Here is a 60948-nt window from a genome sequence, read left to right on the forward strand (position 1 = left end):
TGTGCCAGTCTGATCTGTGTGTCTGCTCACTTGGGCGAGTTATTAAATGTTTCTCAGCTTCCAAAACAGGGATGAAGATCAGAGTGAGATAACATTTGTAGTGGGGTTTGCTTTGAAAACTAAAGAAATGCCTTTAATTTCTCCTCACACGCATCTCCCTTTGCTCCTGATCACTCCTGATTCTGAGCCTAAGGTTCCTCATGAGAGCCTGAGACAGGCAGATGGTTCAATGAAAAGTTAATGAAACACTAGATGTGCTGGAGAGAGCGGATTGCCCACGTTCCTTTAATAGAAGAAGAACCCAGGCTGAAGGACTGGATGAGGACATTTACCTTTGGTGAGAATTTGCCTCTATCCATGGTATCTGGGATGAAGGCTCATTGCTGTAAGGTACAGGGAATACACAGGTCTTGGTAAAGCACTGACAAGGAAGAGAATACTCAACCAGCGTTGGTTTAATCCATAAGAATATTCAGATTTACTTAACATGAAGTCTGTGGATGGGTGATGCTGGGGCCAAGTCAGCATTTCAGGGATAACAAGTTTCCAGTCCTGTGACTTTTCCTCATTATCACAGAATGGCTGCCTGAAGCATTGCATCACACCCTCATATCACACAGCATCCAAAGACAGGCTGCAGAGGCCGTCCAGGACAGCTAGAGGGAGCTCTCCTCTCACCAAGGGGTAAAGCCTTTCCCCAGAGCCCCCTTTTGCTTCATGGGCCAGAAAGGAGCCCTGCTTCTAACTGAAAGAAAGGTTGGGAAAGTGAGTCTTTCCATTGTTCTTTATAGGGTGAGGTCAGGGAAGAAAGAGGGAAATAATGGATAGTAGTCACGGGGAAATGGGCCTGCTGTGTCCTGGGAGAAAGCCCTTCTCTCAGGAGCTGGGGGATGTAGGGAGCACAAGGAGCTGGGGCGGACCAGCTGGGCCTCAAGAAGGGTCTGACGAGGTCCCAGATAGGCCAGTGGAAACCCAAAAGGCTCCCTCACTCCACAGCTGTGGGTGCTTGGTCCACTCCCCATCATCCAATCAACTCTAAAGAGGGGCAGGAAAGTGGGGGAGGGAGAGGAGGAGGAGATTGGCTATTCACCCCCAGGGACCGCAGTATTACCTACAGAAGCTGCATAATTTACAATCACACACTGCATTTCCAAAGGGGCCAACTGATTAGTTGGTTTTTACCTCTTGCTAGCAGGCAAAGAAGCGACTTAGCAGCAGCAGCAGCAGCAGGCAAAGATGTTGAAAAAGACCAGAGATGCTACAGATTAAAAGGAAAAACAGCCAACATGTTTCTGCACGTTCTCCAGTGAAGGAAGGCTACAGTGATCCTCACGGCACACAGGCACACGCCTGCTGATGGGTGCATGTGCTGGGGGCCCCACCTTGACTGTTTCACGAGTGTCCTGGCCCCAGGACATCTGTGCTTGCTTGCCCTGGTGGCCAGGGCTGAGGGTGGGCGACAGCTCTTCTGGTAAATTTGAAAACAACTAGTCACGCCAAGAGCACTGCCCCTACTTCCCGGGAACCAGCTGGCTGTGGAGGTCCAGAGTGCTCCCAGGGCTCCCGGGACCCCAGGATCAAGCTCCTGGGAGGGGAGGTGTCCAGGAGCGGGACTGGCTGGGCTGAGCTCCCTGGAGCAGGGCTGACTGCCCAGGGTGGATGGGAGGTGGGGGGTGTTTTTCTTCTTCCCACTGAGCAAGTGGGGCTGGGGGCACCAGAGGCTGCTCAGGCAGCACTGCCCACCTGGGTGGGCGCGTCTGCTCAGGTCCAGTCAGGTCCGATTGGCTCCCTTCTATCTTGCTTATGTCGGTGATGAGGGGTCACTGGGGACTCTCGACCCTTCCCTTTTGTCCTATTTTCCAACTCGGAGCTCAAGTTTGGGGAGCCAGGTGGGTGGGGGAGTTTCCTCAAGGGGTCAACTCATGCTGTCCTCCTCAATTGTTTTTATTATGAGTATGTTCAGGCACTTGGCTGTGGGTTTTATCTCCTAAGTCAGTTTCTGTGTGAGGGACGTGAAGAAATTGCAAGGCAATTTTTGTTACCACAATGAATATGCAAAGAATGTGATAGAATTGGAGCCTGTTTTCATGATTTGACAAGGGTGTGGGCTCACGTTGATTCTCTGAGGCTTTTTAACCTGATGGTCTGGTGCACAGACCCCGATGACTGACGTCCACCGAGACCACCTAACAATGTTACAAGCCACTTTCTCGTCTGACCCAAGATAGCCTGAGTTAATGTGTAATCCACAGCGAGAACCCAGAGGCACAAGTATCTCATTTCTCTTTCAAAGAAGAGAAAATTGTTTATGTTTTTACAAGAAGTTCAAGCAGAGAGGAACATTCATCTCTTTTAATTTTTAGGCTAATTTGGAATACAAAGAATCTGAGCAGTCAATCCAGGCAGGGAGTTCAGGTTCATAGGACCCCAAGATATCCGGCCAGCGATGGAGCTGAGTCCCTGGCACCAGGCAGACGTCCTTCTCACTCCAATGCCATTTCCACCAGAAAAGTATCTAAAACTAGCACGCTGCAAGGGTGAAGTGTCCAAGAGAAGAGATTCGTGAGAATAAGTATTTTCTTTCACTTTTAAATAATCACAGAGAATTTACTTAAAAACATCACTGGGAAAATTTAGAAAAATTTAGAAAACAAGGATGGTCTTTGTATCGTAATTGTCACTCTTTCCAAGCCCCCAACCCCAAGTGAGCCATGAAGCATTACCAAGGACAGCTCTTCACAGATTTATGGTTAGACATGTGAAGAAAAGCCAGGAAAAGTAGGGTGTCCCACCAAACAGGTGTTTCAGATCTTTCCATCCCCCAGCCCTGGATTCACATGGATTTAGGCAAAACTACATCTTCCTCGTCACCCCAAGGCATTACTCTGGGTAAAAACACAGCTGGCAACTTGTATTGGGTCCCATGGTCCCGTGTATTCAGACTCTGTGGGGTCGACAAGGCCCTACCTTCCTCCCCCATGAGCTCAGTGTAGAAGCACCACGGGACTCCACGGACTGTGTTGTCAAAGCAACAGCCTTTTTCTTTGCACTCCTTAGCCGTGATGCCGGGGTGACCGCAATTCCGTCTTTGATGGGGTTCCACCTGACACGTCCCTGAAAGGATATGGGCCACAAGGTGAAAGCAAGTCATGGGCGGACTCCTTCCCTGTTATGACCCACCCTCCACTTTGCTTCCTTCCCCAGTTAAATCATCCATCAGACGAGCAGTCCATGGAGACCCAGAGCTCACTTGCTGGCGAGGAAACCCTGAAACTCAGGACCAATGCAGCGTCTGAGATTCACAGACTTTGCACCTACACAGGCAATTTACCCATGTGCTCGTTAATGTCAATGAACAATTATTAAACTTTAGTCGCTAGATAAGTAAATATCTGTTGAGCACTGTTTGTGGGTGCTAGAAACTGGAGCTAGCACGGGACACAGACAGGAATCTTTTTATCCCCTCAAAGATCAAGTTCACGCCAGGCCCCGTGCTGGGTAACAGGGACCCGGAAATTGATAACAGAGAAGCTGTTGTTGAGAAGCTAACAGTCTGATGGAGAAGGAAGCCAAATAAACATACAAAACAGCACAGTACAGTCAGCCACAGGGCAAGCCCAGCAGGGGTGATTGACTACAGACTGAACAAAGTGAAGAGGGCTTCCTGTTGGAGGAGGTTGGCCAGGTAAGAATGAGGCAATATGTATTCCAAGGAGAGAGAGAGCAGAGTGTTCAAAGGTGGAGAGGAGAGAGAGCAAGGTGTGTTCCAGGTAAAGGGGGAGGCGCGGGTGGGGCGATTCGGGGAAGGCAGGCTGAGGGCTGGGAGCGGATCATTGCAGCTCTAGAGCAAAGGGAGCCACTCAGATGCTCTAGCCAGGTCCGTGAGGCCATTGACCCAAGGCACAGAACATGCAGGGGAGATGGGCAGCTAGACACGTCGGGTCTGGACTTGGGACTCTGAGAAAGAGTGCCGCTCAGATCTGGTAGTGGACAGATTGAGGCAGGGGCAGAAGAGTCTGAAGCCCCTTCTCTCTCTTGGGGGTGGGAATGGAGAACGGGGGGCTCTTCTCCACAGCTGGTCTTGGAGTGCCCATGGATGAAGGCCATCATCCGGATTCCAGAGGGAGGGCTGGCTGTGCAGGTGCTCCATTCACTCCCAGGCAAGAGTGTTCCTGGGGCTAGAGGGATGTGCAACGAGGGGTTAGGAGTGTGGGTGATAAAGAGACGGGGAGGGAAGGAGCCCTAACAGAACAGGGAAGAGAGTCAGAGAGGAGGGCAGGACCGAGGTCCAGAGCAGATGTTGTCACGGGCTCTCCTTGACCTAGGGCATCACGCTCGTTCTAAAAGACAATCCAGTCAAAGACAGGTAGATGCAGGGCCTCTCCTAGACTGAGGGGCAGGAGGCCGCATTTGCCCCCATGGAGTCCAGCTGAGTGTCCTAAGTCAGAGCACATCACACAACCTGGTCTTTGTAGGGCTTCTGTCTTGACATAGAGCAAAGGTGGTTAGCACCCACTCCACTGGGCAGGGTGGTGGGAAAGGTCAAGACGGGCTGTGTGTGCAGAGCTGGGACCACAGTTCTCATGTCCTTTCTCTCCCTAGAGGAGGGGGAGGGGCTACTTTTCTGGGTAACCTGATCCCCCCCACCGCCCCCGCCGTACCAGCTGCTATCCTAAATAGGAACTGAAGGTGTCCAAGGGTTCTGTCCACAGGAGTCTACCTTGCCCACCACTTTCTGTTGCATAACAGGACTAGACGGAAATGACTTCCATCCAAGGCTACGCTTACACTGGCACCCCACTCCAGGACTCTTGCCTGGAAAAGCCCATGGATGGACGAGCCTGGTAGGCTGCAGTCCATGAGGTCGCTAGGAGTCGGACATGACTAAGTGACTTCACTTTCACTTTTCACTTTCATGCATTGGAGAAGGAAATGGCAACCCACTCCAGTGTTCTTGCCTGGAGAATCCCAGGGACAGGGGAGCCTGGTGGGCTGCTGTCTCTGGGGGTCGCACAGAGTCAGACACAACTGAAGTGACTTAGCAGCAGCAGCAGTAGCTTCACTACAACTGGATGGAGTTTTCCGTTGTCACAGGATGGCTGACCTGTGAGATCCACACAGAAAGGCTGAACCTTGGGCCCTAGGGCAGGGCCAGTGGGCAGCCAGCAGCAGCCTGGATGGTGGGGAACAGGGCTGGGCTGCACAGCCTCCTGGAGCCAGGCTGTGCAGTGGGCAGAGCTAGGCACTAGGCTGGCAGGGAAGATGCAGACAGGCCAGTGGGTATGGGTGGCCAGGCACAGACCACCTCCTCCATCCCCACAGCAGGTCATACCTCCTTTCAGGTCCAGCCCACTCCCTCCTCCTTATCTTAGACTGTGGGGCCCCCTCCCCTGAACCCCCATGCCTGATCCTCTGTTCCTGAGTCGTGAGATCCTTGGAAGGAGCCCAGAGACACATGGGAACCGTTCTTTACCTCCCTTCAAACCTCTATGGGAATCCTCATTCCAAAAACTTTGGAAAATTCTTCTCCTGCCCCCTCCATTTAAAAATATATCTACCAGTAATAAATAATGTTTATATGGCACTTTGTAGCTTTTCCCGAATACCACTTAATTTTGTGACAACCCTCTAAAGCTGAAGACTGACCCCTTTGTGCAGATAAAGGATTTGAGACAGACAATTCAGAGGAGGCAGTGGGACCTCCCGCCTTAAGTCCCTCCTTGGTGATGCCCATGGACTAGCCAGACAGGACACATACACCAGTGGGACAGGGTCTGGGTTCCACAGAGCAGGGGGCCCAGGAGCCCACGGAACCTGTTGGAGGGGTCCCCAGAGACGGCAACCCTCAGAATAGGCTCTTGGACGTTTATGTGGACCTTGAGTGGGTCCAGCCCCAGGGGGCAGAGTTTGGCTCGGACATTTGGAAGAGCTATTCTTATTCCCGACATTAAAGACAGCTCTTTGAAATATGTTACTTAAAAAGCAGTAGTATGTTCTAGCAGCGGTTCTGAAGACAGGGCTTTCCTGGTGGCTCTGTGGTAAAGAATTTGCCTACCAATGCAGGCGATGCCAGTTCAATCGTTAGATAGTGTCACCAACTCAACGGACATGAATTTGAGCAAACCTCAGGAGGTCGTCCCTGTAGCTCAAATGGTCAAGAATCTGCCTTCAGTGCAGGAGACCTGGGGTCGATCCCTGGGTTGGGAAGATCCTCTGGAGAAGGGAATGGCAATCCACTCGAGTATTCCTGCCTGGAGAATCGCACTGGCAGAGGAGCCTGGCAGACTACAGTCCGTGGTATTGCAGAGTCGGACACGACTGAGTGACTAACACTACCACTACAGGAGCTAGTGGAGGACAGAGGAGCCTGGCGTGCTGCTGTCCGTGGGGTCGCAAGAAGCTGGATGTGACTTAGCGACTGAACAACTGAAGACAGCCATTACTGCTCTCTTAACCCAGTTTCCAACGCTTCCACCGGCCCCTCTACCCTCCCCCTGTCCTCTACGTATTCTGCCATCCAAAAATCTCTCCAGGGCCTAGAACAGCTCCTGGCACAAAACAGCACTTGGCTCAAAAGTACATTATGAAGCCCTGACTGCCCCCAGAGGTGGGCCTCTGCCCAGCGTGCCCATTACAGAGCAGGAAGGGGCTGTCTTACCGGTCTCGCCCTGAGCCAGGCTGCTGAGAGCCAGCGATAAGACCAGCACCACCACGCAGATCACCTTGGGCTCCATAGTGGCCATGACCTTCCTTCTCTGTCCAGCGGGGCCCGCGATCCAGGATGAGAGTGGGTCCTGGCCCTCGATCTTATACCCCAGGCTCTGTTTGCTTTCTACAGAGGGCCAGATTACGTTTGCCTAAGGAGGGCCCCGAAACCTTTCATTCCAAGTAATCTCCATTGATTAAAAGGTGTTTCCCAAACGCGGCCAAGCCAAACTGGCAGGTTTGCTGATAGAGAATAATGCATTATCGTGCAGTCATCATGGTTGAAGGATTGGAGATTCAGAAAGTTCCTCTCTTATCCTGTGGGAGTCTCCCTGGTCACAACCTCATCCAGTGCCTGAGCTATTCAGAGACCCTCCTGCTAAGCAAACAGCATACTCACGGGATGGTGATTCAGAGAGAGACACCCACACCACGCTGGGCACAGGGTCAGCAGAGGCCATGGGCTTCCCCTACAGTGGTCCTACTAAGTCAACAGCACACTTACTTGAGGGTGACTCATAGGGAGAGACGCCCACACCATGCCAGACACAGGGTCAGCAGTGGCCATTGGCTTCCCCCACAGGGGTTCAGGGAAGGACAGGGGACAGGTGAGGCTCCCCCGGATGGATGTGGTCCTTTTCAAGTGGGCGTGAAGCTGTTTCCGACGATTTTCAGGATTCATGTCTCATGGAACAGCTGTGCCCAGACAAGAAGAGCAGAAAATACTAGGAGCTGGACTTCAAACTTCTGTTCCCCATTCGTTTGTCTTGTCAGACTTTCCCCTGGGAAACTGGTGCATGCGCAAAGCACCCATAGGCTCTTTGACCTGGCCTTGTCTTGAGGGGCCCCTTTCCTGCTGGCATCCACATTGAAAACTCACGTATGTTCAACCTCCTACTTACACTGTGGCATTGTAGGAGCATTTTTACTTATTTATCTTAATTAATTAAGGATAAATTACCTTATTTTTCTTCAAAATTATTTAAGATGATTTATCTTAAAAATCGGGTTTCTCTTGTGGCTCAGTGGTAAAGAGTATGCCTGCCAATGCAGGAGACACAAGTTCAATCCCTCCCTGGATTGGGAAGATCCCCTGGAGAAGAAATGGTAACCCACTCCAGTTTTCTTGCCTGGGAAATCCCATGGACAGAGGAGCCTGGCAGGTTACAGTCCATGGGGTTGCAAAAGTTGGACACGACTTATAGACTAAGCAGCAACAAATCTTAAAAACTAATTAATACATTTTTTTGCTTTGTTTTTTCCTTTACAATGGAGTCCTTTTCACAGAGAGGTTGTGTGTATAAGAGCTGACGTGACGCTGATGACGTATCGGGCTCTCCCTTAAGCGGGAGACCGCATCTGGGAGGGGCTCCCTTGCTCGGTTCCTCCAAGTGCGGCCTCCTCGACTCTGCACCCAAAGGGTCTCCTCTAGCCCCCGTGTCCCAGGTCCCTCCCTGCTCTGGCCCTTCCTGCCCTGCAGTTCTCACTACCTTCTAAGGGGCACAGGGATTTGCTTGCATCCTGGGCTTGTTATTTACCGGATCCTCTCCCAGCCCTCCAGCAGAGCAGAAGGGCCGTGACACACAGGGCTTCACCTACTTGGTGTGCTCAGGTGGACAAGCACCTGGGGTACCTGATTCAATAAATGCCTGTTGACGAATGAATGAATGAATATAGGAGAAATGTTTTCTCTTCACTGAAAGATTAGGCTCTGGGGAAACAGTCAAGCCTTGGAGTGAGACTGATTTTTCTTGGGTGACCTGGTAAGCTTGCCCTGGTGGTCCCTCTGGGAGGGGAGTGGAGTCAGAACCCGGGCAGCCACGTTCTGAGTAAGGCTCACCCCCAGCCCACCCACCTGGCTCCGGCTGCCAATCCCAAGACAAGGTCTTCAGGAGAGGCGCAATGTGCAGGATACATGGCCGTTTGTTAATCACTCCTTGTGCATGTACGACTTTGACCTCCCGTGTAGGTGGTACGGCTGGCAGAGCCCGTGTCACTCTCAGGCCCTCTCAGACTTGCAGCAATGACTCCAAGACTCCTAGAAGACAAGGCTAAATAAGATCGCAGAATCATAGGACAATTTATGGTTCTATTTTTTTTTTAATGACCACTTGTTGAAGAAGACAATGCACTGAATTGAGTGTTGCTCTGCTAAGGGGTCGTGTCATCTTGTATAAATAGTTTAAGTCCTCTGGGTTTAACTTTTCTTACTGGAAAACAAAGTGGATGGACCCTGAGGGAGCTGGAGCCTGATCTAACCTGCCATCCTCTTGTGCTAGGGTTCTGGGGTGGAGGATGCCCCTGGTTTTGCATGCCTAGCAGATCTTCCTGCTTTGGGGATAAAGTTCTCTATCGCCGGGCCCCCTCCCCCACCCCCAGTTCCCGTGTTGTGACTTGGCCTGACTTGTCCCATCCCCTCACCCCGTCTCCCCCATCCCAGAGCCACACTGGTTCTGCTCAAGGGTCAGTGTCTGAGTTGAGAGAGCTGGGTGTCCTCTGTCTGCCCATCCCATCAGCTCTCTGAGCCCCTGGGGGGTGGCGCTGCATTGGCTGTATCCTGCCCTCATGCCCTCTGGCTTCTGGCCACTGTGGTGGAGCCAGCAGGACACGGGTCCTTGGGAGGAAGTCAGCAGAGTCACCCTGGATGGGCCGTGATCCCAGGTCCACCTCCAGCCCCAATGGGCAGTGTTCTCCACACAGTGGTCTTCTCCAGCCTCCCAAAACTGATCCCTCTCCTCACTCATCTGGCAGAGGGGTTCATAAGCCCCAAAGAGAGGTCAGCACTGTCCATCTAATTTTCCTTTAATTTCCTGGATTGGGAGTGACAGGCTGGCTGATTGATACAGAAATTGCTACCAACAGTGACCCTCTTTCTTAACAGATCCTGAAAATGAGACGCAAGTTTGGCTCCCCGGGCAGGTCTCCGGGCACAGGTCACAAACCCATCAAAAGTGGTGTAGAGTGAAGGCAAGGCAGGGGATGTGAGCAGGGGGGCATCTCATTTCCCTGGTAAAGTGGTAAAGATGGGGGTCAGCTGGCTTCTTCCAAGAGGTACACAACATTCAAGAAGGAAAGAAGAAATGGAGGGCTGAGAGTGTCCTCCTGGGAATGGGACAGTGGAAAGGCTTTCCTGGCTAAGTGTCAGGGCAGTTAGGGTGGGGCTCAGGTCCAGCCCAGATACTGGGTTTACAGCACCAATTAGATGTCCATCATTTCCTGCTTCCTTACACCAAAGCCTTGACATTGGAGAGCAAAGAGTTAAACTCTAAACATTAGATTGGGATGCTTGGGCAGAAAGATGAGAATGACTATTTGGGATCCTGAGCAAAAGCCCTGACCCTTTCCCCCAGCAGAGGCGTTCCCTCTACCCCCATCTGAGACCTAGCATCTTTCCTCTCCATAAACACTTCCACTGACCACTGCCCCCCTCCCTGCCCCACTCCACCTCACAAGGGATGCAGCCACAGGATGAGATCATCTCTACATCTCCAAGTCACTTCCAGGTGCATGAGGTTGTGATGCCTCATAGCCCAGACAGAGGCACAGCCTGTGTCCAGGAGAGTTGCAGAGTGGCATCAGCAGGACTCTGGAAGAACAGTGTGTGGGGTGTTGGACCATAGAGGATGAGGTGCCATGCTCAGAGGACTGGCATCATAACACTCCCCAAGATTTGGGAGAGATGTGCTGACCAAGCGCACAACAGGCTGTGACCATCCTCAGTTCAGTTCAGTTGCTCGGTCGTGTCCAACTCTTTGCAATCCCATGGACTGTAGCATGCCAGGCTTCCCTGTCTATCACCAGCTCCTGGAGTTCGCTCAAACTCATGTCCATAGAGTTGGTGATGTCATCCAACCATCTCATCCTCTGTCATCCCCTTCTCCTCCTGCCTTCAATCTTTCCCAGCATCAGGGTCTTTTCCAATGAGTCAGTTCTTCACATCAGGTGGCCAAAGTATTGGAGTTTCAGCTTCAACATCAGTCCTTCCAATGAATATTCAGTACTGATTTGATTTAGGATTGACTGGTTGCAACTTCCTGCAGTCTAAGGAACTCTCAAAAGTCTTTTCCAGCACCACAATTGGAAAGCATCAATTCTTCAGTGCTCAGCTTTCTTTATAATCCAACTCTCACATCCATACATGACCACTGGAAAACCCATAGCTTTGTTGGCAAAGTAATGTCTCTCCTTTTTAATATGCTGTCTAGGTTGGTCATAGCTTTTCTTCCAAGGAGCAAGCGTCTTTTAATTTCATGGCTGAAGTCACCATCTGCAGTGATTTTGGAGCCCCCCCAAAAATAGTTTATCACTGTTTCCATTGTTTCCCCATCTATTTGCCATGAAGTGATGGGACCAGATTCCATGACCTTCATGTTTTGAATGTTGAGTTTTAAGCCAACTTTTTCACTTTCATCAAGAAGCTCTTTAGTTCTTCTTCGCTTTCTGCCATAAGGGTGGTGTTATCTGCATATCTGAGGTTATTGATATTTCTCCCAGCAATCTTGATTTCAGCTTGTGCTGTATCCAGCCCAGCATTTATCATGATTTACTCTGCATATAAGTGAAATAAACAGGGTGACAATACACAGCATTGACATACTTCTTTCCCAATTTGGAGCCAATCTGTGACCATCCTGCTAGCGGGTAACCAAGCCCTGGGTCGAAAGTGGCCAAGAATACATGCAGCAGAAATACTGGAGTCCCACCCTCCACCCCCCCAAACATGGCAACCTCGCTACTCAAGGTGGTCCTGGGTTAGCAGAATCCCACCCTGGGGTCTCAGCAAACGCGCTCTGCCCCCCGGGTTTCATGAGGTCAAATCTGCATTCTAGAAAGTTCCAGGCACTACACAGGCACGTTAACTGTGGGAAGGCCAGTGATGCAGCAGGTGCAGGGGTCCCTGGCTCAGGGAGGTTTCACTATTGGATGGACCTATGGTGTGAACCCTTCTCAACCACCCTGGGGTCCGACATCCCTCAACTCGACCCTCCACCATCCTCCCCAGGCTCCTGCTGATGCAGTACTGCAATCCTTTGGGTACACCTGTCACTCAGGTGTTCATAATTGCCCTGAGGGGACACCAGCATCCTTCACAAGACCCATGGCTCCTTGAGCCTTTGTAGTCCAGAGTTGATGTGGGATCCAGAGTCTCTCAGCAAGAATAAAGGCCAGGTCCCCTTGAGGAAGAGCCTCACAGTAAGGCCAAAGATGCAAGTGCTGAGCCTTCCCCAGAGTGATCTGAGCCATCCACAAGGGCTCATTTGCTAGAGATAAATTATGTCCCCTCAAAAGATGCTGCAGTCCTAACCCCTAGTACCCATAAATGTGACAGTATTTGTAATTGATTTGCAGATAATCAAGTTGGGGATGAATTCATTAGACAGAGTATTAAAAAGCAGAGGCATCACTTTGCCAACATAGATCTGTATAGTCAGAGCTATGGTTTTTCCAGTAGTCATGTACAGATATGAGATTTGGACCATAAAAAAAGGCCAAGTGAGAAGAACTGACGCTTTTGAACTATGGTACTGGAGAAGACTCTTGAGAATTCCTTGAACATCAAGGAGATAAAATGAGTCAGTCCTAAAGGAAATTTACCCTGATTATTCATTGGAAGGACTGATACTGAAGCTGAAGCTCTAGTACTTTGGCCATCTGATGGGAAGAGCTGACTCATTAGAAAAGACCCTGATGCTGTGAAAGATTGAGGGCAGGAAGAGAAGTGGATGACAGAGGATGAGATGGTTGGATGGCATCACTGACTCAGTGGACATGAGTTTGAGAAAACTCAGGGAGATAGTGAAGGACAAGAAAGCCTGACATGCTGCAGTCCATGGGGTTGCAAGGAGTCGGACATGACTGTGCCTGAACAACAACATAATCCGTTATGACTGTGTTCTTATAAAAAGAGAACATTCAGACACAAATATACGCAGAGGGAAGGTGATGTAAAGACATAGACAGTTAATACCATTTGTGGCCAAGGAAACACCTGAGTTTGACAGAAGGGGGAGGACCAGGAACAGCAGTCACCCTCAAAAAAGGAGCCAACCCCAGTGACACCTTCATCTCAGACTTCTATCCTCTAGAACTGAGAGACAATAAGCTTCTGTTTTAAATTCAGTTTGTGGTACTTTATTACAGCAGTTTCAGCAACTAATACAACCAGGGTGACTGTGTACTGGAGAAGGAAAAATAAGACTTCCTGATTAAGAAGAGATGGCAAGAATACACAGAAGAACTGTACAAAAAAGATCTTCATGACCCAGATAATCACGATGGTGTGATCACTGACCTAGAGCCAGACATCCTGGAATGTGAAGTCAAGTGGGCCTTAGGAAGCATCACTATGAACAAAGCTAGTGGAGGTGATGGAATTCCAGTTGAGCTATTCCAAATCCTGAAAGATGATGCTGTGAAAGGGCTGAACTCAATATGCCAGCAAATTTGGAAAACTCATCAGTGGCCACAGGACTGGAAAAGGTCAGTTTTCATTCCAATCCCAAAGAAGGCAATGCCAAAGGAATGCTCCAACTACTGCACAATTGCACTCATCTCACACGCTAGTAAAGTAATGCTCAAAATTCTCCAAGCCAGGCTTCAGCAATATGTGAACCGTGAACTTCCTGATGTTCAAGCTGGTTTTAGAAAAGGCAGAGGAACCAGAGATCAAATTGCCAACATCCGCTGGATCATGGAAAAAGCAAGAGAGTTCCAGAAAAACATCTATTTCTGCTTTCTTGACCATGCCAAAGCCTTTGACTGTGTGGATCACAATGAACTGTGGAAAATTCTGAAAGAGATGGGAATACCAGAACACCTGATCTGCCTCTTGAGAAATTTGTATGCAGGTCAGGAAGCAACAGTTAGAACTGGACATGGAACAACAGACTGGTTCCAAATAGGAAAAGGAGTACGTCAAGGCTGTATATTGTCACCCTGTTTATTTAACTTCTATGCAGAGTACATCATGAGAAACGCTGGACTGGAAGAAACACAAGCTGGAATCAAGATTGCAGGGAGAAATATCAATAACCTCAGATATGCAGATGACACCACCCTTATGGCAGAAAGTGAAGAGGAACTCAAAAGCCTCTTGATGAAAGTGAAAGTGGAGAGTGAAAAAGTTGGCTTAAAGCTCAACATTCAGAAAACGAAGATCATGGCATCCGGTCCCACCACTTCATGGGAAATAGATGGGGAAACAGTGGAAAGAGTGTCAGACTTTATTTTTCTGGGCTCCAAAATCACTACAGATGGTGACTACAGCCATGAAATTAAAAGACGCTTACTCCTTGGAAGGAAAGTTATGACCAACCTAGATAGCATATTCAAAAGCAGAGACATTGCTTTGCCAACAAAGGTTCGTCTAGTCAAGGCTATGGTTTTTCCAGTGGTCATGTATGGATGTGAGAGTTGGACTTTGAAGAAGGCTGAACGCCGAAGAATTGATGCTTTTGAACTGTGGTGTTGGAGAAGGCTCTTGAGAGTCCCTGGGACTGCAAGGAGATCCAACCAGTTCATTCTGAAGGAGATCAGCTCTGGGATTTCTTTGGAAGGAATGATGCTAAAGCTGAAACTCCAGTACTTTGGCCACCTGATGTGAAGAGTTGACTCATTGGAAAAGATTCTGATGCTGGGAGGGATTGGAGGCAGGAGGAGAAGGGGATGACAGAGGATGAGATGGCTGGATGGCATCACTGACTTGATGGACGTGAGTCTGAGTGAACTCTGGGAGTTGGTGAGGGACAGGGAGGCCTGGCGTGCTGCAATTCATGGGGTCGCAAAGAGTCAGACATGACTGAGCAACTGATCTGATCTGATCTGAAGGTCATTTAATATTAGGTCTGAACTCACACCAATCCTCAGAGCCCAAACATCACGTGGAGCCAGTGGATTTCAGGTGCAGGTTGAGGTCTTGGCCCAAGTCTGTCTCACTGTGGGTCCAGCAAGGTGACACAGGCATCCTTGGGGATCTCCTCAGGCCCAGAATTGATACATTTAGTAGGTACCTTGCTTCTCTGATTTTTGGAGAGGGGTATTGTAGCAGAAGTCTCTCTTACCAAGACAGGGAGTCAAAACCAGTATTACAGTCCAGGAAAGAATTATAGAAATCAATGCCATTATCAAGGAACTGAAAAATTCAGGAGTGGTCACTGCACATGCCCTTTGAGCTCATGTGTTTGGCCAGTGCTCAAGCCAGGTGAATTATGGAGAATGGCTACTGAGCACACACTCTTTATAAAGGGCCAGGCAGTGAATATTTGAGGCTTGAAAGTGAAAGCTGCTCAGTCGTGTCCAACTTTTAGTGACCCCATGGACTACACAGTCCATGGAATTCTCCAGGCCAGAATACTGGAGTGGGTGGCCTTTTCCTTCTCCAGGGGATCTTCCCAACCCAGGGATCACACCCAGATCTCTTGCATCGTAGGCGGATTCTTTACCAGCTGAGCCACAAGGGAAGCTCTATTTGAGGCTTAGTGGGCCACATTTGGTCTCTGTCACATGTTCTTTTTTTAAATTAATTTTTATTGCTGTATAGTTGCTCATATGTTCTTTGTTTTATTTTCAATTACCCTTAAAACATATAGAAACCACTCTCAGTTTGCAAGTTGTATAAAAACAGGCCACAGGCAGAGCTCGGCCCACAGAGTGACGTTTATCAAGTGCCCTTTGTATAGAGTATCATAAGTTTAACTAAGTGTGACAATTTGCTGTTGAGGTTCTGGACATGATATTGTTCCTGGACCAAATTCCCTGGTATTTAACATGCATCTATTGACCTAGAAAATGTTTGATTTCCCCCCATTTCTTAGAAAAAATAATCAGAAGTACATTGCCTTTGCATGGTGGGAGCAGCAATATACTTGTGCTGTGTGAGTTTGGGTTATGCCAAGTCCCCTACTCTCTGATATAACTAACACATTCAGAGGAAACTTGCTGCTGCTGCTAAGTCACTTCAGTCGTGTCTGACTCTGTGTGACCCCATAGACAGCAGCCCACCAGGCTCCCCCGTCCCTGGGATTCTCCAGACAAGAACACTGGAGTGGGTTGCCATTTCCTTCTCCAATGCATGAAAGTGAAAAGTGAAAGTGAAGTCGCTCAGTCGTGTCCGACCCTCAGCGATTCCATGGACTGCAGCCTTCCAGGCTCCTCCACCCAGGGGATTTTCCAGGCACAAGTACTGGAGTGGGGTGCCAACTTGAACATTACACTAAACATTCTGCTGGCCCATTACATTGAAGATTACATCGATGACATGATGCTATGTTGATTGGATTTGGAAAATGGGAAGTTAGAGGCCTTGTTAAAACACACTCACAGCAGAGATAGGAACTGGGAAGGTTCAGGGACTGTGAGTGAGGTGTTTAGGAGGTCTGGGGCAATTCTCTTAAAAGAAAAAGATAAATTTCTGCACTTTGTACCACTCACTCCCTCAAAATACTCATGGGGTTTTGAGGTAATATACATGACATTGGATAGATTGTTCTGGCTTATTTTCCAGGTCACCAATAATTTTTCAGTTCTCAGTGGAGTTCAGAGTCATAGAGAGTTCTGCAGCAGTTGGTCCAGGCTGTAATTCAAGATGCCTTGCCACTGGGCCCAGAAGTTTCAATGGCTTGTAAAATATTCATGGCAGGCACAGATATTATATGACACCTTTGGGAAGTCCTACTAAGAGAAATGGGCTTCCCTGGTGGCTCAGTGGTAAAGAATCCACCTGCAATGAAGGAGACACAGGAGACCTGGGTTCAGTTCCTGCGTCGGGAAGATTCCCCTGGAGAAGGGCATCAGAACCCACTCCAATATTCTTGCCTGGAGAATCCCATGTACAGAGGCCTGGCGGGCTACAGTCCATGAGGGTGACAAAGAGGCGGACACAACAGAAGTGACTGAGCACACATGCACACACCAGGGAAATAACCACATCCAGCTGGAGTGACAGCAGGTGAAAACAGGACATGAAATGAGAAGGAAGTTAAGACAACCCACTTTGACTTCTTGACCAGCAACCAAAGCAGGTACTGTAGCAGCTATGTTTAATGAAAATGACAGAAAATGATAGTAAATACTCAACACATTTCTAGAAAGTTTAGGGGTTTCTGAGCCTTATAACAATAAGAGAAATGATCTAATTTATGTATATAAAAATGTAGGTAGAGAGCAAATTTGACTATGTAAAATGTCTCAAACTTTGGGTATAAAACATTTTTAAATGTAAAATGTTTGTAGTATATATGATAGACAAAGGTTTAGAAACTTATGAGACTTAAAGCTCTTACACAAAACGATGTTTAAATCCTGGAATCCTCCCACAGTTAAAGAAGCAAAGAATATTAACACAAAATTCTTAAAAGACAATAATGCAAATGCCCCAAAATTACAGGAAAAGTGAGAAAAGTTATTCACAATCACAGAAATAATTTGAAGCAACAATAACAATATTCAAACCAATCAAATGGTCAGATTTTGTTTTTTTAATCAGAAAATGCAATGCTGGCGAATGACGTTCAGGTGGAATGAATACTTATATCCATAATAAGTGGAAATACAGCATCACCTCTGTGGAAATCAACATGGTGCTTTGTACTGAGAATCTGAGAAAGCACACACTCTCTGACTCAATAAATCTACTGTGGGGATGCCCTGAAGAAAGAATTCTAAGCATAGAAAAATCTATTTTTTCCCTCAAGAAAAATCATTTTGCATGAAGATGTTCATCAAAGGAAAGCTTACTAATAATTAAAAATTATAAACAACCCAAATTACCAGCAATAGAGAAATCACTAACGTGTGTTGGTTACAGCTACATGGTAAATATCATGCAAACATCACTATGGGGTGTGCTCAGTCGTGTCCGACCCTTTGTGACACCATGGACAGCACCACGCCAGGCTCCTGTTTCCTCTACTATCTCCTGGAGTTTGCTTAAATTCACGTCCATTGAGTTGGTGATGCCATCCAACCATCTCATCCTCTGTCACCCCCTTCTCCTTTTGCCCTCAATCTTTCCTAGCTTCGGGGTCTTTTCTGATGAGTCAGCTGTTCACATCAGGTGGCCAAAGTATCGGAGCCTCATCTTCAGCATCAGTCCTTCCGGTGAATATTCAGGGTTGATTTCCTGAATTTGGAAATTAGTAATCATGGAATTTGTAATCATATACAGAATTTTCATCTTGCGGTGTTAAATAAGAAAGAATGAGATCACAAAGCTTTACAACAGCTCAGTAGAAAAAAAGAGAAAAAAGAAGCTGTGCCAGTGGGCATCCCTGTGAAAGGATGAGTTCCATTGCTCTCTTTGGATTCTGCCTTCCTGGTCATTGAACTGTTTCTGAAATGAGTATAATTAACTTTTATGATTGAAAAATACTATATTTAAAAAATGAAGTGTAATGATTTTGCCCTCCCCAAAAAGAGAGAAAAAGGGGAGTTTCCAAGCCTCCCCCACTCATCAGTGAGTCAGTGAGTCTAAGAGCCGGTATCTGACGTTGGAGACACTACCCATAGTCCATGCCCCACTGACCTTCCCTAAAGTTAAACACAACTCTGGGGTTGGTGTGAGCTACCTGTAATCTCTTAGATTTCAGCAATCCCACTGTGCAAAGCTGCCCATGCCTGCCGCCAGAGTCCTAGACCCACCCGGCAAGCCCCAGAGGCCTCTACACAATTCCCCTCCCCTCCCTGCCCCCTCGCCCCCTGGCTTCCCCCTCCACAGCCTCTGAGCCCAGCAGTAGCCCTCACCACCCTTCCTGTTCAGGGAGGTGGTCCCAAGACACAACAATCTCTTTCAATGACCAAGGCTCCAAAAACCAACAATGTCCTAACCATGGCCTCTAAGTCAGGGAGCTCAGTACCTAATTCCTCACCACCAAGCCACCCTTCCCAGCCTCCCTGATTCTGCCAAGCAGCAGCTAAATCTTCCATACTCGTCTCGGCACCAGCCAGGTCTGTGCCTTCCAGAGAGTGCATCTGGATTCATCTGCTGCTTCCTCAGCTTGGTTCCAGGGAGCCTAGGGTGAGTGCAGGCCCCAGAGTGAGCACTGGGCCAGCCCCTCCGAGTGTTGCTGATTCTGTTTCTTTTTCCTGCCAGCAGGCCCTGGCTGGAGTCTCGCCTCCTTGGGCCTCGGTTTTGCTCCTCTCCTGACCAAGAGTGCTGACTGGTTCAGCCCAATGACTCCTGCTCCTGTGGTCCACCTTATTCCCTCCTGCATCCCATCCCCCAGACTCCCAGATGGAGCCCTTTGATATGATCCTTTGGTTGATTTCAATCCCTGTCTACCCCAGACAAAAGTGTGTGGTTGTTGTTCCAGGCACGAGGACTTGCCATCTGGCTGGGGCTGTTGAAGAACTGTCTTCACTTCAGCCAAACTAGCAGCATATTAAAAAGTAGAGATGTTACTTTGCCAAAAAAAAGGTCCGTATAGTCAAAGCTATGGTTTTTCCAGTAGTCATGTATGGATATGAGAGCTGGACGATATAAAAGACTGAGCGCCGAAGAATTGATACCTTCGAACTGTGGTGCTAGAGAAGACTCTTGAGAGCCCTTGGACTGCAAGAAGATCAAACCAGTCAATCCTAAAGGAAATCAACTCTGAATATTCTTTGAAAGGACTGATGCCGAAGCTGAAGCACCAATACTTTGGCCACCTGATGTGAAGAGCCAACTGATTGGAAAAGACCCTGATGCTGGGAAATATTGAAAGCAGGAGGAGAAAGGGATGACAGAGGATGAGATGGTTGGATGGATGGCATCACTGACTCAGTGAAGATGAGTTTGAGCAAACTCCAGGAGATGGTGAAGGACAGGGAAGCCTGATGTGCTGCTGTCCATGGAGTTGCAAAGAGTCGGACGTGAATGAGTGACTGAACAACACCAGCAGTGGAGAAAAGGACAAGAAGAACTACATGTAAATTACCCTTAAGTAGAGCTGCCCAAGGAGGGTAATTACTGCCCCTGAAGCTGCTTCTGCGACACTATTTCACAAGCCCAAGATTATCCTGTGGTTTAGTGATCAGTCACAATTGACCAGTGGGGAGAGATTCATTTACTAGACCAAGGTTCTAGATTTGATTGTCTCTAAAGTGGCTCAGGTGGTAAAGAACCCACCTGTCAATGCAGGATACATAAGAGGTGCAGGTTCGATCCCTGGATTGGGAAGATTCTCCTGGAGGAGGAAATGGCAACCCATTCCATTATTCTTGCCTGGGAAATCCCATGGACAGAGGAGCCTGGTGGGCTACAGTCCATGAGTTCACAGAGAGTCAGACACAACCAGGTGATAACACGCATGGGAGAACACATGTCTAAATAATTTGCAGGTTAAAAAATAAGTTTCAAAAGAAATTTAAAAGTACATAGAGCTGAGTGAAAGTGATCACAATATATCAAAATGTACATGTGTGTGTTCAGTCGCTCAGTTGTGTCCAACTCTTTGTGACCCTGTGGACTGTAGCCCACCAGACTCCTGTTTTCATGGAATTTCCCAGGCAAGAATACTGGAGTAGATTGTCATTTCCTTCTCCAGGAGGTCTTCCTGATCCAGGGTTTGAACCCGTGTCTCTTATGTCTCCTGCACTGGCAGGCAGGTTCTTTACCACTCGGGCCACCTGCTAAAGCAGTGCTGAGAGGGAAATTCATTGCATAGACTCATTAATACACTAGAAATGAGAAAAGTTTTTAAATCAAAAAATTAAGTTTCTTTTCTTAACATATTTAAAAAAATTTTTTGACCATGCAGGTTGTAGGATCTTAGTTCCCCAACCAGCTATGCATCCCATGCCCCCTGCAGTGTTGTGCAGAGTCCTAACCACTGGCCTGCCAGGGAGTTTCCAAAAAATTAAGTTTTTATCTCAAAAAATTAGAAAAAAATGAGAGCCACATAAATCCAAAGCAATGAGAAGGAAGAAAACAAGAAAGGCAAGAGCAGAAATCAAAGAAATTGAAAAATAGGAAAACAATAGAAAAAAAAAAAAAACAATGAGATCAGAAGCTAGTTCTTCAGAAAAATAAGTAAAATCAACAAACCTATGACAAAACTGACAAAAATTAAAATCAGGAAGCCACAAGTAACATCAGAAATGAAACAAGGGATATCCCTACAGACTCTGCAAGCATCTAAAGGATAATAAGGGAATTCTGTGAAAAATTTTATGTTTATAAATTTGACAACATGCAAGAAATGGGTTAATTCCTCAAAAACTATGAACAACCAAAAGTCACAGTGAAGATGGACTAGGAAATCTGTAAAGAAAGAAAGTGAAGTTGCTCAGTCGTGTCCAACTCTTTGTGACCCAATGGACTGTAGCCTACCAGGCTCCTCTGTCCATGGAATTTTCCAGGCAAGAATACTGGAGAGGGTTGCCATTTCCTTCTCCAGGGGATCTTCCTGACCCAGGGATCGAAACCAGGTCTCCCTTATTGTGGGCAGATGCTTTACCATCTGAGCCACCTTGGAAGCCACTAAAAAATCTGATCATCCTTATAAACATCAAAGAATTGTAACTTATAATGTGAAATCTCTGAAAAAAAAAGTTTCCACCCAGTTTTAAAAGAATAATTAACAAAAATCTTACATAATCTCTTCCAGAAAATAGGAAAAGGATAAACATTTCCCAGCTCATTTTATGAGGCCGGTATCACCCTGATACCAAACCCAGGCAATGATAACACACCCAGGAAAGGAAACTAGGAACCAACGTCTCCTTTGAGTTTAGATGCGAATTCCCCGACAAAATATTAGCAAACTTAATTCAACAATATAGAAAAGAGAATTATATACTGTGGCCAAAGAGGGTTTATTCCAGGTATGCAGGGCTGCTTCAACATCAGGAAATAATCAATGTCAAGGTAAAGAAGAAAACCCGTGTAATCATATCAACTAACATGGAAAACAAATTGACAAAGTCTGACAGTCATTCATAACAAAACCTCTCAGCAAGTTCAGAATAGTGGGGTATTACCTCAGCTTGGAAAATGGAATCTACACCTAGAGATGAGGTCAAACTTGAAAAAGACTGAGGCTTTCCCCCTAAGACTGGTAGCAAAGCAAAGCTATCTGCTCTCATCACTACTATTTAATATGTCCTAGATCTTCTAGCCACTGAAATAAGGGAAGAAAAATATATAAAAAGAACACAGATGAGAAGGGAAGAAATAAAATCATTCGTAGATGGCATGATTATATGTATAAAAGCCCAAGGAAACTAAAAACAAACTCTTAGAAGTAATAAGAAAGTTCAGTGAAGTCATAGGATTCAGGATCAGTATGCAAAGATCAAAGGTACTTCTACACCTCTCAGTTGTTCAATCACTAAACAGTGTCCAGCTCTTTGCAAACCCCGTGGACGGCAGCATGCAAGGTTTCCCTGTCCTTCACCACCTCCTGGAGCTTGCTCAAACTCATGTCCATCGAGCCAGTGATGACATCCAACCATCTCATCCTCTGTCGTCCCCTTCTCCTCCTGCCGTCAATCTTCCCTGCCTTCAGTCTTTTCCAGTGAGTCGGCTTTTGGCATCAGGTGACCAAAGTATTGGAGCTTCAGCATCAGTCCTTCCAATGAATATTAAGGGTTGATTTCCTTTAGGATTGATTGGTTTGATCTCCTTGCAGTCCAAGATACTCTCAAGAGTCTTCTCCAGCACCACTATTAGAAAGCATCAATTCTTCAGCTCTCAGCCTTCTTTATGGTCTCTGTTAACATGCACAAACTAAAATTAATGTGATACTATTATAACCACTTCAAAAAAGGAACACTTAGGTATACGTTTAACAAAACACATTGAAGAACTGAATGCTAGAAATGACAACATTCAGATGAAAGAAATCAAAGAAAATCTGATATGTTGGAAGACTCACCATAGTCAAGATGTCAATTCTCTCCAAATTAATCTATAGGTTTATGCAATTCCTATCAAAATCCCAGTAAGGCATTATAGACATAGAAAAACTTACTTTAAAATTTATATTGAAAGGCGCAAGCCCTTGAATAGCTAAAACAATCTTGAAAAAGAACACAGTGAGATGCATCATTCTACCTGATAATATGGCTTTCTATCTAGTGGCTGTAATCGAAACAGAGGGATAGATGAATAGAACAGGACAGGGGACCCAGAAATAAACCCACACAAATATGCCCTAATGATTTGTGACAAGGGAGTAAAAGCAATTCAGTGAAGGAAAGACAACCTTGTCAACAAATGGTGCTGGGCAAATAGACATCCACAGGGGGAAAAGTGAACTATGACTTAAATCCACATCTTATACAAAAAATTTACTTAAAATACAGCATAGAATCAAATGTAAAACATAAACCTATAAATCTTTTGGAAGAAAATAAGTGAAAACCTTTGGGACCAAGAACTAGGCAAGAAGCTGTTTAACTTCATACCATGAACAAGACACACAAAAATTGTGATAAATGGACTGTGTAACCCATTCCCCAAATTTAAAACTTTTGCTCTCTGGATGTTTGTGAGAGGAGAATGAAAAGACGAGCTACAGACCGAGGGGAAATATTTGCAAGCTACACACCAAACAAAGGACTTGTATCTAGAAGGTATAAAAGAACTCTCAAGACTCAGCAGTGGGGAAACAATCCAGTTAGAAAACAGGCAAAGCAGGAACAGACATTCCACCAAGAGGATGCACAGATGGCAAATGATCACCTGAAAAGGTGTTGAACATCAGCCCTCTGGGAGACGCAAGTTAACTTCACAATGAAATACTGCCACACACCTATCAGAACGGCTCCAATAAAACACAGGCACAACAGCAAGTGCTGACGAGGATTCAGAAAACCAGAACTCTCGTGAACTTCGGGGCTTGTCAAGTGCTGGAGTCGCTCTGAGAAAGAGGGCAGCAGTTTTCTAAAAATCTAGTTATGTGACTGGGGGATCCCCCAGCAAGTGCACCTCTGGGCATCTATCTGAGAGAAATGGAAACTGTCTGCTTCCTTTATGGGACATTTGGAAATGACTGTATTTTAGAAACGAAGAACAGATTAGTGGTTGCCAGAGATTAGAGAATAGGTCTGGGGTCGGGGGTGAGGGTGGTAGATTCGTGAGGGAATTATTAATAGGTGGGGTTTTTAAAAGGGCCGAGGGGGGATCCTCGCAGCCTTGAAACTGTTCAGTGTCTGCACCGTGGTGTTGGGTACACAGGCCTACACAGGTTCTACAAGGTGAACAGAGCTGAGTACACGCAGCACACACAGGCACACAGACACACACCACAGACACCACCTGCATACACACACCACCAAACACACGTATTCACTCCACACACACATACACGCACAGAAAAACACATAAACAGACATGTCACACATACGGACCACAAATACACACACATGCATACACACATAGACACACCGCACACGCATACACAAACCACAAGTACATACACACGTAAGCAGACACACCACGTGCACACACACATATGCTGTGGCAATTCAAGCATGGGTTGGAAGAGAACTTCTAGACACAGGGGGAGTGAGTTTATTAAGAACAAAGAGCAGAGATAATGAGGGCACTGCAAGCACAGCAGGTCGACCGCCTGCTAGACCAGGCAGAGCCGACGCCTTTTGTGGATTAGTAGCCAATATTTATAACCTCAAGACAAAGAAAATTCCTGCTAGAAGGGTGGCATTAGGTGATCAGTTAGGGTGTTACAGGGTGATTACCAGGTGGACAGTTTTGCCTAATTTGAGGTCAGGAAGCTGGTTGTTAAGGATCGGGGGGTGTAGGCAGTGGTTACAATGGGGCACAGTCAGTTCCAGAGATGACCTTGGTCGTCTCTGTGGCGTTGGGATAGGATTCCATATTATACATACCGCATATACAGAGACACACCAAACACATACCAATACAAACACACACACAGGAGTCTAAGTGAGACTGGACACATCCAAATATGGTCGGCGCACTTTGTCACTGTCCACATCCTGCCTGAGACAGGGCCCTGTAGGTTTGTAAAATGTCATCATGAGGGGAAATGGGACCACATTCACAAGAGACCCCTCTCTGCCTTACTCCTCATGCCTGCACGTGATGCTGCCACAATCTCAATAAAGATTCCAGTTAGAAAATATTAGCCTGATAAGAATAGTTCTGGGAGGGACTTCCCTGGAGGTCCAGTGATTAAGATTCCGCTTTCCAATGCAGGGCATGCTGGTTCCATCCCTGGTTGGAGAGCTAAGCTCCCACATGCCTCTTGGCCAAAAAATCAAATCCCAAAACAGAAGCAACATTGCAACAAATTCAATAAAGACTTAAAATGGTCCACATTTTTTAAAAAGGGCTTCCCTGGTGGCTCAGCTGGTAAAGAATCTGCCTGCACTGTGGGAGACCTGGGTTTGATCCCTGGGTTGGGAAGATCCCCTGGAGAAGGAAAAGGCTACCCACTCCAGTATTCTGGCCTGGAGAATTTTATGGACTGTATAGTCCATGGGGTCACAAAGAGTCGGAAATGACTGAGCGACTTTCACCACATTAAAAAAACCCTTTAAAAAGAATGTTTCAGAAATCATGGTTCTGCGGCTTCATTAAACCAAACATAACTAAAAAAATCATTGTCAGTTATTTTTGTCAGTAACCCTCTGTGTGGTTGGCCATGGGAAAGTAAACGGAAATACCAGCGCTCCACCCAGCCCCATGCACCTGACTGCACCGGTAGATAAGGCCCCCCAGCACCCCCACAAAGGCCCTCGGGGGAACTCTTCCCTCAGCCTCAAGGAAGCTGGGGGCTGCGGGGGTGTCCTCACAGTTTCACGGCCGAAGGCCTGACTGAAGCCCTGGTTGAAGTGGGTGCAGACCCAGGAGTCCCCCCTGGGCCCTGCCATCTTCCAGCATCCCTCCTGGCTGGTTCTGACTGACAAGGGGCACCCCAGGGGTGGGGGCGGGAAGCAGCTCTGGCCTGGCCACCCTCTCACAAGCCAGGAGGAAGGTGAGATGTGGCTCCATGGTCAAAGGCCTAGCAGCCTCCTCTCGGGGGTCTGGGAGAGAGTCTGGAATTTCCCAGTGATCAGGAGTGGGAGAGAGTGGCCGCACTCCCCAGAGCCCCACCTGGCGGCCAGGCCAGGGAAGCGCCCAGGTTTCCTTTCCAGGAGGCTCTGAGGGCAGGTGTGATAAACCAGCAGTGTCTGGACCCCAGGACAGCGCCCTGCTCTGTCCCTCCCCTTTCCTGGCCTTGTCCTCTGGGGCTGCGGGAAATGAACACTAACTTCAGATACTGCGCTGGGAACCAGTGATGTTACACATTATATATAGTGTGCCAACCTGGGGGCCTCCCGCCTGGGCCACCCCCCGGGCCTGAGGAGAGAGCAGGGGGAATTGTGCGGAGGTGGATCTGCAGCCACTCCCGTGGAGGGGCATCAGCAGAGGGCAAAGCACATGGGGAGGGGGTGGGACACAGCAGACCCCAGCTCTTCCTGCCATCCTCCCCCGCTGCTCTGACCCCAGCAAGGAATCGAGGGCCAGTGGGGACTTCTAGTTTGCACCTAAGATGAAAAGGAAAGAAAGAGGGAAAATGGTAAAAAGATCCTGATAGAAAAAAAAAATCTCAAGTCCATTTCTCCACCTCTGAAAACATGACATCAGTGCTCAGTGGATGGATTTTAAAGAGCATCACTATCGTTTCTTTTCATTCTTAGAGTAAATCCTCTATTTTGCCATTTCTCACTGCTTAATAGTTTTTCTGTGAACTAGACTTGGCGTCATAATTTTTTACAGAATTGTGATCATGCTATGGCACTCCAGGATACAGTGAAGACATCTATCAGGACTCAGTCTTCATACAACGGGTGGTTACTGTGTACCTTTAAGGGGAGAGATATGGATGGTTTTCTAAAGAGTCATAATCTTCAATTATGAGTGTAATTATTAGGTTGATTTTCACCTACTTCCATACATATATGTCCTGGTTTATCACACAGTGGCATTCAGGCAGAGTCCGTAGAGGTGGTGTGTTTATTTCATGGTCATCACTCAGTCCTCCACTGGCGTCCTTGAGCAGCTTCTGGGTCCTGGGCTGGATGCTGAGATGTGCAGGTGAAGAAAACATAGCCTGAACTCAAGAGCTTCAGCCGAGATGAGAGGCAGGCTCAGAAACAAATGAGTTTGTTGCTGTATAAATATGCTTCCATCTACGTGTGTGCGCATGCACACACACACACACACACACACACATACACACACAGAGTGCTACAGGACCCCTGAAGAATGACTTCTCTCTACAGGTCCATGAGCTTTGGGGGAAATTCAGACCATTTAGGAACCCAGAAGAGGCACATGAACCAGAAGGCAGCGAGTCTCCAGAAGCCGCTCCCAGGCAGACAGACAGCCCGCCCCATGGTTCTCGGTGCGGGGCTGGGCCAGGCACAGAGGACCTTGTGTCCCACCTCACCGAGACGCAGCAGGCCAGCTAGGCTTTCTTTCCCTCAATGAGGGGGAAACATGGCCAGATGAGTAAATTTGTATTAATTAATTGATTAGAAGCCAACGTTGTTTAAGATTTCTCAGCAGAAACTTGATCCTTCTTGGTCATCACCAGCACATTTGTTTGCTGGAGGCTGGGCCCTTGGAAAATGCATCTGCCATTAAGCCAGAGCTTGGCTGCTACACACGTGCCCCCGTCCCACTGTCGTGCTTTGGAGACACTCTTGCCAAGGAGCCTTTGGACGCCAAGACCAGTACAGCTGCACCCGCACCTTGAGCTTCCTCCACCAGCGGTGGCTCCTGGGCCGGGCTGTGGGCCAGGGTCGCAGGGTGGGGAAAGCACAGCTAGACCTTCCTGGAAGCTCCCTGCACAATCCAGGAGGCCTCTCCAGGAGAAGAGAGGAGGAAATCAGCTCCAGCAGTTTCCTCGGCTCCTGGCAGAAGCCCTCCTATTTAGAAGAGGGAGGCAACAGACAGTTTCTGTGGCCAACTACAGCATTCATGCTGTTGACCACTTTTCTAATACTGTTTGCAAGCTTTGTATAATATCACTAGGTTTTCTGCAATTCTCAAGTGTGCTCTCAAGTCACTCAGTTGTGTCCAACTCTTTGCAACCCCATGGACCCGCCAGGCTCCTCTGTCCATGGGATGCTCCAGGGAAGAAAACTGGAGTGGGTTGTCATTTCCTCCTCTAGGGGATCTTCCCGACCCCAGAATGGACCCTGTGTCTCTTGCATCACCTGCATTGGCAGGTGAATTCTTTACCACTAGTGCCGCCATAGCCATATTAAATACTAAGGTAATGAAAGAGAGGGAGAAAGAGAGACAGAGAGAGGAGCCATTTCTGGGGTACTGTCCTGGACATTTGAGGTCAGGTGGCTCCCTCATCCACTCAGGACCTTAATGTCCCACAGTTGCTTCTTCAGACCTGAGTCACCAGGGAAGACAGCCCACCCATCTATGAAGTGTTCCTCTGGCTGTGGTCGGGCTGCAGGTTAGGAGAGCCCAGCCCTCTCTCCTGGCTCCTGCTCTGGCTGGCTGTCAGGCGTGAGGTGAGTGCTAAGCTCTTTCCACAAGGAAAAAAGAACAAGATGGCAAACAGCTCCACCCATAAACCTCAAGACAGCAAATATCTCCATTGGGACTAAACATTTCTAGGTAACAGAGAAGTTGGTTATGATTTTGAATCACTATCACATCTCAACTGAAGCTGAAACCCCAATACTTTAGCTACCTGATGTGAAGAACTGACTCATTGGAAAAACCCTGATGCTGGGAAAGATCGAAGACAGGAAGAGAAGGGGACGACAGAAAATGAGTTGGTTGGATGGTATTACCAACTCGACGGACATGAGTTTGGGCAAGCTCCAGGAGCTGGTGATGGACAGGGAAGCCTGGCGTGCTGCAGTCCATGGGGTTGCGAAGAGTTGGACACGACTGAGCGACTGAATTGAGCTTAACTGAACTACATCTCAAATGGGTTCAAGCTGGTGGTGCAAAGTCCCTTTGGACTCAGATGCCAAAGCATGTTTTGCTTCCTGCTAGTATAATGTGTGCCACTGGCCCCGTGTGTGGTCCTGGGAAAATATTGTCTGTTTCACAGCTTGGTTTCCTCACCTGCAGGATGGGACTGTGAGTACCCCTGTGTCATAGGGTTGGTGTAACCATGGAAAAGTCAGCACATGAAACAGGCTTAGAATGGGGCCAGGACACAGGACATGCCAAGGAATGCCTGCCCATAGCGTTACCCAAGACCTTTCGAAAGATGTAAGCCAGCAAATATTTCCCAACAAAATAGCAGAAAGAAACCACAATAGGCTTGAAGTACATTTCTGGTGACCTCAAAGTCAGGTTTTCACAATCGAGATGATCACATATGAAATCTTTCATCTTTTCACAACTTGGATCTTCAATACTTGAGTTACCACTGCTCTTTTATTTATTTATTTTTATTGGAGTACTACTTAATTTCTAACAGGGTGATTTTAATGACACTGAGCTTCCCAGGTGGCAGAGGATGAGAGAGTTGGATAGTATCACCAGCTCAATGGGCATGAACCTGAACAAACTCCAGGAGACAGTGAAGGGCAGGGAAGCCTGGCATGCTGCCGTCTTTGGGGTCACAAAGAGCCACGTATGGCTTAGCAACTGAACAACAGCAACAAATTTTAATGGAGATACATGGGTTTAGACCAAGAAATGATCAAGTGCCATGATGCCATTATAGATTGAAATATGAAGAACTTGACGATTTCTCTTTCTTTTTTCCTACAGAACATTGTTTTTTATTGAAGTATAGTGGATGTACAGTATTATGTTAGTTTCAGGTGTTCAACATAGTGATTCAGCATTTAAATACATTATTAAGTTACTGAACAATCACTGCGGTAGGTCTGGTTACCATTTGTCCCCATATCAACCCGTTACTGTATTTTTGACTATATATATGTGCTGTGTATTACATCCCTGTTGCATATTTATTTTATAACTGAAGTTTGTCCCCCTTAACCTCCTTCACCCACTTCACCCAACCCTCAACCCCTTCCCCTCCGTCGACCACCCAGGTGTTCTCTGTATGTGATAGTCTTTTCCTCCTTGTTCATTTGCTTTGCTTTTTAGATGTCACATGTAAGTGAAATATTTCCTTTATTTTTTTTGTGTTAGTCTTTGTCTAATTTATTTCATGTAGCATGATATTCTCAAGATCCATCCACCTTGTCACCAATGGCAAGATCCCGGGGGTTTTTTTATGGCTGAATAATGTTCCATTGTTGGAGAAGGCAATGGCACCCCACTCCAGTACTCTTGCCTGGCAAATCCCATGGACGGAGGAGCCTGGTAGGCTGCAGTCCATGGGGTCGCTAGGAGTTGGACACGACTGAGTGACTTCACTTTCACTTTTCACTTTCATGCATTGGAGAAGGAAATGGCAACCCACTCCAGTGTTCTTGCCTGGAGAATCCCAGGGACGGGGGAGCCTGGCGGGCTGCCGTCTATGGGGTCGCACAGAGTCAGACACGACTGAAGCGACTGAGCAGCAGCAGCAGCAGCAATGTTCCATTGTATGTGTATGCCCCATCTTCTTTATCCATTCATCTGCTGATGGACACTTCCATATCTTGGCTACTATAAACAAGGCTGCTATGAACACTGGGGTGCATGTATCTTTTCTGAGTAGTGTTTTTTTTCAGACATATATCCAGAAGTGGAATTGCTAGATTAAATAGTCGCTCTATTTTTAGTTTACTGAGGAACCTCCAGACTGTTTCTCATAGTGGCTGCACCAGCTTGCATTCCTACCAATGGTGCACAAGGATTCCACATTCTCACTGACATTTGTTATTTGTGTTCTTTTTGATAATAGCCCTTCTGACAAGAATGGTTTTGATTTGCATTTTCCTGGTGATTATTGATGCTGAACATCTTTTCATGTGTTTGCCAACCATTGGTATGTCTTCTTTGGAAAAAAATGTCTATTCAGATCCTCTGCCCATTTTTTAAATTGGATTGTTTGCATTTTCTTGCTATTGAGTTGTATGAGTTCTTTGTATACTTTGGATATTAAACTTCTATTGGTTATATCATTTGCAAATACCTTCTTGCATTCAGTAGGCAGCCTTTTCATTTTATTGATGCTTTCCTTAGCTGTGCAAAATGCTTTTTAGTAAGATTTATTTTTGCTTTTCTGAGGAGACAGGTTAAAAAAATGATACTAATACTAATTTCAAAGAACCTACTGCCCATGTTTTCTTCTGCACATTTTGCAGTTTCAGGCAACGTTCATGTCTTTAAGCCCTGCTGAGCTTGTTTTTGTGTATGGTGTGAAAATAGGCCAATTTCGTTCTTTTGCATTAGCTAAAGAGATTGTCCATTCCCCCACTGTATATTCTTGCCTCCTTTTTGTAGATTAATTGCCCATATAAACGCGGGTTTACTTCATTCTGTTCCATTGATGTCTACGTTTTCATGCCAGTACCGTACTGTTTTGAGGACTGAAACTTTGTATTTGATATCAGGAGAGTGATACCTCCAGCTTTGTTGCTCTTTCTCAAGATGCTTTTGTGAGCTACCATTACTTTCAAAGACAGCTGGGCAGAAACACTCAAAATAAAAATGGTCTTGTCGCTTTCTGACATGCAGAGAGATCTGTGCAGGAACTCTGATGCAGTGAAGTGCATCCTAGCAGTTTACCTGAGCTCCCCCTCCATATCTTCCTCCACCCTGCTCTAACACATGGCCCAGGAGGCTCCCTGGAGCTGGCCCTTCCCCAGGCACCCGGACCCATCTCTGATCTCCTTGGAACTCACCCATCTTTCCCACGGTTGCCTCAGGGCAAAGCAACAGATTCATACTCCAACAAAGTCACTTGTGATAAAGCACCCCTGGACAATGATTACTTACCAAGGAATCTTCCTCTGTTACGCATGTGTTATGGGGACTTCAGAGGATGGGTGGGTACCAGGAGGGGCCTCTAACCTGTAGCTGTGCAGGAGATTTAACAGGCCCATATGGAGAGGTAGAGAAGCCCTAGTGTCTTAATGACATGAAACTGTCTAGTTGGCCTTCGGTAACATTGTATGGGAGTTAGGTGGTCCTGACTTATTCCTTTCTTTTCTTACTCTGCTTCTGACTACTTTGATGTAATAGGGGATGATTCTGATCTCCCAATAAATCCGTTCCAACAGATCAAAGGAATTGAGCCTCTTGAATCAAGCTTACATGAACAATCAAGATTCATTCAATAAACTCCGAGTGATGAACTTGCTATGAAAGTCTATGTCCTTCAGAAGCAAGAGATAATGATACATCGAGGACCAATGACTACAAAACTATAATCACCTATAAGTTCCCACGTGTCAAAGGAGATCCTGGTACAAAAAATCGGTTTGGTTCTGGTACCTGGATGAAAGGTGTGGACAGCTGTGTCTACACTGAGAGCACTCCTGTAGGTCCTGGCTGCATATCTTTGCTGAGGGGCTTTGCAAGGGAGGAAACCAGATGGAAAAGTGGGAAAAGGTAGTGCTTAGGAGGTGTTCCTGCTTCTGTTCTTGGGAAGATCAGCAAGGAGGTTCAGGATCATTTTATTCTGATGCCCCTCTGGCTCGTCAGAGATCATAGAGGAAAATTGTTCTAGATGTGGAGGAATGAAAAGATGCTCCTTCATTCAGCTCTGCTGTTAGAATCTATGGAAGGATAGGAATATCCCCATCTTGGCAGGAACTCATGGTGGTAACTTGCCTTTAACTTGTCAAGTTTTCAGGTCCCTCTAGAAATGAAAACATACGTATTACCTTTTTCATCATGTCAAGTCATCTCTCCAATATTAAGATAAAGCATGAGTGAATGCTTGCCCAGTCGTGTCTGACTCTTTTCGACCCCATGAACTGTGGCCTGCCAGGGTCCATGGGATTTCTCAGGCAAAAATACCACAATGGGTTACCATTTCCTCCTCCAGGGGATCTTCCCCACCCACAGGTTGAACACACATCTCCTTGTGTCTCCTGCATTGCAGAGGATTCTTTACTGCTTGAGCCACTGGGGAAGCCCAAGATCAAATGAGTACCAGCATTTTGCCCTGAGGAGGGCATCAGAAGTTCACAATTAATGGGGATAAAATTGGTCTCTGCTCCATGTGGACCCCAGGTAAGTGTGAAATAGTTTCCCTGCCCTGTGCACCTCCAACCAGCCACACCCCACCTTCTCCATCTCCAACCTGAGACTTTTCCACAGTTCCCAGCTCTTAGCATCAGTGTTCCTGTGTCCTGCTCTGAGTTGTAACAATGATTCGAGCTCCCAGTAGGGAGAGAAAACTAGTGGATGAAAAATGGTGCAGTAACCTTTAGCATCAGAGAAAAAAGATGGGCTGATTCCCCTCGAGGTATGTGAGCTACTGGAAGGCCCTCCCACTGATGCTCAGAAGAAACAACTAAAACGGCAGGCCTGCTGGAAAGCTCTCGTGGAGGGAAGCATCTTCTGGGTTGTCCCCTGAGACATTTGAGGGGACGTGACTCACAGAGGCCTTCAGGGCCCGGGGCAGCCCTGGTTGATATGCTCCCCAGGCCTCAGGAGAGCCATCCACCTGCCCAGAAGAGCCTGCTCCTCCAGTTCTGGGGGGAAGGGGAGCCCTTTCTGACCATCCCACTTCCCCCAGCACGCCCTGGAGCCTCCTGCATCTGAACCACCAGATGCCTGATGAGAACCTCTGGAACGGGTGCTGGGACCCTCAGTGCTAGCAAGCAGCTGAGGGAGGTGCTCTGTACCCCAGGTTGGAACTCATCACTGTGCTGTGCGGCGAGTGTGGGGGTGGGCTCTCGGAGCTGGGCAGACTCAGGCTCTGCCCCTCATTAGCCTGGGTGGGGGCTTATGAGGATCCATCACCTGTAATATGGAGATGATCCCAGGGGCCAATAGCCAGGGCAGTGCTGAGGGAAATGGGCTGAGATATTAGGACACCTCCCTTCAGAAGCTCCCACAGTGATTTTGGAACCCTGCGCCTGACCTGCACTCCGCCCAGCTCAGGACTGAGCCAGGCTTCTTCAACCTGCTGCTGTGACAAGCCTCGTCACACAGACCCTCTGACCCCGCGAGCACCCTCATGGGGGTGCACCTCTGAGGCTCCCTGGGTGAATGGGAAGAGTCCTCTGCCCCACCCTTGTCCACTTGGCTCTCAGCCCACGTGACCCTCCCACTCCCCACCCACAGGTCCCTCCTCCCCCATCCCCCACATGGCTCTCAACCCCTTTAGTCCTGTTCACAGGCTGTCTGCAGCCACTGCAGTGAGGAGGCTGCGTTTTCAAATGTCTGTTTTCTGAGGGAGTGATGGGTTTCGGCTGAATTTTGTGCTGAAGAGTACCGCATGGCCCTCAGCACTGGGCCAGGCAGCAAGCTAACAGCCAAAGCACCCCAGCAGGTTCCCCCGCAGCCTGTCTGCTGCCCAGCAGTGGGCTGATAGCACACAGCTACACAACAGCAGGGCTGGAATTCTAACCAGGCCCAGGCCCAGGGCCTCAGCCCTGCCCTCCTGATGTAAGGCAAATATTCAAGGAAGAAGGAGTGGAAATTGACATCAAGGCACTTGAGCAGTTTGGTGCCGTCTTAGCCAGCTGCTTTAAATGAAAAGAAAGTGAAGGTCACTCAGTCATGTCTGACTGTTTGAGACCCCATGGACTATACAGTCCATGGAATTCTCCAGGTTAGAATACTGGAGTGGGTAGCCTTTCCCTTCTCCAGGGGATCTTCCCAACCCAGGAATTGAACCAGGGTCTCCTGCATTGCAGGTGGATTCTTTACCAACTGAGCTATCAGAGAGCATTTTAAAAGGTCTTGATCCCCCAGGACAGAAAGTAGATTACTGGCTGCCAGAGGACGAGATCCTGGCAACACAGAGTGACTGCTTCATGGAGTCTCATTTCCAGGAAATGAAAATGTTCTGGGTACAGGTCAGGCAGCAGCAACACAACATCCTTCATGGGCTGAATGCTGCCAGATTTGCACTTTAGGATGGTCAGCTTCACATTGCGTATATTTTGCCTCAATCAACAACAACAAAAAACCCCCAGCAAAACCAAAAACCAAAGTTCTTTAAAAGTGGTCCAAGGCCTGATATGGGGCTCAGCCTGGCAATCGAGTAGGTAAACGTTGGCTGAATGCCCATAGGGTGGAAGGCCAGGCTGAGGTTTCTGCTGCTAGGGAGGGTGTCACCCCATGTTTGCTAAGCCATTGCGGTAGGACCTGGAGTCAGCTGGGCATTTTCTGTCCCTGGATGCTCTGTTCTTCCTCCCTCCATCTCCAGGGCTCTTCCTGCCCACCCTTGTCCTGCTAAGCCAACCTCACTGACCTGTCTCCCTCCTCCCACCCCCACTGTAGGGAGGCCCCCAAGGCACAGAGCCACCCAGACCCCTCCTGATTCCAGATGCTCCGTCCCATCCTGGTTTCCCCAAAGTCAAACTCCCCAGTGGGCACTGAGGGCTTCCAGTCCAGACCACTCCCACCTGTCTCCATGCCTGCACGTGCCCACCTGACTGGTCTCCACCCCCAGAGCTGGTCCTCAGTCGCCCCTCCTGTTTCCCCAGTTGGCAGAAGTACATGATCCTCCATGTCCCAGCCACACTCGCCCTGTGTATGTCCAGCCCACCAGGCCCACCCTGCCAGGGCCTTGCTCGTGGGGTTAGCCGTGCCTAGTTCACACCCAGGAGCACAAAGTCACTGCTTGACAAATTAATAACTAATTAGTCACCTCCTGGCTCCAGATAGCAGGACTGGGGGCCCACAGAAAGGATGCTAGAGCTAGAATGATAGGCTCCGACATGAGCTGCAGGGGGCTTGGGGGCTGCACCCACCTCCATCTGCTCGTGAATCCAGTCCAGGAAGGAAGTGATGCGTGTGTAGACTCCAGGCTTGTTCACCTCGGCACAGCCGATGCCAAAGCTGGTGGCTCCCACCAGCTTCCACACCCTCCGCTCCTGACATACCAGGGGACCCCCGCTGTCTCCCTGGATGGCAAGGAAAGAGCAAAGGCAAGGGCACGAACAGACATTGCCACCATGTGTCACCTGTCCTGATGACAGGACCCTGCTTCACTGTATCACAAAATACAGCACGTGGATGGAGCTGCATCCACCACCTCCCCCACTGCCCTTCTGGAACTGATTTGCCCTCCTGAGGGTGAGGTCCTCGTCCTTTGGGGATGGTCCCCCTCCAGCTGTCTCCCTGCCAGGGCTCAGAGTCCTGAACCCACAAAGTCAAGGCAGCACGGGGAGCAGAGGGGTGCTTTCAGAGGGAGGATCTGCCTGGCCAGGGGCTTCAGCTGAACCAGGCAGTGTTGGAGTCTCGTCCACTGTGGCTGTGCAGGCTAGATTCACAGGTTTCCCCTGCCCTCTGCCCTTTTGGACCCCCTGGAAACTCTGAGACCCTCCTCGCCACCTCCGCCCAGCACCCAGGCAGAGGGGAGCGTTGAGTAAACACGGGCCTGGCCAGACAGGAAAGGGAACAATATCTTGAGCAAACTTCTTCCCACACCCTGTAAATTTGCTTTTCAGTCGGTCATAGGGACGTGCTGACGGTAGTCTGTCCTGAGGGCTGGGTCACCTTGCCCACGGCGTGGCCCCCAGACGTCACTGGGTGCCCCTACCTGGCAGCTGTCCACACCACCCTTCAGGTAGCCAGCGCAGAGCATGGATGGGGAGATGATGCCACCGTACACATCCCTGTGGTTGCAGACCTTGTTGGAGATGAGAGGCACGGCCGCATGGTTGAGGACCGGGGAGGCATCACCTGGGTCAGAGCAAGGGGATGGGGGGGTCTGTGCAGTGAGGGGGCCCCACCAGGGGCTCAGATGACTGCCTGGGGGTGGGGCAGCCTGACAGTAGACAGCCTTAGAGCTCTGTCCCCTAGTGGGTGGGCTGGGGGAGACCCTGCTTCATCCCACAGCCACTCATTTCCCTAAGGTCGCCAGTGTGGGAAGATGGGGCAACCACAGCCAGCAGGTACCCCTCCCCCAGGGCCCATCCTAGACCAAGCACTCGACTACACCAGCCCATTTAGTTCCCTGAACCCAGGTAACAGAAGGAAACTGAGGCTCGTGAGGTCCCACACACAGCCTTGGGGTAGAGCCTGGGGGTGGTCAGCAGAAACGTGTCCTCCAGGCCCCAACCCTCCAACCTGGGGCCCTGCCACCTTCTGTGGCAGAAGGGCCTTTGCGGATGTGATAAGACCTTGAGATGGGGACACCTGGGTGGGTGGACCTTAAATGTAATCCCAAGGGTCCTTCGAAGGGCTAGAGAAGGAGATGTGATGATGGAAGAAGCAGAAGTCAGAGAGGAGAGAGAGACTGGGGGACACCGTGCTGCTGGCGGCAAAGGGGGAGGAGGAGCAGGAGCAAGAGATGTGGGGGCCCCAGAGGCTAGAAAGAGGGGCACAGATCTTCCCCCAGAGCCTCGGGGAGGATGGCAGCCCCCACCCAGACACATTGATTTACAACTTCGAACGCCATAACTGTGAGGTGGTCCAGAGAGTTGCTTTAAGCCTCTAAGTTTGGGGTCATGTGTTGCAGCAGCGACCAGAAAGTAACAACATATCTGCAGTGGTTCAGCCTCACCCTCCTCACCCAGAGGGACGGACCCCCTCTAACTCCACGTGTTTGTAGACTGTGACCTTCACATCTTATGGGCTCACCACAGGGTACACCCCGCCTCTCCCTCCTCTCAGGTCTCAGCGTCCGACTGAGGGTTTGTGCTCCCTCCTGACCATGACATGTCAGCGGGATGTTACACTGGGACACCAATAGGGAGCAGGCACCCGGGCCTCTTGGTTCTGGGCACACTGGATGCAGAATCTGGATCTCAGACCACTGACCTCCATCCTCTGTGGCCCCCCAGCCTGATGTCCAGCACAATTTTCCATCAGGAAAGTTCTCTTCGGAGTTGGGCAAACAGACTGGTTGGGTCATCTCTGTTTGGAGAGGAAACAAGAGAGCTTAGGCCAAGGAAGCTGCCGTCTGAGAAAGCCGCCACTTGGTGTCTGCCTCTCGGGGCTGGCGGTGGGGGTGTCTCCCAGAAAAAGGTCAGGTCCCTGGTCATGTGCTCAGATTGGGGACCTCTCCCCCACCAGAGCCCTAAAACAACCCTAGACCATGGCAACATGGGTGAGTCTAGACCACAGGTCAACCGTAGACCATGGCAACATGAGAGTAAATCTAAACCAGAGGTCAACTCAACCCAAGACCAAGGCAACACGGATGAGTCTGGACCACAGGTCAACTCAACCCAAGACCAAGGTAACATGGGTGAGTTTAGACCACAGGTCAACCATAGACCATGGCAACGTGAGTGAGTCTAGACCAGAGGTCAACATATTTTCTGTAAAGAGGAAAATAGTATACATTTTAGGCTTTGTAAGCCATGTGGTCTCCATTTCAACCCTTACCTCTGCCATTGTAGCGTTAAAGCAGCCACAGGCAGTGGTGAACAGGGTGGGCCATGTGTCAATAAAACTTTATTTAAAAGGAGGCAGAAGGTCCAATTCAACCCATGGGCCCTAGTCTGCCCACTCCTGGTCTAGACTGTGGGCACACTGCTTTATGGAACATCGCTCTGTGAATCTTCCCATCCCTCCTGACACATCTGGAGGCAATGAGCCTGCCTGTCCATGGGGGCTGTATCACATAAGCCCTCCACCAGAAGCTGTCACAGGTCCTTCACATGACCACATTCTGAGATACGAACTAAGCTTTCCAGGTAGGACAAAAATGGAAAGGTGGAGAAAGGACAAGGGCACTCATTTTCAGTTTTATCAAAGTGCAAGTGTTGGCACCTCATTTTTTTATAACCAAGGATCATTAATCATAATTAGCAAAGGAACACCACCATTACAACTTCTCTTTGTTTTTCTAGAAATATTTGTCTCAGAGTGTGACGCATAGAGAATTCTGTGTGCTGTGTGATAAATGCGTTGATGACTCTACAGGCTCCAACCTACTGTTGGTCCTGAGCCAGGTTTCTGCTCCAGCAAGGGCCATGTTTGTTATACTCTACCTGATCTCCAAGCTGCTCTAGTCCTTGGGAAGAAGAAGGGGGCTTTTCCTGATTTAGGCAGAGGCTCATGTGCTCTGTCATAATGGCAAACAGCTGGAGAATTCTGTCCTGGGTGACTTTTCTGGTGTTTTTGAAACCTCCAATCATTAGGACTTGACATTTCCATGGGTAAACAGAGCTGCTGGACTCAGCAGCTGGTTGTGAGAGAATATTTCTGAGTATTTCCAGGAGTTGGAGATGCCCAGTATCTTCCAGTTTATACAGAAAGGGCCACAGAGAAGATCCCACCCCAGCCAGCTGGCCAGCCTGGGAGGCCTTCCCTTCCTCAGCCAAGGTCAAGATACCAGGCTTGTGTGTGGCACTGGCAGAGCACCTCACCAAAATAAGCACCAAACAAGGAAAAGTTCTTTGTCCCCAGGGACCTAAGACCCCCTTCTACCACCCACAGGTACCAGGTGGCCTGGTCTGGGGAAACCCCTTTAATCTCCAAGAGGCACTAACTGAAAGAAAGTAGCTCAGGTGAGACCTCAGTGGCCCCAGGCAAACCAAGTTGGCCAAACTAGAGCCACAGAGCCTCTGACGTCAAACAGTCATCAGAACCACAACCCACAAAAGTAGACCAAGACCTCACAGTAAACTTGAACAGGGTGACCGTCTGTTAAAACTGAAGATGTCTGTCTCCTAACATGCTGGCCCAAATGCCCAGGATGTGATTAAAAATTTCTCCTCATACCAAGAACCAGGAAAATCACAAGTTTAATGCAAAGAGACGATCAGCTGAGAACAATCAACACAGAAATGAATCTGGACATAGGACTAGACATTGGAATTACCTAGTGGAAATTGTAAGGCAGCCTTCATCAACATGCTTCAACAGGCAATTCAGATTCTCCTGAAACAATGATAGCAGGAAAAAGACAGATCCCGGACGTACCATTGAAAGTGACAGGCCCGGCCAGCTTCATGAGGGCGATGTCATTGCCCAATCTCTTCGGCTTGTACTTGCTGTGGTAGATGATTTTTTCCACCAGATGGGAGGGGGCTGGACTGTCTAGCAGGGAAACAAGGCCCACCTGGATGGTCCAGGACTTGGGGAGGTAGAGACTGAAATGAGACAGCCCCAAGCACTTTCACCCACAGATCACAAGTCTCCCGAGAGCCAGTGCTAAGGAGGTGGCAGGAGGTGCCCGCACAAGCCCTGCAGAAGCGCAGATCCACCCGTGTGTCCCCTAGACAGGCCTTGATCTCTGCACCTCTGGGCATTTGAGAAATGAGCTCATCTTTCCATAATGGCCCATTCTCCATCAGAAATCGAAATAGAGGCAGGTGGAAATAACACGGACACTTGCTACTGTGTTTGGAAGTATTTTCTGTGGTTTTCTTCCACGCCAAACCCCCTAACAGAGATTGCTCTGGGGAGACCCCGCCCACCCCGCACCCCTCTCTCTCTCAGTCACAACATGGTCCATGGGAATGAGCTACGAGGAGGTCTAGGGGATTTGCATTGCTGGGTTTCCTAAACATGAGAGTTTCCTTCCCCTCTTTCTATCTTTTCTGTAAGAGCTGAAGGTCCTTAAAATGATCCTGGAGTCACCAATCCCACCTAGCTGACGGAGCTGAATCCACAGTGAGGATGGTCTGTGGACATGACCTTGTGACGATATGGTCTGTTTCACGCTTTCTTGACCTGCCTTGCTGCTGACCACCCAAATCAGCCTTGTCCCCATGTGGCCTGTACTGGACGGGGGTCTGTGGGAGATGAGAATGCCCCCCACCAGGAGGTCAGGAGAACTCACTCATAAACACAGTGGGCAGCTGTGACAACCCACAGTGGGGTGATGACGGACCCTCCGCACAAGTGGTAGCCCTGGAACTGCAGGCTGGCCTGCCAGGGCCACTGAGCCAGCGAGGATGTGTTTCCACCCACGATGCGGGGGCTGGAGCCCGTCCTCAGACCGCAGGCTGCAGAGGGAGAGGGAGCGGTGGGGCGGGTGCCTCAGGGGAGGGGAGGGGGCAGGTTGCCTGAGACGGGGGATGGGTAGGGTGCTGTGGGGTGCAGTGGGCACAGCCCATTGGAGCAAAGAGCTCGGAGCTAGCATCGACCTCCCCATGACACTCATGTCCCCAGGATGGTGACAGCGCTCCAGGAGCCGGGGAGCCTCATGAATGCAGGGGCTGACTTCTTCAGCTCCAGCCCTGCAACAAGAGCCCCCTGCCAGGGACAGGGGGCTCCTGCCCAGGCTAGGGCTGAGGGGTTGGACAGAGCAGGCTGTGCCCACTTTCTGGTGGGGGGAGGGGAAGGGTGAGTCAGGCTGTTGCAGTCACCACGGAGCGACAGAACTCTGTGCACTGTGGTCCTGTCTGCTGCTGAGGAGTCTCTCCAGGCTGCCTCCCCTGACCTGGCAGGTGGGGTCACAGAGCTCCCACCTGGCACCCAGGAGGAAGGGCCTGATGGCAGAGTGGTCCAAGCAGAGGGGACAGGAGCCTGTGAGCCAGGGCTTCCATCTGTTCCTCTCTGCAGTCCTGCAACTCTCACCTGAGCACTTCAAGGTAACCACGTGGCCCGAGGTACATCCCTCCCTAAAATGGAAAAAGAGTGTGTTTAATGAAACACCCTAGGCCTCAAAGAGTCAGGTACCACTGAAGCGTCTTAGCACTCACACACCCGAGGCCTGGGAACCAAACACTTTTTTTTTAACTTAAATCTTGGGTTAAAATAAATAAATAAATAAACTCTATTCCCCCACTCTTGAATACAGATTTCAATTTTTAGTCTATTAAAAAACAACCAAGTCATTAACAACCGGTGACCACAGTGAAGTATGGTGTATGTGTGACCACTGTTGAGTATTTCCAGGCTTTGTATAGCTAACGATAAGAGACATATAAAGAGCTATATTAGATAAACATATACTGGTATCATTTGCTTGTCCATTTTACCCCGATGTACTTCACTGGCCCCTGCGGGACACAGAATGTCCATGGGATGGTGTGACAGGCTCCTCTGGCACCAAATCCTTGCAGCCGGGGACACACGCATGTCAGACAGGAAAACCCACCCTGCGAACCCTCTGTAAATTCCTGCCTCTAGAGCCCAGGCCTGTCATTCAATCATGCAAGAAAAAGCTGATGTCACCAGCCCAGGGTTTTAGGACCCAAGAAATGAACTGTCCCTGAAAACTGCATGTGGGTCCAGGGGGGCGATTGTCAACTCCACGACGGCAGGCTGAAGACTATTGTTTCCTGGAGCAAAGGGTATACTCCTCTTGGGGTTTGGTCCAAGAAATCAGGAAGAGTATGGAATGTGGGTTCAGAAAGCCTGTGGACCTCCTTGCACAGGCAGGTGACCCCTCTAAGCTTCAGGCGCCTGTCATTTATGGATACCTCATTTCACCTTCCTTAGAGATCTCCTGGAGAAAGAAATGGCTACCCTCCCCAGTATTCTAGCCTGGGAAATCCCATGGACAGAGGAACCTGGCAGGCTGCAGTCCATGGGGTCGCAAGGAGTCAGACAGGACTGAGCGACTTCACTTTCACTTTTCACTTTCATGCACTGGAGAAGGAAATGGCAACCCACCCTAGTGTTCTTGCCTGGAGAATCCCAGGGATGGGGGAGCCCAGTGGGCTGCCGTCTATGGGGTCGCACAGAGTCGGACACGACTGAAGCGACTTAGCAGCAGCAGCAGCAGCAGCATTTCACCTTCCTTAGAAGATCTCCTGGAGGAGGAAATGGCTACCCTCCCCAGTATTCTAGCCTGGGAAATCCCATGGACAGAGGAACCTGGCAGGCTGCAGTCCACGGGGTCACAAGGAGCCCGACACGACTGAGCGACGGACTGACTGACTGACTTACAAGTTATTTGGAGAAACATTTAATACAAATGGTGAACATTAAAGTACTTTGTAAATAAAGTTACCTTTCTTTCTTAATTCCTTTCTTTCTAATATTTCCCCTCCTTCCTTCCCTGCCTTCTTTTCCTAAACACATCTGCAGTGCCCACTGTGTGCCCAGCCAGTACCGCACTTACCTGCATCAGGTGACCACTTCATCACCCTTCCTCCGTTTCTCTGCTGGGCTGTATCTGCCTGGTTTGGGGTTAAGTTCCTGTACTCCAGCCTGGTGTGTCCACCCTATCTAACCAAACTGGCCAAGCCCTCAACCTGCACTTGGAGAACACAACCTCATGCTCAAACTCAGTGCATGACTAGACAGAGTGGACCCAGCACCAGCTGGCACTAACCTCGTGTACACCGAGTGGTGTAAAGCAGTCACTTTGTCGTCTGGCAAGAGGTGATTGATGGACACGAAGTCCTCTCGAAACTGCTCTTCGAGAGAATCCACTCTGAGGGTGTCTGAACTCACGTAGCTGCAAGCACATTGGAAATGCAGACCTGACCTGAGAAATTCCCTCTGTGCCCCAAATCACCCTGGGCTCAAGCCATAGTGTCAGAGGTATCACACTGTGTGGGGGGGAGGGAAGGTCCTGGTGTGCTCCTAAACCATCAGTGGCTTCCTTCTGCCAACCTAGCAAGGCATTTCAGACCTGGAAGAGTCTGGGACAGCCCCCTCCCTGAAGCCCATTCACCCACCCCTGGCTCCAGGCACATGGGAGAGAGGACTACTTCCTGATGTAGCTAGGTGGACCCCGCCTTGATGCTGCCTAAAGCAAGTCCCAGAAGGGACAGAACATGGAACTCATTGGGGTGTTTTCAGGTGGGCACCAAAATGGGGTTGCTGAGAAACCCAGGTAGGAATGGAAGATTTTCCCAGGCTGCCCAGTGCTGGTGGGGCTCCCGTTACAGAGAGATGGGCAGTAGACAGAGCGCTTTGTGGGGCTCCAGGACAAGTCAATGTTTGAAGGGCCAATGGAGAATGATGAAGAGGACATAATTTTTTTCAGACCAGGTGTTGGAAGAGTTATGACATAGCAGGACGTGGAACAAGCAAAAGACAAAGTTGCTGAGTTGCTTCACTCTTGAACTCACCAACTTATCACACAGGACTTCATCAGGTCGCTGTAAATGCAGAGGGGTGGGGCAGGCGGCAGGCACGGGATGCAAAGTCCAGCCGGGTTTGGTTTGGAGGAAAATGTAATCAAGGCCGTGGCACTGACCCTCCCAGCCTCCCCAGGTATTGCTCAACCCACTGATACAGCAGGTGCCAGGTGAAAGAGCCAGTCGTCACCGAGATGGAGGTCCCAGTGCAGGTGGACTGGGCTACAGGTGGGGCAGTAGGGATGACGCAAAGGGATCCCAAAGGCTGCTACTGGAATCCCACAAATCGTCAAAGTCTCAGTGGTAACAATAGCCATGACCGAGTCTTACAGGGTGTCCCTGTGGTCCAGGCTGGCTCTGAAGCACTCAGATACTTGAGCCTCACAGCGACCCTCTAAAGCGGGTACTATTATTAGCCTTAATTCTGAGGCCCAGTCACATGACAGGGCTGCGCGTGCACTGGGATTTGGACCCAGGCAATCTGAGTTGTCTGGAGAAGGAAACGGCAACCCACTCCAGCGTTCTTGCCTGGAGAATCCCAGGGATGGCGGAGCCTGGTGGGCTGCCGTCTATGGGGTCGCACAGAGTCGGACACGACTGAAGCGACTTAGCAGCAGCAGCAGCAATCTGAGTTGTCAGTCCATCTTTTCTTTTTACCACAGACCTCTGACACAGATGCTGTAGTACACAGGGATCAAAGGAGGGCTTTCAATAGAGAAGTAGAATAAACAAGAATGGATACAGAATAAATCTTAAAACTGGAGCAAGAGATAGGGAAGCAAAGAGTAAGTTTAGAGGGAAGAAAAAAGGACACTGCTGAGGTGATAGCCCAGAATCTCGCATCCACTGGACTTACCCTGAGAGGGAGCAGGGAATGACCATCCCGGCAGATGGGGAGGCGTGAGCAAAGGAATGAGGGGGCCAGGAAGTGTTGGAGCCAGGGAGGGGGGTCACTGGGCCCTTCTGCTTGATGGAGAGGAGGTCAAGGATTCCAGAAGGGGAAATATTCCAAGAGGGAGAGGCAGGGGAGGCAGAAGGGAAGAGGAAGGGACGCCCCCTAGTGAGGCCAAGAAACCACCTACCCAGGAGCAGAAATGTCCAAGGGAAGCTTTCAGCTGTGAGCCATGGTGGTGCGGCTTGTGTGTATATCTGGGTAATTGGTGCGAGTGTGTGTGTGTGTGTGTGTGTGTGAGAGAGAGAGATACGGTGTTGCGTGATGTGATATATGCATGGTGTGTAGTCTGTGAGTATGGTGTGTTTGCAGTGTGTGTGTGGTGTGTGTAGTGTGTAAGAATTGCATGGTGTGTTTGCAGTGTGTATGTATGTATGTGTGTGTGTGGCGTGCAAGCTTCCTCCAAGTCTACGAGGAGTTGAGCCTGTGTCATTTCTGAGGGCAATTGTGGGAGTGATTTGCTATCGTCATGGGCCTAGAAGTGCAGCTGATTCCTGAATTCAGGTCATTGCTGGAGAAGAGGAGGCGGGTCTCAGGGATACAGGCTGGAGGGCAGGTTTCACCGGTTTGGGAGGAAGGACCTAAGAATACGATACTTCACATTTTGCAAGTCCAGGGTCCCTGGATTCAGAGCACTGAGGTTTTGATGCCCATTTCCTTGGGTATAAACAGGGATGTTCACGTTCTGTGGGTAGTATGAGCACTCAGAGCCCGCATGCTTTTAATCCTGAGAATCCGGAGCAAAGGGGAGCAAGAGAAATGTCCTGGGCAGCTGCTTGGGAGTCTAAAGGAAGAAGCCAGGAGAGGAGAGGGGCTGCATCAGGGCTAAAATATGTCGACCCAGTGCGAAAAGTCACATGGGCAACACAGACGGCTGAAATGCAGAGATTTTACTACAAGAGTTCTTTTTCCTAGTTAGTGCTAAACAATTGTTTTAAATGATTAGACTTCCATTAAATTACTGACTTCTCAAACTTAACTCTCTGGGGTTCCTTGGGAAGTGGGACCAAGCAGGGTGGTGACTGGAAGCTTCCCTGCAACTGTGGTCAGAGGAACCGGGGGTTCGGTCTTCAGCTCTGAAGCTCTTTACTGAATGCTTGCACCTAGGATCCTCGCCTGAGATGCCTCCAAACATGCCATGCCCCTTTGTGTGTCAGGACCTTGGTTTGCGCATGCACCGGTGATGTCAGACATCGTGAGGTTGCCATGAGGATATTGAGGTGCCCTGTGGGTGCTCAGATAAACAGCAGCTGTCTGCCCACCTCGTGACCGCTGCTTGTGTCCAGCCTACCGCTGGATGCTCTGAATTACCTTGGAAACCCAAGCTGGGCACAGGCGACAGTCGCATGGTGACTCTTCCAGTCCTCCGCGCACACGGTCCTCCAGGTGGCAGCCGTGAACACCTGGAGCACAGCGTTCTGGCCACTCACACGGACTGGCCGGCACACAGGAAGACAGGTTGTTAGTGCCCCGAAGGGCCCTGAGACCCGGCAGAGTTTCTCTGAAGCCAGCCCAGATCCTCCTGTGCTGAGTCTGACCTTCCCCTGACCAGCATCCCACCCCCACAGGGCAGCCACAGTTCTTATCATCTGGACCTGAGTCTCTTCCAATTGCTTAAGGAGTCCCCCCAACTTAATTTAAGGTCCATATAAGGCCCTCCCTTAACACCCAGCCCAGAGTCTCCTGGGGTGAGTGCCAGTTGGGTCCCAGGTCTTGAGAATGGTGTTGCCTTGGACCCATTTCACAGATGAGGAAGGTCAAGGCCGAATTTAACTGAAGTCCTCCTGCTTCTACAGTGAAAAGGCATGACTTTACCACATCGGTACTCATCCTCCCCGTCTCTGCAGTCTGACACCCCGTCGCATCGAGCCGTCAGCTCAATACACTTAAAAGACGACCGGCACTTGTACTTCCCGGAGCAGTCAAAGTGGACTGAGGAAAGGAGAGGGGGTGTCAAGGAAGGGCTGCTTCAGTGTGCCCCACAGACAACCATGCACCTGCCACACAGCCTTGAACTTGCTCCAGAGTCATAAAAGCTGCATTGAAACGGCAGCCCTGCCAGTAACCTGTTCCCCTCAGCCCAGTTTCTCTTCTGGATTCCAGAGGGTGGGGCAGCTGCCCCCGGCTGTGTCTCCCTAAGTGGCGTCAAGCCACAACTCAAGATGAATTTAGACTCTGGAGACTCAAGGTCAACAGAGAAAGTGCATGGCTGCGGCTGACTGGCTGAGCCAGTTGAGCAAGAAGCCCTGAGGGTGGACCCTGGCCTCCAGTCTACCTCCTGTCATCTCTGACCCTGGGTGAGAAATGAGGGAACTGTGGACCCCAATGGCGAGCACGTGGAGAGTTAAACTGATCTGAGAGCTCCTTATTTGAGGAGTAAATGAGAAGTTGTTCCCTATTAGAGACCATTCAAATGATGCACTTTCTCCAAAGCTGCTTGCACCTTATTTGAAACCTGGCTTGGCCCAGCATGAATGGCCTCCTTGTCTCCTCCACCGGCTCCCACCCGCTCCTGCCTGTGGGTTCAGTTTCATCAGCTGCCTTTGGACACATCTAACAAGGCAGGCTCCTTAGTGACAAAGCCTCCAGCATGGCCAAAGGCTCTGACTGGGGCCCTCCAGAGTCCTGCAGGCAAATAAAGCTCAAATCAGCAAACCCAGAGAGTGTTTGCCTCAGGCTGTGCAGTGGCCCTGGGAGGAAAGGGGACCTTATGAGAGTCTAAATGCTTAACAAGTATTTGAGAAGCTACTAAATAATGGATGGTACTCACTGCCCAAACCGATGGCCAGCGCTAATATCAATGCAATTATCCCAATGACGATGATGGGAAAGAACTTCAATGGCAGCAGAGACAGGATCTGGGCAGCCACCTCATCGGCATCTAGAAACCAAAAAGTGGGGAGGGAAGAGCAAAAGGCCATGGCACTACAAATTTGAATGAAAGAAAACAAAATTTAACTATTCCTCCGCCTGTCCTCAATGCAGAGAATGTTCCAGCCGAAGAAAGCTGACTCAGGGGAGTGACGGCCTACCAGGGGCACGTTCTCTAAAATTTGAGCCCTATGCTCCCTGACTCCAACCCAGTTCTATTCATTCTCCACTTGGGGATGATCTGATGGGTTTAACTGTGTCCCCCTGACATGTTGACATGTTTATGCTCAACCCCTCATACCTCAGAATATCATCTTATTTGGACATAGAGTCTTTACAGAGATGATCAAATTAAAACAAGGTCATCAATATGGGCTTTAATTGAAAATGATTGGCATCCTTATAAACAGGGGAAATTCAGACACAGACCAATACACGAAAAGGGAAGATGATGTGAAAAGACACGGGCAGAACGCCAGGTGAAGACGAAAGCAGAGACTGGGGTGACTCATCTATAAGCCAAGGAAGGCATGATTATCAACAACCCCCATAATCTAAGAGGCAAGGAAGGATTTCCCTGCAGGTGTTGGAGGGAGTAATGCCCTGTCATCACCTTGGTTTCAGACTTCTAACCTCCAGATGAGGAGGTAATAGATTTCTGCTGTTTTAAGCCATGGAGTCTGTGGTGTTGGTCGCCCTAGGAAACGAATACAGAGGGGAGGTAGGACCCCACCTCTCCTACAGAAGAGGGCAACATGTAAAATCCAAACAGGGTGCTCTCAGGAGAGGAAGAGCAGGGACTTTTGAAAGGGTCACCAGATGGCATGCAGGTCATTCTCCACCAGTCACGGGTGCAGACACTGATGGCCTTCATTCCAGACCATCTCTTGGAGAGTCCCCCTGCCTGTGCTTGGAAACTCACAACTTGAAGCGAAGAAAGTGAAAGTTGCTCAGTCCTGTCCAACTGTCTGTGACCTCGTGGACTGTAGCCCACCAGGCTCCTCTGTCCATGGGATTCTCCAGGCAAGAATACTGGAGTGGGTAACCATTCCCTTCTCCAAGGGATCTTCCCAACCCAGGGATCAAACTCGCATCTCCTGTATTGAAAATTCTTTACCATCTGAGCCACCAGGGAAGCCCCCTCTGGCAATAAAGACTGTGGTTGTAAAATGATCAGTAGCATTCCAAGTTGTCCAAAACAGAAGAGAATTGGGAAACAAAAATGAGAAGGAGTGAAGAAATAATAGAAAAGGAGAAAAGTGTAAAGAAGAAAAGGGCACGGGGCGGGTGGGGGGAGAGAAGAATGAGGGGACGAGAGAAGCACACTAGGCTTAGTGCCAAGGGTGCAGAGCAGGGTGGAGGAACCACTGGCACGGCCCTTGTTTAGCCTTGGATGGAGGAGCAGGTGGCATGTTCCAGGCTGCACTCTCAGCACCCAGAACAGCAGTGGCCACACTGCAGTCCTCAATAAATGTTAGTAGATTGAAGGGAGGGAGGGAAGAAGGGAGGGATGGGCACATGGATGGACGGATGGATTGTTTCAGGATAATGAAGGCGGTTTTATCTCAGGGTCAGAGACCAGTTCTTTCCAGGATGACCAATTCACTGTCAGCAAAGCAGACTCCTCCCTTCTACCTTCCCTGCCCAGGAGGCCTGCCCCAAACCAGTCAGTCTCCCCACTGAGATGCCCACTCTCCAGTCTCACTTAAAACTCAGCGGGAGCCCTGAATGGCCGCTCATCCTCCTAACTGTTCTGTAGCTAAGAGGGAGATTTAGGAAGTAAGCCCTTACTGTAGATTCAAGTGCAAGTCATTCAGTCGTGTCTGACTCTTTGTGACCCCATGGAATTCTCCAGGCCAGAATACTGGAGTGGGTAGCCTTTCCCTTCTCCAGGGATCTTCCCAACCCAGGGATCGAACCCAGGTTGGCCACATTGCAGGTGGATTCTTTACCAGCTGAGCCACAAGGGAAGCCCAAGAACACTAGAGTGGGTAGCCTATCCCTTCCCCAGGGGATCTTCCCAACCCAGGAATCAAACCAGAGTCTCCTGCATTGCAGGTGGATTCTTTACCAACTAAGCTATCAGGGAAGCCCCAAAGAAAGTGAAAGATGCTCAGTCCTGTCTGACTCTCTGTGATCCCATGGACTAGTTCTTGAGGCCAGATTACTGGAGTGGGTAGCTTTTCCCCTTCTCCAGCAGATCTCCCCAAACCAGGAATCGAACTGGGGTCTCCTGCATTGCAGGAGGATTCTTTACCAACTGAGCTATCAGGGAAGCCCCTGTAGATCCAAAGATTTTCCTTTGGTTAGAACTTTTGTATCAGCTCACGTTTGCCCCTTTACAGCTCCTCAGCCGCATGCCCTGTGGGCCCCGTCCTGGCCCCCCTTCCTCCTTGCTGTCTTTGAGGGCAAGCTTGGAATAAAAAGCAAAAGCATAGTATCTCTCCAAAGAAGGAATGCAAATGACAAACAAGCACAAAAGACCCTTCAATCTCTTCAGAAATAGAAAGAAATAAAAAGCATATTAGACATAATTGTGTATCAACTTTGCAGTGTATTATTATTAGTATTATTCCGGCTGAAGTCCAGGCGAAAAGAAATAGGTCTCCACTTAACAGTCAATAGGAGTATAATTTGTGTAAACTTTTGGAAAGTCAAACTGGAAATATGTATTGGCAAAGAATCCGCCTGCAATGCACAAGACCCTGCTGGAGAAGGAACAGGCTACCCACTCCAGTATTCTTGGGCTTCCCTGGTGGCTCAGCTGGTAAAGAATCCACCTGCAATGCAGCCAGCCTGGTTCGATCCCTCGATTGGGAAGATCCCTGGAGAAGAGAAAGGCTACCCATTCCAGTATTCTGGTCTGGAGAATTCCATGACTGTATAGTTCGTGGGGTCACAAAGAGACACGACTAAGTGACTTTCATTTCGCATTAAAAAGCTTAAAAATGGATAGAATATTTGACCTATTAATTTCACTTCTAGGAATTTATTCTAAAAAGTCATCAGAGATGTACACAAATCTCTACAAACAAGTACACTTAAAGGCATGACCTTGATAATATTGATACATGGACACATGAAAATAGCCTAAGTACCCCCAAAAAGGAGCTGGTGAAATAGCAAGTGGTATAGAAATGCTTAAAATGATAAAGAAGAGGACTCGGCAAACTTTTTTGTGAAGGACCCAATTTAAATGTTTTCAACTTTACGGGCCATATGGGTCCCTCTCACCATTCCTCAACTCTGTAGACAGAAGCCAGACAAAATGTGAATAAATGGATGTCTGTGCTCCAATAAACCTTAATTTATAAAAACAGACGATGGGCCAGATTTGGCCCAGGAGCCATTGTTGGACAACCTTAAAAGGCTATTAATTACTTAATGCCATGGAAATATGAACATGATATTTTTAAGTTTCAAAAAAGCTTCAAAATTTTACAAATAGCATGAGCAGACCTCATTTTATCACTCTTTTCCAGCCAATATTGCAGTTTTCATAAATTGAAGGTTTGTAGCAACAGATAATGGCTAATATTATTTAGAAATAAGTTAACTGTTTAATTAAGCTAAAACTCAAGTTTTAACTAGGTATTATGTACATTGTTTTTATACATAATGCTGTTGCACACTGAATAGACTACAGTAGAGAATAAGTTTGACTTTTACATGTATGGGGAAATCAAAAAAGTAATATGACTCAATTATAATATTTGCTTAATTGGTGAATTAAGTGGTCTGGAACCAAACCCAAAATGTCTCTGGGTTCTCCCTTTATATGTCACTTTCAAAGGGAAACACAGATATGTTGATAGGATAGGAAAAAGGCAAGAAAACCTAAAAAATGATATAGTGTTATCTCTGAGTAAGAGTATAAAATTGTGGGTCATTTCAAAAAATCTTTTTGATTAACTGTATTTTCTAAATTTCTATCATGAACAATGCATTGACTTATTTTAAAAGAAAAGTTTTTAAAAGTTTTTACTCTTTCCTGAAACTAGGAATTAATCACGGAGAAATTTTCAAAAATGAGCAGAAAAGAATATGTAAACTGCTATTGGTTTTCATATGATATATATTATACAGTACTAGCAACAATTATATGTCAAATGATGCCAAATGGCCATGTAGATTATACATCTACTTGATGCAAAGTTGTAATCCTATTTTAAAAAAGGGGGCGGCGTGTTTATAAAACCAAGAAAATACAAGGAACAATACATGTCTCTCTCTGCGCTGTAGATGAGCATGTACTTATAGACAAGGACACAGAGAAAATAAAGAAGATAGAAAACCCAGCTAAATGTTGGTGGCCAGGTGATTGCAGGGCACTTTTTTCTTTAATTTGCACCAATGCTAATTTTTGAAAAGTGTTTAAATTGTGTATCTTTTCCCTTACACACCTCTTCTCCCACCTCACATTCATTTACATCAATTGTCCAAGTGGTTTAGAAGGAATCATATGACAGCCCCCTACACTGTGCTTTCTGGAACCTCAGCAGAGCCCCCACATGTCACTCTGCTTAGCCCCCAGTTCAGTCTTCCTGACCACATCCGGGACCAGGAGCCTCAGATTCCTGTGACAAGTTCTGATAGGTTCTTGCCAAAAGGATCCTAACCAGGTATTAAGGAGCCCACCATTTGCCCAAGCGTTTATGACCCATTTACAAAACCAACTTCCCTTCCTTTAGTTGCTAGAAGCAACTCCGTCACTTGCTGTTGAATTTTAATCTAGGCATCTGACACCTTCAGGGGACCCAGCTTATTTTAAGTTTTCTGGAGGGGCTGGTGACCACTGATTGTCAGGACTTCCTGGAGATCTCAGAGATTTCCTGGCCAGGATCTGACCCCTAACTTCCCAGGAGAAATTGGAGCCTCAATTTCTGAAAACTTCCATCCAGAAAAAAACCAATTGTCTCCAGGGAGTTGTTCAAAGAGGCCTGAACAAAGTGAAGGCCTTTTTAATGCTCCTTCCCTCTGGGATTCTGCAAACCCGAGGAAGTGGCCTGTGGATGTGAGGACTCCTGGGGAGATATTTCTACAAGGGACCTTCAGCCACATGGATCATCCATATCTGGGGGGTGAGGTGGGGGCAGACATCACACCTGGTCCCGCTTACCTGGTACAACAGGACTTATTTTCAAATCGTCAAGGCCGAAAAGTGATCTGAAGGAGAAGGGGGCTTCAGCAGCAGGCGGGTCGTTCTCCCCCATCGTGACTATTTCAGGACCTCGGAGGCCGGGCTCCACCTCCACCTCCACCTCCTTCTCGGGAAAGAGCAGAGAGTACTTGCTTCTCTATTTAAAGTATTCACATCAAAAGAATCTTTGTTGAGAGAAATCTTTGAAATCTGACAATCCACATAAAACGCACTTGGTCCCGATAAATCAAAACTATTTGTCCGGGGAGAATGCATCTTTTTTTTTTTTTTTTCTGAGCCCCAGCAGATAACAGAGAAACGTCGAGAGAGAGCAAAAAACTATGAACATAATTCTTCCAAACATGATTTTCCCAGTTTGCTCAACCAATTTTCAGCTCAATTGAATAGCACGTCGTTAGAGATATGCCGGTTTATAATTTAGAAGTCAGTGTGCCGTAATTTTTCAGAAGATAAATTACTTTCAAACACTTTCCTCCTGTCTTTCATCCCCTATAAACTTGACCTTTTGCCTGCACAGGTGATAACACATACCGTAGTCATAAGTTTTGATACTTACATGATGTCCGTGTCCCTAAAATGCAGACAGCACCAGGGAAGGGACGGTCATCCCCAGTATTTGGAGCTTCCCATAAACACAACCCTTTCCTGGCTCGCACAGGCTTGACCTAATTAAGGATGGGAGTATCCTTGGCCTCTGGGTGCCCAGGCCCCCCTTCCCTCGCAAAGGGAGGAGTGGCTGGGCACTGACCATAGGCTTGCACCAAAGCTACACTGGGGCTCTGTTCCCACCAAAAGAATTCCACTTGTCGCGAAGCTGGACAGGTGAGAAACCTTTGGAAGTCATTTCCAGTAACTCAAAGAAGGATGGAGGGGGCAAGGAAGGGGCCTAATGTTCCCAACGAAATTCCAGCTTACTCTCCCAGGACTCAGGCATGAGTTCCCCAGGAAGCTGCTTCTGCAAAGAGCTAAAACCTAGAACATTCCAACAGTCATATAAACATAGATATGTAGATCACCCATTGTTATTTTCCGTTTACTTGTAACATTTGAAATTCAAAAGGGAGCTATCAAGCCACTTAAACTCTGTCTTCAGAGTTTAAGAGCTACACATGAAAAACGTTTATTTCATTTCCATTGCAAGGGTAGCTTCAAACTGTATCTTAGGAAACTAATCAATTCACACTCAACATTTTTTACTTTGATGCTTGCTGATACATGCTGCTTGCCATCAGCTTATGGCAAATTCCACAGCCCAACTTTAGAACAAGCATAAGAATCAACAGCAAAATGCTTTCTGAAACCGGGAACCTAGGTAAGGGAGTCCCTTCCCAAAGGGCCATGGTTGGGAGGTTTCCATTGAGAAATGTTGAGAAGTCAACTTTTAGAATCACCTTCTCTCCACCCACCCACTTCACTCACCATTTCTGGAGCCGCCATCCTTCAAAGCAGAAATAGCTTCCTTTTTCATTATAAATGCAAGTGCGATGGTAAGCAGGCCGCCAACAGCTTAGTCCAACCGGGAAATATTTCCACGGAGTCACTCAGCCTTGTCGACTCAATCATCGCAGCAAATGACAAGATCGCGGGCCTCTGTGTAACCCTACCTGGCAGCGACTATCAGGTAGCCACTGGGAGTTGACTGCAGAAACCAGGAGGGGAAAGCGTGGCTCACCTTTAATTAGTAAGTGAGCAACCTTTTCAGACACTTTTCATCCGAGAGGCTTTGGGTCATAGGCACCCCTTTTATTTAAAAGAACTGAGAGGTCCTGCCCGATGCTGAGCAAGCTCACCCAGGGGGCAGGGATATGCCTTGGTGGGTGTTTCTAGCCCCCTGCATGCCCTGCATGCCTGAGCCTAGGTTTAGACTTGCAGCCGCTCTGCAGACAAAAAACAAGGGACCCGCGGTCAGCACAGTGCAGACACTTTCTGGCTCCATTCTGCAGGGGCCTCTGCCTCCCAAGAGGCTCCCGCACACAATACAGCTCAACTATGTGTAACCACAGAGCCCTGCTGCTGTGGGCTGGGGACTAGGAGCCCCTTTGGAAGGCTGGGGAGAATGTGAGCTAGATGGAAATCAGGCATTTATTGATTTAGCAGACATTCACAGGCCATCTGCCATGGGCCAGCCATCTAGACGCAGAGCAGATGGCGAAGGGGTCAAAGGACTCACCTGTGGTTTCAGGTGAAGAAAATACTGGGAAGAGATGAGGCTGGGAGAGGCTTAGAGAATCGTGGGACAGGGTGGTGGAGGAAGGCCTCCAGGAAGAAGTGACGTCTTAGCAGCCCTTGATGACGTGATGAAGTGGATCTTGTGAGCTCGATACCGACCAGGATTCTTGACCTCCTTAATAAACAGAAATAGATAAGAGGCCAGATGAGAAATTCAGGCAAGGCTTCATCGGGGCTCCTGCAGCCCCAGGAAGGAGGAAAAAGAAGGAAGAGTTTCCCTTGATTGCTCCTTGAGGAGGCTTGACCTGGTTCCTTACACAGGTCGAAGGTGGGAGTGGGTCCAGTGGACGGGCCAGAGGGGTGGCTTAGGTGGTTTGCCCACCCCTTGGGTCATGTTGAAGGCAGGGGGCATGGGCAGTACCCTGCTTTTGCTCCCAGCTCTTCAGAAGTGGCAGTTGGGTGGTTTTGTTTTGGTCTTCTATTTTGTGTATCTTGTCCAGAATTTGTCACCTTTGTGCATGCATGCAGTTGTTTTTAGTCCCTTATACTTTCTTTGTATTTTGTTGCTTGAGGAGACATTTGTCCAGGAGCAAGCACTGCAATAACGGTCTCAGATCCCAGCAAAGAGGGGAGGTGGCTCCAAGCACGGGAACATTAATGCCAAAGGCCCAGTGGAGGGAGTGAGCTAGTGGTGCCAGAGAAACTCAGGGAAGCCTCTGTGCCTGGAGAGGCGGATAGGCAGGTAAGGGCCTGGGCCCCTGGAAGGACTCTGGTCTGGCATCTGTGTGAGGGACAGGCTGGAGGAGCTGAGCAGGGTCAGGTAGGATCTACCCATGTGTGTAGGGTCAGGGGTGGGTGTGGAGAGGCAGGAGGAGGCCACTGGAAACCTGGGCCCCTGCAGCCATGACCAGGCGCTGGTGGTGCAGGTGGAGACCAGGGCTGGATTTGGGGGTGATCTTTTTAACATCATTTTTATTTATGCATTTATTTATGGCTGTACTGGGTCTTCGTTGCCGCGCAGTTCTGTGGCGAGTGGAGGTTATTCTTCATTGCGGTGTGTGGGGTTCTTGTTGCAGTGGCTTGAGCTTCAGTAGTTGTGGTATGTGGACTCAAAAGTTGCCGTTCTCAGGCTTTAAAGCACAGGCTCATAGATGTGGCATAGATGTGGCTCACTTTCATTCTTTCTTAACTATCATCTCCAGTCCCTGAAGGAATGAAATGAAAAGTGAAAGTGTTAGTCAGTCATGTCGGACTCTGTGCAACCCCATGGGCTGTAGCCCATCAGGCTCCTCTGTCCATGGGATTCTCCAGGCAAGAATACTGGAGTGGGTTGCATTCCCTTCACCAGGGGATCTTCCCGACCCTGGGACCAAACCCGGGTCTCCTGCATTGCAGGCAGATTCTTCACCATCTGAGCCACCAGGGAAGCCTCCTTGAAGAAATATTTACTCCTAAAGACAATGACAGGAAACTTAGAACTTCATCCTTTCTTTGCTTTTACCCAGATGTCATGGGGACTGCTCCCAAGTGCAGTTCAATCCCTGGAGGACAGAGTCCAGAATGTACTTTTGGGTGTTCAGCACAATGATGAGTGTATGATGGGTCTCCATGTATATGAGCTGATTATAAACTAAGATGGATGAACAATACTGAATAGACATGCAGGAAGCAAAAGCAATCACAAGGTCATATTAACATGTGTTCACATGTTGGCACGTGTGTCAGATGAGGTCAAAGATTGAGACAATTCACCAAGGGAGTATTAGGAAAAGAGCCCATGGAGGTAGCTGAACTGCTACCACCATGAAGTAGCCTTTCAGAAAGGTAACTTACAATTCAATTCCATCAAGCTCAAGATAAATGTTAAGAAAATAGAAATCAGCATGCCTAGGGCTGGCACCTGGTATTCCCCAAGCCACTGTCTTCAGAGGTCTTGGTTTGGAGGTGTGAGAAGGGCCATCCTCCCCTGAGGGCACCCCCTGGGCTCTGTGAAGCTGTGGGGACCACCTGCAGACAGCTGGAGTTACAGGTGTGGCCTGTTTTCACCTTGATTACTTTGGTGAGTGAAGGGAGGGGTCAGTCACAGTAGAGACTGTCTGGCAGGAAGCGTCAGTCTTCTCACTTTTGGCCTTTGAAGATAGCTTTTCATTCTAAGAAAAGTGAGTTAACCTCGATAAGGCATTTCCTGGTATACGGAAGTAAGTTTTTTAAAAAAATAAAAAAGATAAATATATATTTTAGTGTTATAATCATCATTGCTCTAAAAGTGGTTCACCCTTAGAAGAGAAAAATATGTTTGAGTAGAAGCTGTATTTCAGAGTCCAAAGCTGCCTTTTTCCCTTTGGGTAGCAAGCTTTGTCTCTTTTCAGATGTTCAAATGTAAGATTTGCAATTCATTTGATTTTTGAAATGATTTCATCTTTTGATGTCCTCAAGGGAAGAAGATAATACTTTAAAATATAATTCTTACATTTCACACTTAAAGGTGAAATATGAAAAGCCTTTTCCCCTGAGGTGGAGAACAATATAAGGAAATTCACTACATAGATATGTATCATATGTATTCAATATTTGATATCCGAACCAGGGCAATAAAACCAGAAGAAGGAGGAGGAGGGAGAGGGAAAGGGGAGGAATAAAGAATAAGGAAAAAAGAAAAAAGATGAAAGAAGAGAAGAAAAAAGAAAGGAACAATGGAAGGAAGGAAAGAGAGAAGGAAAGAAGTAAGCGGGGGATGGAGAATTTTTAAAAGAAAATATGTACTGGTTAATAAAAAGAAATAAAGCTATTATTGATTGATAGAAAAATCATTTTGCACATAGAATTTCTTTAAAATTCTAAAGATAAATATTAGAATTAACAAGTTAGTCAAGCAAGACTGGTGAATATAATTTAAATATAAAATAATGTGAAACCAGTAGTATTTTGATCTCTGAGCAACAGAATCAGAACGTGAAATTTCAAAAAGATATAATTTACAGTGCATCAATAATAATCAAATATCTAAGAATAATAGAATCAATATTGCAAAATGTGAAAATTAATAAGAGGGAAACCCCACTAAAATAGAATTGGGAGGCCAGAAGGGGGCGCTCTCGCAGACATACAGTTAGAAATGCCAGTTACAGGACAAATTGTCAATAACAGACCCCAACAGAAGAATCATCAAGAGGAAGGAATTACCAGTAATGAGGCCCCATTACTGAGAAAAGAGGCACACTGCGTCTTCTTCAAGGAATTGACCAACTCAGTAACTCAGCCAATGAGAAACCATCATCATCGTGCACTCTCTCTTTTCTCCAATGGACTTAGTTCAAAATAAGCCCTCCCAACTTCCTCTTTTTTAGCTATGAAGTAATGTTCCTCTCCTTTATTTACCGGACTCGTCCATGATTTTTACTTTGATTTGCTTGTCCCAAATTGTAATTCTTTGTTATTCTCGAACCCATTTTTGCTGGTAAAATAACTGACTTGTGTTTTTTTAAGATCAACAATCTGGACACAGAAATTATGTAACAATTGGAAATGCCTGGAACTTGGGCAGCTCACATAAGATGGTCAAATTCCTTGAAAAACAATATGAGAAAACAGAAGAAGACTAGTCCTATACCACTTAAATAAATTAAATTAAATCTACAGTTTAAAGAGAAAGCGTTAGTCACTCAGTCGTGTTCGACTCTTTGCAACCTCATGGACTGCAGCCCGCCGAGCTCCTCTGTCCATGGGGATTCTCCAGGCAAGAATACTGGAGTAGGTTGCCATGCCCCTCTCCAGGGGATCTTCCCCATCCAGGGATCAAACTCAGGTCTCCGGCATTGCAGGCAGATACTTGCAAAAGAGATTTGCAAAAATATAAAATATAAAACATGCCAATCTTATCAGTAATTTTTTTTGTTTTGTAAAATATAGTTTTCTGTTACCAAAATATGATATTTACATTAACATATAATGGCTTATTATTGCTATTTTAAAGTGGATTAATAAAATTATTTTAATTTGTCCATTTTTTAAAAAGTCAATTGGTATAATTATCGAATAAAGAAGGAAAACAATATGATCACCTCAATAGATGCAGAAAAAACATAAGATTTAAATTTAATATCTATTAATGACATTTTAACACACTTCAGTAAACCAGGAGTGAAAAGGAATTTCTTTTATTTGATAATGAATGCCTACCAAAAAGCCACTTTTATGGAGGTCTTTGCTCGACAATATGGCAAGAAGAGGAAATAAAGTTCATAAATATTAAATAAATGAAGTTTATAAATATTAAAAAGTGAGGGGGAAACCGTCCTTATTTGAGGATTACATAATAGTGTACATAGAAAATTCAAGAGAATCTACAAAATATTAGAATTAATAAGTGACCTCTGTCAGATTGCTGGATGTGATGTCAGTACATAAAAATCAATCGTGTTTTTATACACAGGCAACAAACAAATGTAAGTAGAAATTATTTTTAAACAATAGTACCAAAAACAAACAACATGGAGGAATAAACTTAACGACAGAAGTACAAAGCCCTGAAAACGACAAAGCCTTACTAAGAGAAATCAAATAGAGAGACACACCGTATTTATGGAATGAAAGGCTCAGTATTATTGAAACTGATCTACAGAGACAGGAAAATCTCATTCAAAATCCCAGCAGGATCTGCTTTTTGGTTTGTTTTTTTTTTGGTGGAAATTGGCATACTGCTTTTTATTGTCCTTTGGATTCCCTTTCTTTCCTTTTTTAAAATTAATTTTATTGAAGTTTAGTTTACACACTATAAAATGCATTCATCCTAAGTGTTAGTTAGTTCATTCTACATGTTTAGTTCAGATCTATGTGCCTATCTACTCACCACCAAATCAGGGAATAGAACATTTCCATTACCCGCAAAGCCCCTAAATATACTGCTGCTGCTGCTGCTGCTGCTGCTGCTGCTGCTGCTGCTAAGCCACTTCAGTCGTGTCCGACTCTGTGCGACCCCACAGACGGCAGCCCCCCAGGTTCCCCCATCCCTGGGATTCTCCAGGCAAGAACACTGGATACACTAGTTTTGGTCAACCACTTAATCTGCTTTCTGTTTCTATAGATTAGTTTTATCATTTTTAGGATTTCATTTAAACAAAATCATATAGCATGATTTTGTCTCTGGCTATTTTTAGCTGATATAACGTTCTTTTAAATTCACCCATGATATTGTACGAATCTACAGTGTGTTCCTTATTATAGATAAATATTATCCCATTGATTGAATATACAGTGGAAGTGAGAAATAGATTTAAGGGCCTAGATCTGATAGATAGAGTGCCTGATGAACTATGGAATGAGGTTCGTGACATTGTACAGGAGACAGGGATCAAGACCATTCCCATAGAAAAGAAATGCAAAAAAGCAAAATGGCTGTCTGGAGAGGTCTTACAAATAGCTGTGAAAAGAAGATAGGCGAAAAGCAAAGGAGAAAAGGAAAGATATAAACATCTGAATGCAGAGTTCCAAAGAATAGCAAGAAGAGATAAGAAAGCCTTCTTCAGCAATCAATGCAAAGAAATAGAGGAAAACAACAGAATGGGAAAGACTAGGAATCTCTTCAAGAAAATCAGAGATACCAAAGGAACATTTCATGCAAAGATGAGCTCAATAAAGGACAGAAATGGCATGGACCTAATAGAAGCAGAAGATATTAAGAAGAGATGGCAAGAATACACAGAAGAACTGTACAAAAAAGATCTTCACGACCCAGATAATCACGATGGTGTGATCACTGACCTAGAGCCAGACATCCTGGAATGTGAAGTCAAGTGGGCCTTAGAAAGCATCACTACCAACAAAATTAGGGGAGGTGATGGAATTCCAGTTGAGCTATTCCAAATCATGAAAGATGATGCTGTGAAAGTGCTGCACTCAATATGCCAGCAAATTTGGAAAACTCAGCAGTGGCCACAGGACTGGAAAAGGTCAGTTTTCATTCCAATCCCAAAGAAAGGCAATGCCAAAGAATGCTCAAACTACTGCACAATTGCACTCATCTCACACGCTAGTAAAGTAATGCTTAAAATTCTCCAAGCCAGGCTTCAGCAATATGTGAACCGTGAACTTCCTGATGTTCAAGCTGGTTTTAGAAAAGGCAGAGGGACCGGAG

General features: G+C 47.7%; 2 protein-coding genes across 2 annotated transcripts; both read right to left on the bottom strand.

Moving 5' to 3' along the window:
* Positions 1–2337: 2337 nt before the first annotated feature.
* Positions 2338–6799, bottom strand: TFF1 (trefoil factor 1). The gene is made up of 3 exons (XM_002685124.5): positions 6659–6799; positions 2968–3114; positions 2338–2529 (listed from the first exon to the last, which is right to left on the bottom strand). Exons 1-3 carry the CDS (start codon positions 6741–6743, stop codon positions 2522–2524), a joined length of 240 nt encoding a protein of 79 aa, XP_002685170.2. The 5' UTR covers positions 6744–6799; the 3' UTR covers positions 2338–2521.
* Positions 6800–32384: 25585 nt separating this feature from the next.
* Positions 32385–52698, bottom strand: TMPRSS3 (transmembrane serine protease 3). The gene is made up of 12 exons (NM_001192926.1): positions 52605–52698; positions 47385–47495; positions 46430–46546; positions 45926–46049; positions 42909–43034; positions 41204–41247; positions 40464–40629; positions 39602–39771; positions 37490–37585; positions 36267–36409; positions 35476–35628; positions 32385–32402 (listed from the first exon to the last, which is right to left on the bottom strand). The coding sequence occupies exons 1-12, from the start codon at positions 52696–52698 to the stop codon at positions 32385–32387; spliced, it is 1362 nt and encodes a 453-aa protein (NP_001179855.1).
* Positions 52699–60948: the final 8250 nt, after the last annotated feature.

Source organism: Bos taurus, chromosome 1 (assembly GCF_002263795.3).
Source record: "Bos taurus isolate L1 Dominette 01449 registration number 42190680 breed Hereford chromosome 1, ARS-UCD2.0, whole genome shotgun sequence".
NCBI classification, from domain to species: domain Eukaryota; kingdom Metazoa; phylum Chordata; class Mammalia; order Artiodactyla; family Bovidae; genus Bos; species Bos taurus.

Coding starts and splice junctions, on each gene's coding strand:
- TFF1 (XM_002685124.5), bottom strand. CDS start 6,743: ATGGCCACTATGGAGCCCAAGGTGATCTGCGTGGTGGTGCTGGTCTTA. Junction 3,115..6,658: donor CCTGGCTCAGGGCGAGACCG/GTAAGACAGCCC, acceptor ATATCCTTTCAG/GGACGTGTCAGGTGGAACCC.
- TMPRSS3 (NM_001192926.1), bottom strand. CDS start 52,698: ATGGGGGAGAACGACCCGCCTGCTGCTGAAGCCCCCTTCTCCTTCAGA. Junction 47,496..52,604: donor AATAAGTCCTGTTGTACCAG/GTAAGCGGGACC, acceptor TTTGGTTTCTAG/ATGCCGATGAGGTGGCTGCC. Junction 40,630..41,203: donor GGTTACCTTGAAGTGCTCAG/GTGAGAGTTGCA, acceptor CTCCCTCTGCAG/CCTGCGGTCTGAGGACGGGC.